This window comes from Ylistrum balloti, unplaced genomic scaffold (genome assembly GCF_031769215.1).
Source record: "Ylistrum balloti isolate Yb309-2 unplaced genomic scaffold, AGI_CSIRO_Ybal_v1 Utg370120, whole genome shotgun sequence".
Classification (NCBI taxonomy): Eukaryota; Metazoa; Mollusca; class Bivalvia; order Pectinida; family Pectinidae; genus Ylistrum; species Ylistrum balloti.
The window spans coordinates 1,468,521-1,529,468 of NW_026782137.1; the positions used below are offsets into that span (position 1 = coordinate 1,468,521).

At 35.0% G+C, this 60,948-nt stretch overlaps 1 protein-coding gene across 2 annotated transcripts; it reads left to right on the forward strand.

Annotated features, from left to right (window-relative positions):
* Positions 1 to 31,891: 31,891 nt before the first annotated feature.
* LOC132550366 (inositol hexakisphosphate kinase 1-like) lies at positions 31,892 to 60,426 on the forward strand. Of its 2 annotated transcripts, none has more exons than XM_060214417.1 (6): positions 31,892 to 31,932; positions 52,404 to 52,679; positions 56,440 to 56,620; positions 57,126 to 57,313; positions 58,510 to 58,685; positions 59,166 to 60,426. In XM_060214417.1, the coding sequence occupies exons 2-6, from the start codon at positions 52,472 to 52,474 to the stop codon at positions 59,715 to 59,717; spliced, it is 1,305 nt and encodes a 434-aa protein (XP_060070400.1). In that variant the 5' UTR covers positions 31,892 to 31,932; positions 52,404 to 52,471; the 3' UTR covers positions 59,718 to 60,426. The 2 variants fall into 2 exon arrangements, with proteins under 2 accessions (XP_060070400.1, XP_060070401.1); XM_060214418.1 differs by lacking the exon at positions 31,892 to 31,932 and adding an exon at positions 40,293 to 40,372.
* Positions 60,427 to 60,948: the final 522 nt, after the last annotated feature.

Below are 60,948 nucleotides of genomic sequence, written 5' to 3' on the forward strand. Positions count from 1 at the left end.
ATGTGAATTACATATAAATCAGTCACAATGTCCATGTGTTGGACCCTTGTAAAATAAAAGATGCTTAAATCAATTATTTTGCCTTTGTCATCTTATTCAGAACAGCTATCCTAATGCTTATCTCCCTTTGTGATTACCATTAGTTTATCAACTGCTAATGCACCTTCTCTACTTACCGTATTCACAACTAATAAACACAACAATTACAATTTTGAAAAAATATACAAATGAAAATGATTGTGGCTGCAACAACAGAATAGAAAGTGACATTTTATTTTGAAAGTCAAAAGTACTTTTTTCAGAGTTTGTGAGAGTCTATTGTAGAGGTTTATATGGTACAGTTTGTTAAAAATCTATAAAGTAAGCCTCTTTGAAACCCAGACTAAAAAGTGGGTTCTGTATGGTGGTCGAGCCACCAGACAAGGAAATAATGCATGCTCTCCTGTCAACTTTTGAATTTTGATAACACATTGCCTCCTTCATCTCCAGCCCACCCCACGTCCTTTTCTGTCTGACATTTTACAATCGATACTGTACCAGGTAAATTTTAAGTCTCAGATGAACAGACTCAGTCATTAGATTATAAAAGCGTTTTTGCTATTCCTCTTCTTTAATGTCAATGGAGGTCGATATATTTGCTAAAAATAATGTTACTTTAAAGGTGGTTTGCAAAAAGTAGTCAAAGAAGTCAGAAAAATATATCACATTTTCAAAAGCAGACATATATAATTCTGCCGTGTTCTAAAGAAAGGTTATTTCAGAATATTTCAATGAAAAAATATTTCTGTGTTGGTACCTAATGGTTTCTTTGACAGTCAATTCTAATTATTTTCATGTAGACATAAGCCAATCCCTCGAAAAAAGAATTTTTATCTTGCGATGAACTCAAGTGTTGGATTTTTGTTATATTTGCTTTAATAAGGTGTGCCATGTTAATATGATTATTGAAGGATAAAAAACACAAAAGGTTGGTGTGTCATATAATTGAAGGTTGTCTTCACCATCAAACTGTAAACCAACAAAGCACTGACCTTTGAACTTTTGACAGGATAGGAAAACCAGCTCGGAATTATCGCATAGGGGTAATTTAAAATGTTATTTTTTCAACCACATTTAATTATAGATATCATGATGTTGATATGAATATCAGATTTAAGCATAAATTAGTTTACCTGAGTTTAATAATTTCAAAGTAAAATAGTTTTAAAATCTAATAAATTTGTTTTCCTGTTCAGACCACTAGTTACAATGCCTAAAAAATCCCATGTTATATTGCATAGTTCATGTACCGGACTACCTCTCCAAACAATTGTTACCTGTGACATAATGAAATTTATTTCTAATGGATGGATGTTGATTTCAGGTGAAAACTCTTTGTCTACCTGTACCACCATCATGCAGTCACAACAATGAGGAGTGAAGATGTCTCAGACAGCCACAGATGTTGGTGGCTATTTTTTCACAAAGGGATGAGGCTTTGATATGTGATTGTCTCTCCTTATTTGACAGTACCAGACATATTAATCCTATTTCCCCATTTTGACATAAAAATAGACTTTTGAATCTCGTCAGAAGATGCGGAATCAATTACATGTGTAATTCCTAATGACAAGTTGTAACCATCAGGTATTTGTCATCAGCTACTAAATAACCATCTGTAGGAACAATCCTATAATGTGGCAGATTTCATGTGAATATAATGGTACAATGAGATAGTACAATATCCATGTTTTTCAAATGTGACATTTTCTACACCAAAGCAGTTAGAAATATTCGCAGCTGAATATGTGTTCATTTTGAAACCGAAAGCTTAATTACATATCTAAAGTAGTTACAACCAATTTTTTGATAAATGGAATATGTTCTTCATGGTGAAAATGGTTTTTGATCAATAAAACAATGTCAAATATCTAAAATTTCTGAAATATTAAGAATCTATATTTTTTCACTAGCCCCTTTACTTACTCTCCCGAGGTAACTTCTCATCCTGTATCTTCTGAGTAATTTAATCAATCTATTTATTACAGATAGTTGTACATAATGACTAAGTATTGGCTATATACACTTAATGTGACAGGCTGTGCCATGAACCACTACGACACTATCCAGTTAAAAGTATGGAATACCAGGATGCTGTGTAGGTACCATGAACTGATAAACCCTACATATCCTCACACTTAAGACAGGAAAACAACACACTTATTTATAGCAAAATTACGGAAAAACTATTTAGTAATTTAAAAATGAAAATAAAATTTTCAAAACATGTTTTTATATTATTTCCTAAAAAGTAGGTGAAATATGATTATGAATGAACTTATGTTAAGTGTGGGAACAAACAGGAATACAATGTTTATCAATTAAGATAGAAATGAAAATTGTGCATGTATTTTAATAGATGGAAATGAGTATGATGGGCAGAAAACATACGTAGGTATAATAACCAACTCACAAAATAAATTTGATATAAATTTCTAAACAAGAAGCAAGTAAAAGAAGGATATACATTTGATCACATATTGGGTATGTGCTTTAAAAGTGGTCAATGCTTACTTAACAAAATAACTAGAAAAAGCCTGAAGTTAAATGGTCAGAGTATATGGTTCTATTTATCAAATAACTTATATTCTTTATTAAGAGAAAAGAGGCGCGTTCAAGCTGATTTGGACATACAGGTTTTATAATTCTGATGCTGTACTTATGGAACACCAGACTAAGATATTTTGGTACTCCGGTTCTGTATTAGCATACAATATCATCCTTAAACCTTCATAAAATGAACAGTAACATTAATATTCTATGTCTAGTCTCACTAAAATGGACCCAATATTTCTGACATCTTGAAGAAAATTTCATTCAGTAGGTTTAAAAGCTTGCATTTGAACACAACAAAGATGAGATGTACTTACGGAGTTGTCCATAATGACAAATCGATTAAGGTTTGAATCAGTTTGAGATAAAAGAATATTGAGTTTAATTCATCAACTGACAAAGACAATATTCATATACACCAGCAGTGTTTCCAATTTGATTATTTATATATATATTAATATAGTTAAATGCAAGCAAAACCTTTGAACACTACAAATAAGTTGGAAATTGTAGAAATAGATGTTTAAAGTTTACGAGACTTTCAAATTCAATTAATAGGAGCAATAGGATCTACTGGGACTTGGAATAAATTTCCAACCCACAATCCATACATGTGTATTTTAAATTGTCCCTATAATACATATATATATTGATCTCAGGTGGCCAAGTCCCTGTGCTTTAATTTACAATTAAGAACCCACACATATCTTAGTATAATGTATAGAGCTATCACACATTTTTATAGAGTATATTTATATTACTTACCTCTATGATAGAATCCTTGTATACTGACTCAAAAGTTTCAAAAATCTCAAAATATTCACCTCAATAGTTTGTTCCCCATTAACCACTGAAAGTTTGTAAGATAATCCATGTAGACTCCTGATACATGTACAGTCTGACCACCAAAGAGCTATTGACAGAGAGGTTTCTGTATAGCCCTATAAACCTGGTGTAACACTACCTCACAGATACCCAAAATATTAGATCACGATGAAATGTACAACATGCCCATTGTCTTTAATTGTGATGATAAGCGGGGAATCCATTTCAGAAAGAAGATAGTACATAGGATGGGAAACTCCCAAAGCCAGTGATAACTGGAGGGCGGTGAGACACTGGGACTGTATATACTGGACAGGATGTAACTTGGATGTCGGTAGAGAGTTTGTGTGACTATACAGTGGACAGCAAGCTAATGGACAGGGTTTGTCTGGACCTGCATCCCACACAGAAATCAAATCTCCATCAGCGTTAACTTACAAACACGTTACAATATCTTAGCAATAACTTTACACCAGACATTGGTCATTCCGTGCAGATAAAAATCTTTTAGTTTGAGTAATAGTAAATGTCACAAAAAAAACATATGACAAAATGAATTCTGTTAAACAGTAACCTTAATCTTGAAGAAATTTTATACATTTGAAAACTAGACTCCATCTGCTATTTAATCTGTTATATGGCAGTATAATATTGATAAGAAAAACTACAGTTAGAACAAACGTGCTGTACAGAAGAAAAAGTACCCAGATTTAACTTTGAAAACAAATCTAGTTCTAATTTAAACATGTTTAATATTAATTAATATGGCTTTTCAGCCAATGTTGAAATAACATCATGATGCTTAGATTTCTCAAAATATATTTTCTTTGGTACAAATAAGATCAAATAAACAATTTCAAGAAACAGCAACTCCTCCACTTAACCTGACAAAAAATATGCTTCTTCAGTTTATTTTATATACTGAAACACCTTTGAAACATACAGATCATATTTTTATACTCCTCCCCTTACACTTTTGAAATTATTACAGAGTTTCACCTATGCAAAGTATGTAGTATGATGATCTAGTTCAGGATCTCTTTCTTAATTTAGATAAAAAATGTCCACACCAGACATTAGGATAAGCTTGCTTTTGTGGGAAATATTTAAACCAAAGGTTATCATCAAACTATACAATATTCTTACTATTGACATGGTATGGAAACAAGACTAAAATTCTTTCCCTGTTATATAACATGTACCGGTGTAGCATGGTATTGTGATGCATTAAGGTGGAATGAACCAAACCCCCCCCCCCAATACAACAGTTGTACCAAAAAGTATTCCATCAGGTCACTGATATTTCATATCTCTGGTCCATTATATCTGTGATCATTTATATCTCTGGTCCATCATATCTGTGATCATTTATGTCCCTAGTCTATCATGTCACTGATATTTCATATCATTGGTACAACAGTTGTACCTGACAGTAACCATCATACTCTGGTCTCTGTACAACAGTTGTACCTGACAGTAACCACCATACCTTGGTCTCTGTACAACAGTTGTACCTGACAGTAACCATCATACCCTGGTCTCTGTACAACAGTTGTACCTGACAGTAACCACCATACCTTGGTCTCTGTACAACAGTTGTACCTGACAGTAACCATCATACCCTGGTCTCTGTACAACAGTTGTACCTGACACATCATACCTTGGTCTCTGTACAACAGTTGTACCTGATACATCATACCCTGGTCTCTGTACAACAGTTGTACCTGACACATCATACCCTGGTCTCTGTACAGCAGTTGTACCTGATACATCATACCCTGGTCTCTGTACAACAGTTGTACCTGATACATCATACCCTGGTCTCTGTACAACAGTTGTACCTGATACATCATACCCTGGTCTCTGTACAACAGTTGTACCTGATACATCATACCCTGGTCTCTGTACAACAGTTGTACCTGACACATCATACCCTGGTCTCTGTACAACAGTTGTACCTGATACATCATACCCTGGTCTCTGTACAACAGTTGTACCTGACAGTAACCATCATACCCTGGTCTCTGTACAACAGTTGTACCTGACAGTAACCATCATACCCTGGTCTCTGTACAACAGTTGTACCTGACACATCATACCCTGGTCTCTGTACAACAGTTGTACCTGATGCATCATACACTGGTCTCTGTACAACAGTTGTACCTGACAGTAACCATCATACCCTGGTCTCTGTACAATAGTTGTACCTGACAGTAACCATCATACTCTGGTCTCTGTACAACAGTTGTACCTGATACATCATACCCTGGTCTCTGTAGAATAGTTGTACCTGACAGTAATCATCATACCCTGGTCTCTGTACAACAGTTGTACCTGACAGTAACCATCATACCCTGGTCTCTGTACAACAGTTGTACCTGACAGTAACCATCATACCCTGGTCTCTGTACAACAGTTGTACCTGACAGTAACCATCATACCCTGGTCTCTGTACAACAGTTGTACCTGACACATCATACCCTGGTTTCTGTACAACAGTTGTACCTGATACATCATACCCTGGTCTCTGTACAACAGTTGTACCTGACAGTAACCATCATACCCTGGTCTCTGTACAACAGTTGTACCTGACAGTAACCATCATACCCTGGTCTCTGTACAACAGTTGTACCTGACACATCATACCCTGGTCTCTGTACAACAGTTGTACCTGATACATCATACCCTGGTCTCTGTACAACAGTTGTACCTGACAGTAACCATCATACCCTGGTCTCTGTACAACAGTTGTACCTGACACATCATACCCTGGTCTCTGTACAACAGTTGTACCTGACACATCATACCTTGGTCTCTGTACAACAGTTGTACCTGACAGTAACCATCATACCCTGGTCTCTGTACAACAGTTGTACCTGACACATCATACCCTGGTCTCTGTACAACAGTTGTACCTGACACATCATACCTTGGTCTCTGTACAACAGTTGTACCTGACAGTAACCATCATACTCTGGTCTCTGTACAACAGTTGTACCTGACAATATCCATCAATTTTCCCGTCCCTATACAACAGTTGTACCTGACACATCATACCCTGGTCTCTGTACAACAGTTGTACCTGACACATCATACCTTGGTCTCTGTACAACAGTTGTACCTGACAGTAACCATCATACCCTGGTCTCTGTACAACAGTTGTACCTGACAGTAACCATCATACCCTGGTCTCTGTACAACAGTTGTACCTGATACATCATACCCTGGTCTCTGTACAACAGTTGTACCTGACAGTAACCATCATACTCTGGTCTCTGTACAACAGTTGTACCTGACAATATCCATCAATTTTCCAGTCCCTATACAACAGTTGGTTTACACAATACTATGAATTCTTCAGGAAGCTATTGACAGGGAGCATATGACGGATGCAACACACCACTACAATGAAAGCTATACAAATTACCTTATTCTTGGAGTAAGCTATGTTTAATTTTTCCAAATTACCATAACCATAAATTACAAAATAGACAGATTCCATTATAGTAAAATCATTAATGATAAATCAATTCCCATTGCTCATAAAGCCATGAGTTGGGTGAGATTGAGTCCTCCCCATTAGCCTGTCGTGGCGAGGTCGGCACTGATTCAGGACTTTGTTACCCTATTACTCATAATATTTTCTTTCCTGAGTTATTCTTTAGAAGCTAAATCCTACATACTTTTAGAAAGGAGTGAAAAATTTATGACAAATTGGAACATAAAGAAAGGAAATTGGCTGTTTTATGATTTTTGTAATACAAAGACGGTGAATAATGGAGAATATGTGACCAGAATGGATAGAAAGCCTAACTATTGATTTCTTACCTTCATTGAGAGACAGCCATAATAAAGCATTGTCACATTGTCAAATCTGCTCAGATTCTGTAACTGTGTAAACAGACAGAGCATTGTCAGCTGAGCAGCTCCAGATCATTAGTAGCCTCTGTTTATTGACCACTTCAAGAGTCTGCCATAATAATGATATTTAAACATCTTAATTAACCTGGGGATCAATTATACTATTTTTTCTGGCAATTAACTCGAAAGTGTCGCACAACAAGACAATAGATTTTCATGACATTTGGATCAGATTAAAATAATACCCAAATGAGATGTTGTAGGCATCATTTGAGCAAATACGATTCAGATAATGCAAAAGTAAATACTATCTCATCTTGCATTCTTAAGGACTGCATGAGCACACCTGAGCAGCACAACTGAGTTATCTATTTCCCTATTGACTGGTGAAGGTGAGGTGCTTTTCTGTTTCACCTGCACAATATCACATGTTTAGCATGGTAAATAATCTGGAGATGAAATTTTAAAATTTAATCAAAGAAATCCATACACACAAGCATCCAAAGGTCAGTCTTACAGTATTTTTGCTAGTATCAAAAATATCAAGCTGAGAGGCATTCTCCTGAATATTGATGAGTATATGGCATGTAGGCATGCCAACATATCAATTCCTAAGTTTTCAATTAAATATTGGATTTTTAAGATAACTATATCACCTTTTATTTCCAATACTGTACTACTTTCTCCCTTGCAAACTCTGTCAAAACCTAAAGACAACCACAAACCACTTTCTTTCATTCCAAACAATCAACAGCACAAATTCTAATAGAAAGGAGTGAAAATAAAAAAGGATATCATTTCTGCTACAGGTGTTAAACTAGCTCCCATTTTTTCGCCTTTTATACCCAAGACCTGTTCTAATTGACTAGTTATCAGTTTAACTGCTGAAGTTGTTATACCTGAGAGCCACTCTAACTGATAACTTATTATCAGCTTAACTGCTGAAGTTGTTGTACCTGAGAACTGCTCTGATAACTTATTATCATCTTAACTGCTGAAATTGTTGTACCTGAGAACTGCTCTGATAACTTATTATCATCTTAACTGCTGAAGTTGTTGTACCTGAGAACTGCTCTGATAACTTATTATCATCTTAACTGCTGAAGTTGTTGTACCTGAGAACTGCTCTGATAACTTATTATCATCTTAACTGCTGAAGTCCTTGTACCTGAGAACTGCTCTAACTGATAACTTATTATCAGCTTAACTGCTGAAGTCCTTGTACCTGAGAACTGCTCTGATAACTTGTTATCAGCTTAACTGCTGAAGTTGTTGTACCTGAGAGTCACTCTAACTGATAACTTATTATCATCTTAACTGCTGAAGTTGTTGTACCTGAGAGCCACTCTAACTGATAACTTGTTATCAGCTTAACTGCTGAAGTTGTTGTACCTGAGAGTCACTCTAACTGATAACTTATTATTTGCTGAACTATGGAAGTTTTTATACCAGCGTTTTTGTTATTAGTTGTTATTTTTGATGGGTTCTATTTTTTATCATTTTCAACATCTGAATAAAACAATGAATGGTAGATATCTTTTAAAATATAACTGATAGAGGAAACCAAATTCTGTTCCATTATCACTGTGAAAAATAGATCTTCTTTGCTTCAGGCCACAAAAAGTTACAGAAATATGTAAAGGACAATGCCTGAAAAAAGTACATTTTTGTTGTTTTTGCCAACCTACAGCACTGTTTTCAGAATTTACTGACATACAACCTGTAATGGAACTAGTTTATTATTATGTTATTTGTGGATGAAGCAGGTAAAAAAAGCGATTGTAAAGCCTGGTATTAATCTTGCTGACACACTCTGATATTAACCTATGAATGTTGATGGAAATATGGTGTAGATGCGGAGGAAGGCACTATCTGATCAATTTTCACAAACTTTTCTTATGTAAGATAATATAGAAAAAAATATTGATTTTATTATTAGTTGTAAATTACAGAGTCTGTCGCCATTCACAAAGTCAGGCAAAGTTGCCTCTCACTCTAACAAGAACACGACAAGAACTGCTCCATATCTTATATTTAAGAGCATTGCTAAGTGCCTGTGGCACTTTACATTTGTGCTCTTATTAATTAAAACTCATTAGTTTAAAAATGAAGACACGAAGGTGAGCAAAAAAGATTTAAACAATAAACTGGAGACTCCTCTTGTTCCTTATCAGGTTATTATTCTAGTAAGAACACCTATTTTACTCGCCGAGACCTACATCCCTTTTAAAGGTATTCAGCTTTCATTTCGATACTTTGCACTTTGCTATTCACTGATATCAATGTTACTAAGAAATTACTAAGGTAAAAAGATTCATTCCTTTTTGTCTCGCAAGACAACATATGTAGGGTATGTTATATGTACACTTAAATAAAACTTTTCCATTAGTATAGTGGTGAAAGAGAAATGTTTTATAACCAAGTGTGCTCTTGTATGTAACACAAGTAATCACAATTCTGTTTTAGTATGCAGGTTGATATCATTGGTGTCAAATTATTTTCAATATTTGTCTCTGTAAGGCATCATTTTGATCACTACATGTATCAGTCATTTGATTTTGTTGATGCCAATAACGGCAATTCAGTAAAGATTACAATTCAACTCTTGGATAGGAAAATAAAAATCCAGTAAAACAGTGACATTTACAAAACAAAATCAATAAAACATCAGTAAATATATGCGTTACTCTCCAAGAATTTTAATTGGTATCCTCACCATGTGCTCTCATCTCAACTTTACAATGTTGCCATGTGACTTTACGATTCTGTGGGGTGTGATGAATGTTGGATAGAAGAAGACTTGGGTATGATACTGAGTAATAATCGTTACACTACTATTGTCTTGACCTACGATTCTATATGTCACCAGAATCAATAAGGACCAACCTATCCCTAAGATGAATGGTTAGTGAGGCAATTAACGTAGCAACCATCACGGTGACCTTCAACCGTGTATCCCTGGGGAGTAGAGGTCCAAAACGCCCCTTTCTGTAGGTATTATTGGTACATTCTTCACTGTCAAACTAACAGTAGCTCTCTGTAGATTTTTGCATTCATGAACACCTTACTGTGCTATGACGATACATTATTCCCCTCGCACAGACAGATTAGAAAATTCTTTTATTAAAAGATAACCTTGAAATTCGAGGCAGCCCTTAAGACTGTTAAAGAAAAATCAAACTAACATCAATAAAACAGCTTCCACATGGGTTCTATTAATACTGCAGTTCACAAAGAACATTTTCTATAAATTTCAATGTTTGCCAACTGTACAAATGATAGAGAATCCACCATTGAATCCAATAATAGGACGGTCTATATAGACTACTGATATATTGGGCTAATTTGCAATTGCACCAGGTACTATAGCACCATATTGTATATAGCATGTGATGTCCACATTAGAGTGATGATGAAATTTACTATATAAAGGTTGAACTGTTTTCTCTTTCATGAAGGACACTGCTACAGACTGTAATTCACATACTCCAGCTATATGTACACAATACTTCAACAACATTTCTCCATCAAATGAAACAGATGTCATGAGAGAGATTATATATTTATTGACCTTGTTGTAGGGTGACATGACTATTTGTCTCCCCTGTGGCTTATCTGCTTCAGAAGTGCAAATAACATGCAAACAGAAAATATCACCCGACCTACTCATCACTGCTTTGACCCTAGTTTAGACCCTACAAACTCTGAGGTACAAGATGACTTGACAGTTTTCCCATAAATGGTCTTGAAATGGGAAATTTGATATAGGAAATCCAAATGTAAGAGTATAATATTACAGTTTGAAGTCATGTGATCAATGTCATCCAATCATTTTAGTGTTTATGAATAATCCAATCATATACAGTGTTATGTATGGTTGAGAAATGGTTGATAGAATATGTTAAGTGGATCTATGTGGAATGCAATACTTAACTGTATTTACAATTTAAACATTACTAAATGACATATTCATCTTCTATGTGTTTTTGTTCAATGGAATGACTTGTTTGAGATATGTTTGCCACGTGTTAAATAAAATTTTCATCCCTCATAAACTCATCCAGATCAATATAGAACATTAGTCATCACCCCATTTTAATTCAAATGGTAGGATCTCCTTTTATAGTAGCTGGTGGTTACCTCACTGAACAACATGCAAGAGGCCCATGTGCTAACCAGAATAATTGAGGTAAAGACGCAACAGCAAAGAACAATTCTCAACCTCATATTCCTTAGAAATACAAACCACCATGAAAAACAACCTCCTATCTTCAACTGAAGGAGTACTTGATATTACTGCTCAACTAACTGAGCTATAGCAGAAACAAGTCAGAGCTTTTCTATGTTTATCACTATCAACAGGAAATAAATGCTATGTGTAATCTATTCTTTTTGTTAGATTTATTGCCCCAACATCAGCCAGGATTATTCTGAAGTGGGGTCTCCTTGTACTATGGGCCATGTTAGCACATGTGGTTAAAGCATTAGATATTTCACCATTTGAAAGTTTTTTGGACAAATTCTTTTATCATTTAAAAATCCTGCTACTATCGAAAGTGCACACATTGTAAACATTTATTCTCTTTCTACCAGCTTAATCAGAAAGTTCATTACAGTAAAAATGTTGATAGATGACGGCTTTAGATTGGGTGAGTTGAAAACCTACCAAGTTGCTAATTCCAGTTATCATGTAATGGTACTTTAAGTACCATCGACCAAAAGTATAATGATCCACTAAGTCTGCTCACTGCAGACAGATACAGTCCATCAATGTTATACAAACTATTGTTTTATCAAAATAAACTGATATTTAAGCAAGTAATCTCATTAGACCCAAAGTGTAAACAGATGGACAGCTTTATTTCAGTAAAAGCATTTTTTTAACAGAACAAGATGCATCTATGAAACACTTTGCCCCATCACAAAAAATTCTGAAATAGGACACAAAAACTGTACCATGTAAGGAATGTGCTAATTGCATGCTCACTTTGTGAAACACAGGCAATGCAACAAAAATGATAACTCTCAAAAAATAATAAATAAAAGTGCCATCAGCCTTTACAAATAACATCTCAAACTACCATCAACGTGCTTCTACAAAATATCTATTAAAATCCCACTCAACAAAAACAATACTTTTCAAAATCATAAAATGAGATTATCTAGTAATAACTACAAAAATATCCATCTATACAATGTAAACATTTCCTCTAGTTCAACACACTCTGACAATTTTGCCTAAGGCCTAAGCGACATGGAGATTTTGCTGAAATGTCTGTTCAGATTAGATCTCCAATATGTCTACCACAGGAAAATGTCTGACCATACCACAGCACTATATGATGTGGAGCCTTTCCCAGATTACTTTGTTCTCCTTGTCACACTCAAGGTGCATGTGCACGGGCCATTAAACTGTACACAAATCGGCACCATCACTTTCAGTAACCACGGCGATAGAGCAGCATTAATTGAATCACCTGCGCCCCGGTGTCTAGGGAGATTTCTGTTGCTTTAGCACCAGCTACCTTATCCCAGAGACATCATTTGGACAGAAAATCTAGCCACTATATCAATGATAGATCACATGTTTCACATGCATACTTCAAACAATATACTTTTTCCAATAAGCAGTACCTTTGGAATCACAAAGCAGTATAGATATTTAATGACAGGCAGGATGATGCTTTTAAATGCTCTACCAAGCACTTTGGCCATAAGTTGTTTCTACAGTATGAAAAGGTGCGTAGAGTAAGTTAACAGACAGAGATGCTTTAGGACTGAGCATGGTCTGAATCAATAGATGAGGTGTCCTTAACACCTATAGGTCATCATTGAAGGAGCCAATAATGACACCTTTCTTAAATAACAGCTATAAAAAAGTAAGTAACTACAAAGCAAATTGCATCCATGACTGGACTTTTTACCTTCACCTTTCATCTTTATGAGAATAACATCTACCACAGAAAAGGTGTTTGAGAATAAATACAAAAATGTACAAATTAACCTGACTTATAGTTTTAACAACCTGTAGAGTGTAATTTAAATACAAATACTCTAGCTAGCAACTAATAAAGCTGGAAATTTATTGAGATTTACTAAGTTCAAGGGCCATAACTCTGGAAAATATTAGACAGACCAGATATGAATAAAAACTTGATATGCATTTTACCATGGTACAAGTTCATGTCAAATTCAAGTTCAATATGCCCATACAACTCTGAGAAAATAACTGAACAAAGATAACTTTGATTTTGTTAACATAAAGTGTAATACAATAGATCTAGGGAAAAATACTTTGATTGGAACAAAATTTAAAAAAAAAAAAAAGCATTAGGGATCCAACTGACCAATTCTAAACCAGTATAAAGTATGAAACAAAATATTTGTTCAAAAAGTAATTTCAAAGATCAACTTAACATTAAAAGAGAGAAAAAATGAATCAGATCATTTTGAATCAGAATTACATGTATATTTCCATGATGTTTATACAAGGACTTGCTTTCAATCAAAGGTATCTGTAACAGTAATTTCTGATGCATGAGTACACATACATGTACAAGCCTAACAAGAACACTTTTTTCTGCAAAGAACATAAATATTTAACAGGTAAATCCATAGCAGCAAATCAATATTTGACTTAATTAATGAATATGTCCACACAAAACTGCCAAGGTGTGTCACAAGTCCTTGAAATTAAAGATTGATGTCGTAACTACCAGTCATGCAGAAACATCACCAGGTACAAAGCAAAAGATCAATGGAACATGATATTTATTTCTAAAAGCAATGGTGGATTAGAAGTTTTGTAGTGAAGATTAGTAGCCTATCAGCTATTGAATCAAACCTTTGTTAGCATATTCAAGTTTTCCTCTACAATTCTTCAAAGATAATTAAACAGTACAGCAGAATGGGATCTTTACCAACATAAAACTGTATGACAAAAATATTCCCATTTCAGTCAATATCTAACATTCATTCTTTTTGGGAGGGAGAGGGATGGGGGCAAATTTAAGGCTTCCTGATATCAGACCTATGTTAGAGTAATCTCCCTTGTGATTTGAAAATCCATGATTGTCAACTGTTAATACATTTAGATGTATTACTTGACAAACTGTAAATTTCCACTAAATTGGCATAGAGTCTTATAATCCCATGCCTGTATCATATCACAGTAAAATGCTTTAAAATGCTAATTTCCTGTCCTGCAATAAGCACAGTATAATGCTGAGTCAAAGATATTTTTTTTTTGTCCCCTAGGCTAAAATAATGCAGGAAAACTATGCCTGTTCATGGCTTCTCTGCAACACCTTGTTTTAAGCATTAAGTTGTTAATTAATTTGTTACCCTGTTGATTGATCTGTATTCTTGTGTAATCTGTAATAGCTATCTTCTATCAATTAAACTGCAGTGTTAATTGTGATTATTTAATCAGATATAATTGACATCCTACAAATTACTGTCATTCCCTCATCAGCCACATCCAGTTCTCTGAATTAGGTGTTATCATAATGGTCCTCTTTAGCAGTATTATCACAGATTCTGTCTGGTTGTTACTAAGTTTACCATGGTTAAGGATCCGCAGCCACTTACAAAATGTCATTATTGTTGATAAAAATCAGTATTACAAAATCTGATGAAGAGTTCAAGTGGATTCATAACTCATTTTTATCATGATCAATACACCTAAATTTACAGAACTATATAAGCAAGAGGTCAAATGGTCCTGCATCGCTCACCTGGCATGCAATGCTAAATTCACAAATACATTTACAAACCACATCACTGACATTCAAAGTGGATATAATTACAATTAATTTCAACCAATTTCAAAATCTGTAAACTTCTAACAAACAAGGTCATAAAAATTATTCCTTTACAACTGACACATACTTTCTTGAAAGAAAAGCTTTGATGTTGATTATGGCCAAGGACATTTCTATTCACAAACTATGGCTTCATCTAAGGTACCTACCAGGAAAATATCATGATTCTAGGTCCACTGGTTAATAAAGAAAATAGGTTAGAGTGTTTTAACAAATTAAGACTGAGAGAGAGGGGGGAGAATAGACAAGGGTGTGAGATGAACAAATACTACTAGATACAGGATCTAGACGTGTCTGAAGAATACAGTTCAAGCTGAAGCAGGAAACTGTATATCACTCATAATTCCCTTGACTATCAACACACATGGCCATCAATCATGTTTATACTGAATCGTTAAAAAATTGACAATTTACCAAAATTTAAGTGCACAAAATAAGGAACATACAAGATTTACATTTTAATTCTAAAACATAGAAATATAACTTGTAAACATAAGAATTTTGGTTTTCTTTGTTGATGTGTGTCATCACATTCTGTTAAAAAGTCATATGTTTTTTCTATTAGAATGTCCATTTCACACTATAGAGATGCCATCACACCTATTACACAACATCTGAGACATTCTGAGGAGGCGTTAGACAAATTATCACAAACCTATAGAATAATCCCTGATTCACTCAGCTCCAGTCTAATTCACTCTAGTCAAGTGTATAATCTCCTGATTTGTCCACACACACAAATCTCATTCTATAATCACAGACAAGCAAGGAGCAGCGCTAATGTCTTCTCCAGCTCAGGGTGACTTTTATAGGGGAAATAACCATTGAACTTTCTGACTCTGAACATATCAAATGGCACTGTTAATTAGAACTGAAGAAAAAATCCTGTTTTCATTAGTTATTGATTAAATTTTGGTCGAGAAAGTAATTGTAATCTACTGCTGTGACATGGACAGGCACAGAAAAGAAATGTTGTTGCAAGAGATGATTTTCACTGGCTAGAGCTCAGGAAGCGCCCTTCGACAAAGCCTCCTATGGCGAATGGATATAAAAAGATAATTTGTCCATTATACAGAGGAAATGGAGAAAAGGGTTTACATACCTGATTGGGAGGTGTTCTGTGGCCACGGCTAAGCATCAGTGAAGCCTCTGCTCAAGTCGACTGCTTATCATCTTCCACGTCACAGCTGCTGAAACCAAAGGTAGCTACCATCTCTAGAAATCAATAACATCAGGTCTAATTAATGAAAGGATGACCAGTAATACAGTGTTTAGTTAAGTGTCCACCATGGTCAACTAGTTTCCTTCCTCAGGTTGACCACAGAAGAAAATAAAAACCCTTAACAGCTTCAAAGTAAAGTCATCAAACAATGAAAAAATAGTCTGTCTGGGAAGTAAGGAAAGCAATAAGGGTACTACTAATAGCTGTGAATTATAGCTTGTGTTGATGGTACTTTCGACCAACGTGCAGGGAGATGGCCTAATAAAGAAACCTTTATGTGGCCATTCTATAACCTAAAGACATGTAAATCAGGATTAGGGAGCTCTTTTGCAAAGTACAATACCACATAAAGATAGCTCAGGATTAAAAGCATACTTACTTATTAATTATCAGAAAGTGCTTAGAGATAAAACCTGCACTGGGAGGACGTCATTCAATGTTTAATCATCATCACAAGGAAAAGATTTCAATGTTTGTGCAAAGATACTTTACATACGTAAGAATCTGGAAATATGTATCTGAAACACTGATGATGATGCCATGTCAAGGCAGTGAATGGTGGTTGTGTAATAAAGAAGAGTGAAACAAAATGAATATTATAGCAGTGAAAAAGAAATTGTTGTGGTCAGCCTTGATCTATGGAAAAATGGTAATGATGTGGTTACCCTTGATCTATAGCAAATGGTAAAATATTGTGGTAAACATTAATCTGTAGAAAATGTTAAATATTCAGGTTAACCTTTCTTTATAAAAAAAAATTGGTAAGATACAGCCATTAGCCTTGATCTAAAGAAAATGTTAGGATAAAGTGGTAAATATTAATCTATAGAAAGTGTTAAATGTTCTGGTTAACCTTCCTCTATAAAACATGCTAAAATATTGTGGTAAATCTTGACCTATACATAATGGTTAATGATAAGTATTGATCAGTGATACCTTTCTATCCCGCGAAAATGGTAATACTTAAATATATAGTAATATATTGTTTGAAAGGACTTAACTCATACAAAAAAAAATCTTGGTAACAAATGCCTAATGTTGCTACAAAAATAATTTCCTTATTTGATATTCTTTCATTGATACATGTATATACATATATAGAGAGATTTAAATAATTGACAGTTATAGATGGTTTGTCATCTGTTTAGAGCAGAATCAACTGTTTAATGGTGCAAAATAATGCTGGAATGTATATCTAGTTGAATCAAAAGAAACTTCTGATTTTATGATTTGACTTTCACACCAGATACAAGTTATCAATACATAAGAATGAAAGAGTTACTTCCCTTGAAAAAAAATGACTCGTTCACACATTTTCTGCTACACACGATTCAGTTTCCGCTTTTGAATGTTTTCATTAAAACGCCCCAAGTCTTGAAAAGTTTTAGGTCATAACAGGGACACGCGGTCACTATAAACCAGGGACGCATCATCCCGTTGAATACGTCCCTACTATGTAACACTTAAAAAAATATTGATACGAAATCCCTTCTATACATTTATCAAGGTAAAGATTTGTTTTAATAAACAGTATATAGCGCTTTTAATATGTATAGTGATCTTAGTACAGAGTCTGTGCACCATAGCCATCCTGTGTACAATTCATTACCAATTTTGATTGGTTAATTAAAGAGAGATTTCTCGTCTATCGGCAGGTGGCGTCTCAACAGACTCCCAACACCTCCATCCGACAAATAACATTGCGTCCTTAAGTAATTTCAAGGCCGCATGTCACCATGACTTCGATATCATTGGGTAACACATACCAAAGTGGAATCGGGTCCTTAATGATCGTGTCAGCCATTGCATGAGACATTCCACGCTTGCTGGGAACCTGCAATTTGTGTGGACAAATGACAGCGTGGACACAACTCCAAAACGAGGTCAAGTCTGCGCGATGGTAGTTGGTACCTGACGAAAGTAACGTTAAAAAGACACTGATTTCTGCTTTAATATAAACGTTCCTTCATCACGCACTTGCAGTATCGTAGATACTAAGATGGCACCCTTATATTCCGAAGGTCGAATGGTCCGAAGGCCCAATAGTCCGAAGCCCGATAGTCCGAAAATGGTTACGTATTTTTGATTTTATTTAACTATAAATGAAATAATGACGAAATCTGGAGAGAGAAGTAGTTAAGATACAATAACATAAATCTTCGTAATATTTATTACAGGTTTCGGCACAAAAAATGGCCCTATTGGGAAATTGATTATTTTACCCAAACCTCATAATTTAAGTCGTTTCAACTATCCCAAATTTCGCGTATTGTCTTCTACGGGTAGCCAAATTGCAAGCAAGATCAGACGTATAAGCATTAATACATATTTACGTTGATTGCTAAATATGACAAAAAAAAAAAAAAAAAATGCCATGTATTTGTTTTGCATCTGGAAAGTAAAATTACTCGCCGTATTGACGTCCAAAGGCAATTGTGTCCTTAATAACTCCTTATTAATTATTAACATGGTTAAATATGAAGTTTTATTACAAACAAACAACACACACACACACACACACACACACACACACACACACAAAAAAAAAACAGGTGACGTTTGATTCACACAGACCAAGACGGCCAGACCATTGACGAGGATATAATAGCAATCAGTATTTTTATACATAAGTACATGTATATGATTGTAGTTGACTAGTCTATTCAGTGCAAGTATTTGGATTGAAATTATGCAATATTATGTAAATATTCCAAGACCAAACGGACAAACGGCCTTCGGACTAACGGCTTTCGGACTATCGGGCCTTCGGACTACTGGGCCTTCGGAATATAAGGCGGTCACCAGATACTAATGATTCGACACAGTTTTGCTAGTTGGAGTTGGAGGTCCCTGGATTAGAAATTTGTGCCAAGTTCCTGTGGGTGAAACTGACTTCGTTATGTCAACTATGTTTTAAACTTCGTTACAAACAGGTTTAACTAATGCTTCGATATTTTAAGGCGATGTCACAATGCTGAGAAAATACTTCATGAGGCCTTGGCCTTTATAACAGTTGTCTCCCTTATGTTTACAACAGTTGTACATAAATAGTGTAACTGGGATTTCCACTTAAAAAGACGCCAGGAACGTAAGGTAGAAAGTGTTACTGCGTATCATTTGACTACAAAGGTAAGATTTACCGATATGTTCTTGTTATGCATAACTGCTGATTTAAAATTAAATAAGATGATGTTTAGTTATATACATCGATAAAATCCCTTGTCTGTGGTAGTTTCGTTTTCACTATTTTTCAATCATCCTGACCGTTCGATAACTACTAAATGCGTACTACCGAATACATTTATGATGATATACAGTTAATGAAAGTCTTCTTGAAACAAGTGTTTGTGTAATTAAATCTAAAGCGAGTACTTAAACAACATCTATTTTTAGATACACCTCCTCATACCAATTACAGTTCTGCTGGTTGTTATCTCGTCGTAGTATTAGGATAATATCGCATTTGAAAAGTTGTACGAATTTCTTCTGTTACATATGTGACTTTTATCAAACACATGTTTTCATTCTCAGAACAGTTTAAAGAACAACGAGTTCAAAGGTTACAATGTCATTTCATAAGTGAATTATTCAGTGTCGCCATCTCACAATGCACGGTTTCGTAAGGTCAACCAGAGACAACTGTATCTGAAACGTAAATAATTCAAACAAAAATCCAGTTCACTAAGAAAAGACAACTCAAGCTAAAAAATCCAGTTCGCTAAGGATAGACAACTCAAGCTGAAAAAATCAAGTCCACTATGCATATACAACTCAAGCTGAAATCCAGTCCACTATGCATAGACAACTCAATCGGAAATCCAGTCCACTAGGCAGAGACAACCCAAGCTGAAATCTAATCCACTATGCATAGTCAGCTCAAGCTGAAATCCAGTCCACTACGGAAAGACAACTCAAGCTGAAATCCAGTCATTATGCATTAAACATTTCAAACTAAAATCCAGTCCACTATGCATCATGTATATTTACGTTCCAGATAGAGGACGTGTTCCAAATTGCTTAAATCATGTTAAAACATGAAAATTACCATAAAACCCGATTTTAAAAAAACAAACTTTTGATATTTATTTTTTAAATAAGATCATTTTTTTCATCAAATTAAGTCAAATACATAATCAGAACATTATCTAACAATAATGGATTAGAAAGTCGTTTTCCTTGGTGACCTTGATTTTGGCGACAGTTTTATATAGATAATTTCGTTTATGACTCCACCGGTAAAATGCCACTATTATCCGTTTTGACACGACTTAGGACTTGGTACAATCTAAATGTACTTTTTGTTTCAGTTAAACAATAAAAATCTCACAATGCCCTTTGGACAATCGGTACCAGCTTCATGTATTACAGAATGCAACGTCAATTTTTTTCGGTTACTGTTACTCTTAGTAAATGGCGGCAAAGATGTGTTGAGCAAGCTATTCCACACCCGTTTGTCACCGAACACAACTGTGGATAGTTATCTTAAGATATACAAACACATCCTTGTTAATCTAAGAAGTAAGACAAAGATTATCCGATCAACACAATGGCGTCTGTTGTTTCCTGTGGCCAAACCTGACGAGTGGGACATTTCGCTATGGTGCCTGTTGCTTGGTAACATTTGTGGTATTCCTCCTCCTGTTGACTGGAATAAGCCGCCTCCGGCCGGGGACGTTTCCCTGGAAGCTGATCTTGTCAGACTACGACTATTCCGTAATGATATATGTCATGTCGCCAATGTACAGGCTGATGATGTCAGTTTCCAGACTCTCTGGAATAACATATCAGCGGTCCTCCTCCGTCTCTCAAACCATGATCCACATTACACAAAGACGTTAGAAAAGACCTTTGAAACGTACAAAGAAGGACCACTTCCTACATCTTCGGATCAAAAGGTTTTGCTCCTAGAACTGAAAGAATGGCACGCCAAAGATTGCATGGAAGAGGCAAATGATATCAAATCCATGCTTTCTGACCTGATGGAAATGGTTTCACAGTTAGAGCCAAAATTGGTCCAGCCTCTGCATGCTACTGTTGCACAAATGAACAGCCATATGGAAAGATATAGTGGAAAATGGAGTTCGAAGATTACCAAAATTATCAGTGATCTCGATCGAAAGATTGATAATTATAAAAAACAGTCTAGGCATGGTGACGCAGTTGGTGCTAGACACGCTGACGTGAGCAGAGAATTGGACACATTTTCTCAAAGGATTAGAAGTTTCAAGAAAAACTTCGTAGATAATATGAATATACTCGTTCAGCTGATGGAACGTCAAAATCAATCATCTGCCACTTTGCTGAAAAATCAAGAGATAATAAGGATGAACCAAGTAAAAATGATACAACAACGAGATGCTGATCAGACGGAAACACGTCTGATGCTGCAAAATATCATGAATCACCTACCATCGGTGTGCACCACTTGTACCAAAGGGAAGAAATATGACAAACCGGAAAGGAGGGATGAGGAACGGAAAACGTGCCAGAAAGGAAATGACGTAATGATGGACTGTGGTCATCGCTATGGTAACATTCTTATTATTGCTTTATCAATATTATTATTAGCGGAAAAAATAATTCTGTAGGCATATTTCTCGAAGAATATGTTACATAAAACGGAACACAATCCCTAGGGACAACACTTCTAGAAATTCTCGTTAATTTCTATGTACAAAAAATAATTGCTTTCATTTTGAGAAAAAAGCCTCTGGTCCAAATCGACGAAGGTCCCAGATATAATTCAGTAAATGTAATGAGAGTGTGTTGGTTGATGTAATGAGAGTGTGTTGGTTGATGTAATGAGAGCGTGTTGGTTGAACACAGGACAATGCGTGAAAAGAGAGTTATGTATTTGAGTCTCCATGTAAATCGTTACATTGTTCATATTCGCACTCGTTTCATCGATCTTGAGTTTGAAAAGGATTTTGTTAACTTGGCGATATTTTCATTTTTCATGAAAGGAGTACGGCAGTGTTAGTTTTTGTCATATAGTATAAAGGTGTATAGCAGTGTTAGGTTTTGTCATAAAGTATGAAGGAGTACGGCAGTGTTAGTTTTTGTCATATAGTATAAAGGTGTATGGCAGTGTTAGGTTTTGTCATATAGTATAAAGGTGTATGACAGTGTCAGTTTTTGTCATAAAGGTATAAAGGCGTATGGCAGTGTTAGTTTTTGTCATATAGTATAAAGGTGTATGTCAGTTTTAGTTTTTGTCATAAGGTATAAAGGTGTATGACAGTGTTAGTTTTTGTCATATAGTATAAAGGTGTATGACAGTGTTAGTTTTTGTCATAAGGTATAAAGGCGTATGGCAGTGTTAGTTTTTGTCATATAGTATAAAGGTATATGGCAGTGTTAGTTTTTGTCATATAGTATAAAGGTATATGGCAGTGTTAGGTTTTGTCATAAGGTATAAAGGCGTATGGCAGTGTTAGTTTTTGTCATATAGTATAAAGGTGTATGACAGTGTTAGTTTTTGTCATATAGTATAAAGGCGTATGGCAGTGTTAGGTTTTGTCATATAGTATAAAGGTATACGGCAGTGTTAGTTTTTGTCATATAGTATAAAGGTGTATGGCAGTGTTAGGTTTTGCCACAATGTATAAAGGTGTATGGCAGTGTTAGTTTTTGTCATAAAGTATGTAATTTCTGGACTAGTATAAAGTTTATGTTTTAATTGACCACCATCGATATTTTACGGGATGATGATTTACACTGGGTTCTAGAATATTCCAGAATCAGTTATATGCTCTGAAAATCTGCAATTGCTTTAGCAATGATCGGCATCTTATATATCAAACACGATGTATAGTGAGTATTTAATAAATTATACATTTGTAATTGTTAAAAAGAATTCAGATAATGTGTAGCGTCTTTGCTTCATGTGTAGTTTTTCTTCCTTTTTATACTCTGCGGTGCAGATGCATGTGATCTGGACGATTATCTGCGGCTATTACTAGATCTGGGCCACACCGACTTGATATGCTACAAGAAACTCTGCAAGACAGAATGGAGCATTTCTGAACTACGACACAAACTTAAATGGACCGACCAGACAAACCAGTATTACGAGAAAACTCTCAACCATAACTACTTCCAAACGGCAGTGAGTTTATAGTTTTAAATGTGTGTTATGAAACGTAATTATTGTCGGTAAAGTTTAGTAATTGTAGCTAGAATTAATAAGTAAATCGTTACCTGGAGAATCATTTATGATATTAAAGGCGATCTTCATTCGTTAGAATGGTAAGCTGGATCACTAATTCATATATGATCAAAAGTAATTATAACACTCCACAGGATATTAAGGCATGTCCGTCCTGTCGATCGTATTGTACCAGAATGAATGATCGAGACATCCGTGTGCGTTGCCTGTCCTGTAGGAGATTTGAGTTCTGTTGGGGATGTGAACAGAAATGGGAATCGAGCAGGAAACATGTTTATTGTGAAGGAGCTATACACGTTATCGGCAAATACAAAACCCTATTTACAGTAAGCAATTATATATGTATGATATGACAAAGATAATAAACTTAATAATGATTGCAGTATTGACGTTTACGTTTAAGTCAACAAGTGTTTTTTTTTTTCATTTGAACAACTTGCAATTTTGGATCCTATCTGACGAATAAAGAACCTGTGATATGCGAATCGTACACTGGTTTGAAGTTGCCTGAGTAAGAGCAATATTTTTCAACTGATAGAATGTTCAGCATCCTGGTCTATTCAATAAGATATCATGAGATATATTAAAAGATTTGTAACTTTTTTTATATTTTTTTTCAGACCAGTTCCTGTCTGGAAACAAGTAAAGACCAGAGGAAGACAATGCGTTATTTGCTATGAATGAGAAGAATTCAAATTCAATTATATATATTTGATCTTCTTCTAAAATAATTCGGATTTCAAAACAATGCTAGAGTAAGGTCAATAATCCACTATGTGAACAAAGTAAAAACAACACACTTACAGAACAATACAGAACAATTTAGGAACAAAGTAAAAACAACACATTTACAGAACAATACAGAACAATTTAGGAACAAAGTAAAACCAACACACTTACAGAACAATTGAGGCACAATGTGGAAACGACACACTTACAGACAAATTAAGTAACAAAGTAAAAACGACACATTTACATAACAATTTAGGAACAAAGTAAAACCAACACACTCACAGAAGAATTTTAGAACAAAGTAAAAACGACACATTTACAGAACAATTTCGGAACAAAGTAAAAACAACACACTTACAGAACAATTTAGGAACAATGTGATGTGGAAACGACACACTTAAAGAAAGCTTTCGGAACTTGTAAAAACGACACACTTACAGAACAATTTAGGAACAATGTGGAAACGACACATTTACAGAACAATTAAGGAACAAAGTAAAAACGACACACTTACAGAACAATTGAGGAACAAAGTAAAAACAACACACTCACAGAAGAATTTTAGAACAAAGTAAAAACAACACACAGAACAATTTAGGAACAAAGTTAAAACAACACACTTACAGAACAATTTAGGAACAAAGTAAAAACAACACACTCACAGAACAATTTAGGAACAAAGTAAAAACGACACACAGAACAATTTAGGAACAATGCGGAAACGACACACCTTCAGAACAATTAAGGAACAAAGTAAAACCGACACACTTACAGAACAATTTAGGAACAAAGTAAAAACGACACACGTACAGAAAAATTTAGGAACAAAGTAAAAACAACATTTACAGAACAATTTAGGAACAAAGTAAAAACAACACACTTACAGAACAATTGATGAACAAAGTAAAAACGACACACTTGCAGAACAATTTAGGAACAATGTGGAAACGACATACTTACAGAACAATTTAGGAACAATATGGATACGACACACTTACAGAACAATTTCGGAACAAAGTAAAAACGACATTTAAAGAACAATTTAGGAACAATGTGGAAACGACACATTTACAGAACAATTTAGGAACTAAGTAAAAACGACATTTACAGAACAATTTAGGAACAATGTGGAAACGACACATTAACTGAACAATTTAGGAACAATGTGGAAACGACACAGAGAACAATTTAGGAACTTTTAAAAACAGCACACTTACAGAACAATTCAGGAACAATATGGAAACAACAAACAGAACAAATTTGGAATAGTTGGAACACATCACGCTGTACAGTCTGAGGATGATGTGAATGCGGTACCAGTATGTACACTGTATGTATGTAACATTAACTTTTATTAATCTACATACTGAGGCGGCAATCCTTAATTTGGTTGTTTTCCAAGTGATGTTTGCCAGAAGTTATTCGTTACCGTGAAGAGGGTGATATAATGTAAACGTAATGTGTATGTGATAACAAAACTATTAAGTAACTCTAACAAAGATTGGAGAACAAAAACAAGAAACATCGCCAGTTTTATTACTGAAATAAGCACATATATTGTTTCTTTCATACACTACCTACGTCAGTGCTTGTTCGCTCCGTACTGGTCATTTTCTGATGAAGGCGACAGTGTAGTCATTGAAACTTCACACATTCACCTTCTACTGGCTGTGTTACAGATACTTCTATATGTAGTGTATTTAGTCACTCCATACAGCCGTACCATGTAACATTACGTACATTACTATCCGTGTCCTCATTCTAAGAGTTAGCTTAGGTAATATTACTTCCTTGTTGATGAATATCAATGTTGTTTGAATCTGGGTTAAATCAATAAAGTATATAAAAGATAACATATAGAATATGTAAACTGCTATTTTGTATATTTATACATATACATCTATAAATGTAACTTCCGTGAGCGCTATGGATATTTCGCTTTCTTGTTTTTCTATAATAGGGTGTCATATATTTTTTGTGAAATATTTCCGAATTATACCCATAACATCAATTATGTAAAGACCACACGTCTATAACAGCTAGTGATTGGCAGGCAGTTGGTGTTGTTTTAGTTCAGATGTCTTAATTTCCATGTATCTATCGTCAGTTTAATGAATGGTTGTAAAAGTAACAATGTTATGAGATTACAGAATCTTAATTTGTTCCTTTCTACCGGGCGCGGTAGAATGAAAACCTCAAAATGACAAACTTAATAGAAACTCGTAGAAGATTATCTTTCTTTATTGTTAATTGCTATCATGGCAATGTATCGTTTGTATAGTTTAAGCCTGTTATTGTATAGTGTGAGTCTGTTATTATATAGTGTAAGCCTGTTATTATATAGTGTAAGCCTGTTATTGTATAGTGTGAGTCTGTTATTGTATAGTGTGAGTCTGTTATTGTATAGTGTAAGCCTGTTATTGTATAGTGTGAGTCTGTTATTGTATAGTGTAAGCCTGTTATTGTATAGTGTGAGTCTGTTATTGTATAGTGTAAGCCTGTTATTGTATAGTGTGAGTCTGTTATTGTATAGTGTGAGTCTGTTATTGTATAGTGTAAGCCTGTTATTGTATAGTGTGAGTCTGTTATTGTATAGTGTAAGCCTGTTATAGTGTAAGCCTGTTATTGTATAGTGTGAGTCTGTTATTGTATAGTGTGAGTCTGTTATTGTATAGTGTGAGTCTGTTATTGTATAGTGTAAGCCTGTTATCTTATAGTGTAAGCCTGTTATTGTATAGTGTGAGTCTGTTATTGTATAGTGTAAGCCTGTTATTGTATAGTGTGAGTCTGTTATTATATAGTGTAAGCCTGTTATTGTATAGTGTGAGTCTGTTATTGTATAGTGTAAGCCTGTTATTGTATAGTGTAAGCCTGTTATTGTATAGTGTAAGCCTGTTATTGTATAGTGTGAGTCTGTTACTGTATAGTGTAAGCCTGTTATTGTATAGTGTGAGTCTGTTATTGTATAGTGTGAGCCTGTTATTGTATAGTGTGAGCCTGTTATTATATAGTGTAAGCCTGTTATTGTATAGTGTGAGTCTGTTATTGTATAGTGTAAGCCTGTTATTGTATAGTGTGAGTCTGTTATTGTATAGTGTGAGCCTGTTATTATATAGTGTAAGCCTGTTATTGTATAGTGTGAGTCTGTTATTGTATAGTGTGAGTCTGTTATTGTATAGTGTAAGCCTGTTATTGTATAGTGTGAGCCTGTTATTGTATAGTGCGAGCCTGTTATTGTATAGTGTGTGCCTGTTATTGTATAGTGTAAGCCTGTTATTGTATAGTGTGAGTCTGTTATTGTATAGTGTGAGCCTGTTATTGTATAGTGTGAGCCTGTTATTGTATAGTGTAAGCCTGTTATTGTTAAGCCTGTTATTGTATAGTGTGAGCCTGTTATTGTATAGTGTAAGCCTGTTATTGTTAAGCCTGTTATTGTATAATGTGAGCCTGTTATTGTATAGTGTGAGTCTGTTAAGATATTTTATAGTATATACATGTTTGTTCGCCATATACAACCACCAGCACTGGGCTTCTACTTCAGTCTCTTACGCCAAGCTTTTCCTACAATGAAACCAACAGGGACAACTTTAAGTCAAGCTTTTTATACAACGAAACCCACATGGACAGCTTTAAGCCAAGCTTTTTATACAACGAAACCAACAGGGACAGCTTTAAGCCAAGCTTTTCCTACAACGAAACCCACAGGGACAGCTTTAAGCCAAGCTTTTCCCACAACGAAACCCACAGGGACAGCTTTAAGCCAAGCTTTTCCCACAACGAAACCAACAGGGACAGCTTTAAGCCAAGCTTTTCCTACAACGAAACCCACAGGGACAGCTTTAAGTCAAGCTTATAACGATAAGAGTAACTTATTAGATTTCCCTATTGAATATTTTGTTTATTCTTATATGATGAAAACATTCCTGCTTGCCTAATCTTTATACTGTCTTTTTATGTCGAAGTCGGCAACTGAAAGATAAACTCACAAGACATGAGTTCGAGAGATACAGGTAGATGAAAACAATAGGAAGATTTTATATACGCCATTCTGATTTGGAAATAATTTTATGTATTCAATGCTCGTTTGTACGCTAAGTGATTTGTTAGCCATTTACTAACTTGGATTTACCAGTATTACCATGATAAGTGTTGCCAATGAAGAAGACGCTTTCCCTTTCAGGACACTTTTCCAAAGTCTTCGTATAAATTGTTTTGCTCATGTTTTACTCTCGCTTCCGCCTATTCTGAGTTTGCTTGACAATTTGTCAATATAAGTATTTCGTGTTGTTACTTTCGTGGCTTGGTGTCGTCTTTACTGAAAATCATATTTTGTACATTGATTTTAGATATTTTTGATAAAAGAATGATTTTGTATATGTTTATATTGTTTTGGACATATAATGGTACCTACTTTAGCATTATGTTCTATACATATATTAAAGTACTCTACTACATACTTCATACATAACTTAACGATAGAATTATTACTTCAGCTTTAAAAAGGTACGAACGAGTAACACATTTCAATGCAAAATTGATATTAGATATAAGACCAATAATAAATTGAACTGCACCGTGTATTTGTTCAGCACTCGTATGACTCGTGTGAGAGAGTCGACTGAAACCAGTGTAAGAATGTGACTGGTAGGGAACATAATTTACACAAAGTTGTTATAACAACTAAACTATGAGAGTGATACAGGCCCTATGGGCTCCTCTTCTACTCGATTTGATTCAAGTGTTCTAGGATACAAGTCAGCAGTATCTGTCCGAGCTTAGGGACAGACTGGGATGAGGTATGTGAAACTATGTATTTAACACCACTATTACACAGGGTGTGGGTTGTTACAACTGATCTAGGATGATTTTTTCTGGTATTGGTACTTCCACTTAGTTTTTTGCTAGTAACATGATTGTATGTAGCTAAGTCTCACCTTGGAGCAGTGGTATTTAACCTGTTTAAAGACTGTCCACGGCCTCTATGTGGAACTCGACGAATCGGATCGGATACAAGAGCTGCCTTCATTATATGTATTGATAAATGTTTGGTATGAAACATTTATATAGAAATGCAAGAAGTAAGGATATTGGTTTTAGTTAGTTAAGGCTCAGCTATAAATGTATTTGGAAAAATTAATAAAAGAACACGCAAATAAAAAAAAGTAAGAGAGAAAAAACTTATTTCTGTTTGGTGGTCAATACCCAAGAACATTTCAATTCTCTCGATCACAAAACTTTATTCAATAAATCATCGCCTACAGAAAGTGGCGAACCTATATCAGAATAGAAAGCCGAAACAGTCTAGATGCATGACCAACCTCCACTGGAAATGGATCAGGGTATCATTGAATTACAAAATCAATAAATATATGACAAACACGATTTAATTAGTTTATATATCATGGAAGCTAGTACTTATGAACGGAGCGTAAATATCATTGATGTTGAAGCTCTGAACCCCGGAGAAGAACAGTCAACGTTGGTATATTCTGAATCTAGTCAGTGCCCCCCTCCTCTTCCTCCTCAACACCGTCTGATGCACTAATCCATTGACTTTTTCTTTTTTGTTTTAGAAATATCAAAAGTTAACAAAAATTCATTTGTCACAAAAGTTCGCATATATGATCAATTTGAAAATTCTTCAACTTTCTACTACTGCTCTAAGGAAATTATAAATGGATACAGACTGTCTCCTATCCCTTCTAGCATACATCCCTGGCCAAACTCACTTGGTGTTGACAAATCCTAGCTGCTTGGTCACGATGAACGTCATCGTTCTGGGATTCTGATATCCTAGAGTTACTCCCCTTCGTTTCATTCGGTCAGATGTGGTATAAGCGATGACCGAGAAACGACCAAATTCTTTTAGTCATGATTTTGTCTCAGTTCCATAACTTGTTTTCTGAGAGTCTATTGAATGATCGCCCAGAGCTGAAATACAGTATAGGTCCATTTAGGTAGGACAAAATTAACCGAAATCCTTCAATTTTTGGAAGCCTGGAGTGTGTCGCCAATACACCATAAGAAACATTGATTTCATTTCATTGTTCCATGAAGGCCCATCAAATCTCCTAAAATCTACAACGGCAACAATATTAATGAATGTGAATAACATGTATTACGCTGTTGAGTGATTCCATTGCTTTAAATGATATATGAACCGTTAAGATAAAAATCCTTCAACAGACTTCCTACTGATAATGCCAGACATCTTACACGATGATTTGAATATCAAGTGTCTACTCCATCCAGACCGATATATACAAAAACGTCAGAGTATTTCAAACTAGTATAGCACATACAAATCAAGCACCGCAATCTGATGTGTAAGATACACCCGTACGGTAGTAACCATATAAGTTTGTTTATTGGATATGTATGGTACCTAGAAGCCAGCATCATGTCTAAGTATATCAATGTGTGAATAATTTTCCTCAATTGAATGCATATCATTTCCGGCTAGATCCCAGAAGAACAATCTTGGTTAAAAGTTGATCAATGACACATTATCTGACTGAACAGCAGATCACTGAAGAAGTCTGCAACAAAACTTTAAACCAAACGACACAAACGTGAAAAGCATTTAAGGAAAAATTCTCGAATTGAATCAGTTTGTCGGCATTATCTGACACAACAAGAACATTAACGGCAAAAATTATAGCAAATATTAGAATATTATCTGATTGAACTGTAGACCAGTGGAGAATCCAATGTGTAAAAAATCTGAGAAAAAAAATGTGTTAAAGTGAATCTGAATCGGCATTATTAGACCCAACAAGAACAACCGAAACTTCAATTAATTGTTGATGACCAGTTGGAAGGGCGGACTTAGACAGTATACCTTAATGCGCCCATTGTAACTAGGCAAAAGTGGCCGTGTCAAATCGATTTCACATTTCATTCAATTTGCTACTCAAATCCAATTTGAGAAATGAAAAAGGAACCCAAGCATGGACTCAATTTAGGATGTACAGAAGCACGTGGAGCTATACATATCTGTTCTTAAGTATAAGTGAAGAAGTGAAATAACTACAGCAAATATGCAAACAAATATTATCAACCAACAAGACCGTAACCATATAACTAGGATCTAAATATAACTGTGTGAGAAGTATCGTTGTTGAAAAATGGTCTACAACTAGATTTTGTTCCGATATCAGGAAAATTAACAAACCGAATGGTGAGCGACTGTTTCAACAAAAATGGGGAAAAAACATCATCTTCAGACTGTTACTGTTAAAAAATATACCAATAATAATATAATATAATATAATATAATATAATAGTTAAATATCGACGTGAACAGTCTGATTATTCTGCTCTACATTTATAGATGCATCAGAAAATAATTCTGGTTCCATTTTGTTCAACATTACACTGGGGTGAAATACTTGAAGACGACACGATCGAGCCTTAATTGCCTACGTCCATTCTTTCATAATTGTTGGCACTCCTACATGACATAGCGAAATTTTAGGTAAATTTGAAAGGCGTTACAAATGCATAAATAAAACTATATGTCTATATGGCGTAAACCGTACACAAACGGTAACGCATACATTATTTATTATTTTTCAATATCTATATAGGCCTACCCCATAAAAGGCCTCATTCTACAAACTTCCGGTAAAAGAAAATCAACTTCCGGTTAGCAGGTATTCTATGAAGATGTGTTTCAGTGGCAACCACTTTTGCTCTTTTTCTGACAGGTAAGTGTTTTATGAGACATGCATATAATAATATTTTGATGAGAGAAATCTGTTCCATTGATAACTATTTTAGTTGATTGTCATTACATTGGGTAATATCAACTTTTGACCAAATGTGTGTGTTGCAGTATTGATCCGAGAACGACACTCGGTGGACAGATGAAAACACTTTACGCCTATGGGTTAGCTTTAAAGCATGTTATTGTGGATTTTATATCCGGCAACGTTTTCCTATATGTTTGGTTAGTATTCTGAAGAATAAAGACGTTGTTTTTTCGTTGTATCGCGTATATCGTCTTTTCCATAGTTTTAGGCCGCCTCGATCTAGTTTGAGCTCATTACAATTCGTAATTCGTTGTTTATTTAAATCATGCAGCATTGCCTGGAATACAGTATATCTTTTAGTAATTAAAGAAATACCGTCTTGCATCGAAGATGTAGGGCACTCAAATTATCATTGGCACTCGGTAATTTCAGAGGTATTGTATAAATAAATTAATAAATAAGTGTGGAGATAGATAGTCAGAACCCTTCAGATTAATCACAAGTCGGAGTAAACAAAACAAAACATGTACTTGAAATGAACAACATATATTTGGAAGTCAACAATTCGCCCTCAGTGGTATTTTGAATGCCTCAAGATCATTATACTACAAGTTCTAGATGAAAAGTAGATTCTTACCTTTCTTATTTACGTACATTTATGTACATGTTTGACAGTTTATACATATATCTATTTGAAACAGTAATTTTTGTAGGATGTTTTAACATGAGTCCAAACATTAATTACAAAATTTTGATGAGTCCCAATACTAAAAGATATGGTGGGGTCTCAAAATTGAAGTGAGTCCCACAGGAAAAGCATGAATCCAGAACTCTTAAGCCCGAAAGTTCAATGTTGAAATGCAAGTGAATGAAGTGAAATACTTTTACATATGCATATATTGCTATGTTAGAGATACTGTACATTGTATATGGGGCCTCAAAACTTGAGCGAATTCCACAGGAAAATCATGAATTCAGGACTTGCATATCTAAATCCCAAAAATCATTGTTAAAAAGTTTTGTAATAGGTTAAGACAAAGATGATGTTTGTGTTTCCAAGAATGTTTAGAAATGAACCTGGAAAGCTGAGAAATAGTCTATGTTCCTTTCTGATTTTGTAGGTATGTACCAATCTGGTTTGACAAATACATTTTTTTTCCTGATAACATAACCTTTAATTTACTGTTTCTAAGATTTCTAAGATTACTGCATTACATATTTGGTATAGTTTTGCCATAATATGTTGGTCATAGTTACAAATCCAGCCGTTGAAGAATAATTTTGTGGTCTTGTGCATTTTCTTAACTCTTTTTAGACCATCTGACCAGAAGGGTCAGGATGACCTTTAGCCATCTTTTTTCAGCATTTTTTCCTCAATAGCCAAAAGGCCCAGGATATTGATATTGGTCATGTGGCATGCTGGGAATGAATAGCTACCAAGTTTGTTCATATGATTGACTTTGATTCTTTTCAAAGGTCACGTTGGTCAAATGTGTTAAAATCGTTAACATAATTCAATGAAAAAGGGCTACCAAAGTTATTGACATTAACCTACTTTCAAGGTCTCTGGGGTCAAATGTTGAGATCTTAAAGTTTCTCAATAGGTCTGGGGTTATGGTATTTGTATAACAGGATGTATAAGGAACAAGATTTCAAGTTTGCAGAAAATGTTTTTATGGGCCAATAATGTCTTCTTTGTAAGCTGTAGAGTAGTTGAGTAATTGTGGCCTATTTGGCCTTCGTCATATAAAATGTCTTTATATAGTCAGCCAGCTGTTAAGGCCCATGGGTGTCTTGTTGTTCAGCTGTTGTTTAATCATTTTTTGACCTTACTGGCGTAATAAGAAAGTAAAACACTCACATTATGATGACATCCAAGTTATTTCATTATTTTTTTTTCAAGTGGAAGTTCATTCTTATGATATCATGAAAATCGTTCATAGAATACAGTCTTCTGACTATCTACAATGCTTTTGTAAACAATGAGTACAAGTTGCTAAGTGAGAAGGAAAGGATTTAAACAAGAAAAGTGAAAAAAATGGGTCAATATTTATTTTTCGTCAACAGAAATGGATGATTAATTTAGCTGCTCTTGAATCCTGTTGATGTTCTGATAATGTGTGTCTTACCTTGCTTAGTCCTATTATACATAAAGCAAGAAACTATAGCTACATAGCTGAGTTATCATTTGATCCCCAAGAAAGACCATACAGACAATATTGGTCATTTCAGTGTATTGCAGATTTACTTGGGATCACAATATTACCCATTATATGTGTGTCTGAAAATTTGAACAATACACCTGTGTTTCTTTGTCTTGTTCAAGACCATGATACCTTTAAAATAATGATTTAGTGTTTTATGTAACAATGGAATACCAGTTGTCAAAAGATCTAATGTTTCCATCTGGAATGAAAATAAATAAACAAATATCTAATTGAATTATGAGATATTGAATGCATAATGCTATTTCATTCTCATGTAGCTAATGGTGAAGAGTTCCTAGAGGATATGTACTTCAGTGGCTACAACATATACCTGTACAGCACATACATATGTATTTAATATAACCACTCACTTACATCAATTGCTTATTTACCAGTACATAATAACAGTAATGATGAAAGATTGTACAGAGACACAATGCACACGAAAATCCCTTTCTATACTCATTTAGAATTAGATACAGTAGAGTCAGTCTTCTAGGACTCATACATGTTGCTAAGGGTCTAAATTCAGTAAATTTTGTAATTTACTTTATATATATATATCTGATTACTTCAACTGAATGTCATTTACATTTGCATCAGTGATTTTTGATACTCAAATATTTTAGTTTTGGACTTAAACTTCTCTGTGTGACTCTCTCAAATCTAACCTCTTAGTATTGGAACTTATCAAAATTTTGATATTGTGCTCTTGAGCCAAATATTGAATTAGATTGTGTCATATAGCTTTTTTATGTTCAGTGATGCTAAGGACCTAAATTTTTGTCAGAGGAAAGCCAAAATTGATGGGGAAAATGTTCTCATCTAGAAAAGGTGGTGATTTACCTAATCCTTTAATTCATTTCATATATTTGATAATTTCAAATGAATGTCAAGTACATGTGAATAACCTGAACCGGACCATTATTCTAATGAATTAAAATGTGGAATGCAAGTTGCGACAAACCTCAGGGACTATCACTTTCAGTTTCAGATAATGTACAAGTGAAGTATACTATATTTTCTTGGCTAAAACTGCACCTGAGTGTAAGCCGCAGGGCTAGTTTTCAGCTATTTCTTCTATTCGATCCACATATAAGACGCAACAGGATATATGCCACACTCTTTCTTACATTGTGGTAACCCTTATGTTTACCAAAGTTGGTTGATGTAACAGACAATGGATGGCAATTTATCAAGATCATCAGTGAAACACTTAAAATAAGTTTGCAAATGATTTATACAAAGACAATCCTTTATTTAATTGATGTGTTTGCAAAAACGTAAAATAGTCTTCAAAGATTGACTATGCACAGATACAGGGCCTGACGTTTTTACAGTTTACTTAACAATATCTTCATCAATGTCTGTACTGTTAAATATTAGCGAAGGTTGTTGCATGCTTACAGAATTCTTATAGTCTTATACTATTTCTGGTATGTTACACGAAGCCATTCTTATCGTAAACAAGCATGGGGGTCGTTCTAGAATTTGACCCGATGACCTATCCATCCGAGGTTGCAAAAGGCTGTTAGAAACTTCCGCAGCAATGGCTTCTGAAGCAACCATGGTGCTATTTCCTAATAAAAGGTATGATTTATTAAATCCACAAGAATATTATTTTTATTTCAATCTTAAAATCATCCTGTATACAGTTGCAAATGATGGTTCTGGACAATCTGTTTCAGTCACAAACATGTGATGGACAGGTTCTCTTAAAAGACCTTGGTACCAACATCTCATAGTGGTGTCCTTGGTTTAAATCACCATTTCTAATTCTTTCTGGAAGTGTGACATTTTACAGCAACCAAAATGATCAGGGTGCAAGTCACACTGTTCATTAGTGCATGTGATATGCCGCAACACAATGGCTGTTCCGAAGTACATAACAGTCTGTAATCGATGTCCAGATTATTCTTTTCATTTTCTTTTTAATTCTGCCAATTATGTTTTTGTCCACATATAAGTCACATGCCCAATTGCAGAGGAAAAATGCCACAGCTTATAACCTAGAAAATAGGGTATTCATTCCTTCCGTGTGAATCATATGTCAAACTTACCAGATATATGTTCAGTAAGCCCAAGGTTAATACAGAGTATAAAAATGAAGCCCTGGCACCAGCATCAACTATTTTTGTTGAACAGTAATTGAATAACAAACAAATGATCTTTCATTTTCACATAATAAACTCAACCAATGAGAAGGAAGACAATATCTTTCACCCGTTGATCTATTGCATGATAATTGCAATATTTAAAAAAAAATATCATGAATTGTACTGTTCATATACAATAGGGCCTGTATGAAGTATAAGGTAGAAAAGGAAAGTCTTCTTTAGATTCCACATTCAAATGACACTGATGATACCAGATATTATTTCAGCCCACCATAATATTTTTTGTTTGTCATTGAGATTGGCAGTCTAGGTCTGTCCATCCATTATATATATCACATATACAATTCTTGTCATGCTATTTCTGATCATGGTGAACTGCTATAGTGTTCTTCTAAAAACTTTCGGGATGTGATCAGGTATAGGTCCCAGATGTGCACAATGATGTATTTATCACATTCTAACAACATAGATCTAATTTAATAGTCCAAACTGTTCCCTGTGTGTGATCTATTTTACATAATGTGTTATAACATGCAAATTTTACAAATTATAATAGAATGGGCCCTGGATATGCATGATACTGCTTATCTCAAATTTCATCATTGATCTAATAGTCAAGATTGTTGTCCGTATTTGGGCTGTTTTACAACTGAAAAAGACCGTTTCTCTAATCAAAACATTGTCATGAAATATTTCAGGAAAAATCAGAAGAATCTTAATAGCTAAGAAAATACAATTCTTAATTTACCAAGTTCATACTGCAGCAGGCAGCTATAAGATTCAAGTACAAAAATATGATCTGCCTTTTGCCAGTTTAATTTGAATGCTGTCAATTTAAGATTCTCAAGAATTGAAACGTGATGGACATTATCAGTATGCAATCTAAGTTATAAGATATGTTTGGTAAAAGCATGACTAAAACCTCATTAATTCCTTTAAATATGACATTGTGTCGTAGACATATTATATCCTATAGGCCAAAGGGCATTTCAGATCCATTATTTAACATGGTAACCAATTTCTGATGCAAATCAAAAGGTATTTAAAAAGATTATATTGAAGATCTATACTGATTTCTGTTAATGTTACTTGTTCCAGAAAGATGTCATAGTTATGTTGAATTCGTTAAGTATTAACTGTTGTTGAGAATGCCAGTACATAATGGAAACTGTACACTAATGTTTCACAACTTTTAAGGTCTTCAGAAAAATCAAGATTTATAGTTTGTTTAATGGAAGTGTCTGTGATTGTACAAGAATAGGAGAGGTGTTTTCTGTAATCCAATACTGAAACCCAACAGGAACTTAAAATGAGATTATTTCTAGGAAATCCTTGTTGTTGTTTCTTTTTTTGTAGATGAGAATATTACCAGGACTTTGAAGTTCTGTTACTAATGTATGGTTTTGGGACAGAGAGTCTCTTTGTTTTGCTCGTTGTGTAGCACCATGTTGCTAATCACTTCATCCATTTCCATTACCTTTGTAATTTTCAGATTTTAACGTGGTTTGTGTACATACTCACACTTGCAGTCTTGGCATGTGATGATTTAAAGACACATATTGGTCATTTCTAGCTAAAAAAATATTACAAGCCATTTTTCTGAAACTTAACACGTGTTTCTATCATTACCTTAACTGTAGTTGTGTAAATTTTAATTCGGCAACTGTGTGAAAAAGACTGAAGACTTCAGATCAACAAAATGGCACATATATCAGTTTATATACAAAGTGTTTACATTTGTTGTTTCTTAGTACACTTATATGATTACATTTGTTGCCACTGACAATATGACCTATTTATAACAAGGTAACAAACATAGTATTGTTATTGTCACTAATGCAACAAAAATCACATAGCTTGTATAGTTCGTCATTTGTAATTTACTACTTTCTTAAACGTGTGAAGTAAAGTGATACCATATTTATCCCACAAGAAACCCATGTCTGGTTATAATTAAACCTGTGTCTATCAAGTTTTGTTATAGAATTAAAAACAGGTGTTATTTCCTAGTCTTGCAGTAAGGCAACCTCTATATTTTGAGTCAGAATTTAATGTATGTTTGTACCTTAGACTTATTGGCCTGTAACAAGGCCATCCCTAGACTTAGATAATAGTCTCTTGGCTTATTTTAGAGTAAATATGGTGTACATACTCCTCATTATGTAGTCCTCATTGTATGTTTTGTAAGAGACAACTGAATTTTAGATTTGGTTTTTTCGCCTCTCCTTTCTAAACAACTGTTATTCCTAATTGTCTCCCTTGACAATGTCTCACTTTTGGCTTCAACATTCAACCATAATTTATTATAATTATAAATAAGACTTTGAGTTCTGTTCCATGGCGAGACCTGCATGTACCAGAGTCTTTACAAGTGGTATTTACATTACTCTGTGTTTGTTCTCAGCCTTGTAACAACTGGTTTGCTTGTAAAATGGTGTGGTGTCTTGCTGGGAGCCTTTGGCAGTACTACAGTGTGGCAACACTATAATGTCAATATCATTTGCACACTAAAATCACACATTCACATACATACAGTTACTTCATATATATAGGGAGGCCATTCTTAAATGACCACAGGAAACCAAAACCAAACATATTAAATATGTTGAGAGTTGTGAAATGAATCTTTTGCATCAATAATTCATATACGCAGAATGAAAAGGATACAGTTAATCAGGTTGTGAAATTATTTTTAGTTGGCAGTTAATATAATTAGATGGTATGTATGTAGAAATACTGTAAGGTCTGGTCTCAATAACAATCCCTTGGTAAAGGTCGTAACATCACTACAGATAGAGGTAGCAATGTTAGTGGGACGGAGAGTTGTTACTTAGGGTGATGAGGTCATATGTATACTTCACCATTAACCAAGTTTCCTCGGTCCCAATGTGAACACCAGACATTACACATATTCATGTGAAACGTCTGGTGTTATGTGACTTTGTATGTATTTGGATGATGAAGGGATACATTTGTGGGCAGAAAGTCTTACTATTGGAGAACTTCCCATAATCTGGAACAATGTATCTAATGTGCACTCAGAAAGGAGGTCGATTATGAAGTCATGTGACTTTGGTAACTGATATTATTGTCTCTTCCATTCCTCACTTAAAGTTAATTACGGGCAGTGCTAGGACAATTAAAATTCCCAGTGAGGAGAGATACATCATCTCTATGTATGATAATACATGTAAGAGGTGGTGGTTGACCTATATAGGAATATACATATGCAAATATGATATATGTAATACCAGTATGCACTGTTCTAGAATTTCCATGTTGCTGACAGGATCAGCTTCTGTTGTTCATGCATGCCTGCATCATAATTTTTTGAAAGGATAAACTGGTATTGATGTCATGATACTGGACAATTGTTATCCTGACAAAGAAAACCCTAATCATTAACAATTACCATTCCCTTTGGCAGACAGTCATTATAAGGTACAATGTACTGATGAACCCAAATGTTAGGATATTTATTGAGGAATCGTAGATAATTGTATTTGCTGTTAATATAGAGTCATTATTGATACATCAATAGTTACACACGACTGCTGCACTGTGTCATATTTCTTTATCTAGTGCTACCAACAACAGAAAAGTTACCTAATATCAGATAACAGTTTGTCTTTTCTCTGTTTTATGGAATGAATAGTAGACTGTTATCTCTATTCATAGTTATCTAAGTATGTATGCATTACCTATAAAAAAGTGTATGTACCAATACAAATGTATAATACACAGAATATCTTATGCCAGGAAGGAAGTCCTTTCAGTCCTGATTAAAGTAAAACATGATATATCCGGACCTTCTTATACCAGTATATACATGAGTAATCTCCCCTTACATGTCCTAGTAAGTGTTCTGGTGTTCATGTGCTGACTCTTCTATTTTAAAGTCCATAGTACACAAGATTCTTGCATTGCCTGTAAATGATGGCCATGCTGAGAGTATATACAAAACAGTAGACAGCACATTATTGTTTGTAACTTGGCTGACAGCTCTCACTGGATCAGAAAAAGTTCTACAAAATTCTGGACATCTTTTCATGTATTGGACACCCTGAAAATGTAAGTTCTCCAAAATACTTCAAAATTATATGGCTATGTTGTTTAATATATTGGTCACTGACTTAATTGATATACACTTATAGAGTAAATAGATCTAGTTGAGACAAGTGCTGTTGACAGCTTGATGTTTGCATTTGCTGGTCTTGGTATATGCTAGTACCTCCATTGATATTAATCATGACTTGATGAATGCAGAATCAAACTAGCAAATGTAGATAAATAACATGTGTCGGTGGATTTATTTTCAATTATTATTAATATTTTCAGATATACATGAAAGTTGTCTGTAAAATTAAAATGCTTATTAAGTAAAACTTGTATATGATGTGATATTACCAGTGAATACTGGTATTGATTAAATATACTGTGAAATATTTGCATTGTTGGTGTTCAGCTATTGCAATGAAAACATCATTTCATCCTAAGAGTGTAAGTTCAACACAATTCTACCAAGTTATCACAATACTGTATGACTTTGTGATATTATAGTAATATGTATAGAAATATTGGTATCATGATTCTTTATTCCAGTATGTAAATTGTTTCATAAGCTTAATGGTAGCATTCATCACTACAACATACACACCTGGGGTATATAGGTATAATTATCTATAATTTTGTCACATAACCAGTGGTACTGAAGGTAAATCAATACTAGTTTGTGGTCTGTTAAATCTGTTGTTGGAAATCAATTTAAACAAGAGACTGATTTTTTATCATTATTATGATATCTTCTCATCGACGGACATTTTGTTTCCTGCAAGAATGTTTGAGATGTTATATTTTCTGTGAATATCAATTTTCTGGAAGTTGCATAAGTTGCAGATTGAGATATATTGGATATCATACTTGGTATTACTTTTGTCAGGTTTCACAAAATCAACTTTTCAAATTTGTAAGATTTTAGAATCTTGAAAAAAGTAAAAACAAATTCTTCATAAAAAGATTGTATTTGGAACAGTTACTGCCCTTCATTGTTTTAAAATTCTAATATTGTTCAAGATGTCCTCACACAGTTTTCATTTTAGCTAATCTCCTTCAGAACTTTCATTGTGAGGCTTAATCATTATCGACATGAAGTTGTGTTTTCCAAAATGTTTTTTTGATTTGACGCGTTTTGAAAGATTTACTGGTTTTCTGGAGATCTGTTTCTCTTTCCTCAGTTTTACATCATTTACTCTAAACTTGGTAGACTTTATATGATTAGACATAACATGAAAATGTGCTTTCCTTTGTGTAACTTCACAATTTTGGGAAGGCTTATGGTCCTTTGTTTTTTTAACAATTTTCATCTTATCTGTATATCGCCTTTCTCATTTTTCAACCAGAAATTTCTTAGAAACTTATTAAGCTTTAAAACCATAAAATGAGACTGTGTTCACCTGAATAGGATTTTTATTTGACAATATTCAAAAAAAAATAAATAAATAAAAGGAAACTCTTGTCCATTTGTTCTTTCAGCATTTTAATCTTGTCAAATGATTTCTTTCAGTTTTCCACCCACCTGTTTGTTATCAAAATATGCGGCACTGTTTTCCCCATTTGATTCATTATTACCAATTCCATGTCTGCATTCTTTTCCATACGATAAATGATAAGTATTTCTTTGTCGTGGGACAGGCATATATTGTCCCGCGCCTTGGTTTACTTCCTGTACTTCCTGGTAACTTTAAGTGTTCCACATCAAGTTTCAAAGCAAGTAGTGTTAGCCATCAACACTAATTCACCAATACTGCCTAACATTATGATATCACAGAAGAGTACAATCCAAAGTACTTGTAGCAAGAGAGACAACATGATGCGGAGTGTATGATTGATATGTTTACTGTAGGAACACATACTTGGCACTGGCCAGCCACTGTAAGCAATTTCTTAATACATATACATTTATGCTATCCCTGTGGTAAAAAGTATTAATCTTAAGGTCTTAAAGTTCAATCTTGACAATAAAATGTGATGTGGATTTTGTGGCATTGAATTACAATTGTGTCAACAACTGGTCTATTTTAACCACGGAATTCTAATTAAGGATTGTGGTATTGATTATAGATAAGGACAGATGTACCTGATTGATTAATTAATGATCTGCTGAACCATAACCACATATCTATTCAACCATTGGATTAAGTTTATGTTGTGACAAGGATGTTGACTGCATCTCTTTAAATGATAGCTTAAAGCCTTTAAAACCACTTGTAAAAATCTCAATTGTTAGAGTTGTACATGTGATGCGCATTGAGAAATGTAAATCTATTCTTACACCAGCTGTATGAAACATTTCTTTTATTTTCAATACTCGGTCATCTTGTGATTTGTGATTTATAAACTGCGACGTTAGTGGATGCCAGAAGTGTTGGTGCATATGTTTACTGTGCTGCTGGCTTTAGGGGCTTGCATGTTTGAAAATAATCTCATAGAGTTCCCTGTGAGATAGTCTGGCAATGTGTTGGTACAGTCTTACAAATTTAACCTTTTCTACATGTCACATATACATTTGTTTACATCGTAAGTATGCGTATATATGGTGTAATTTGTATTTGAAGCACACCAGGTGGCAGTGTTATATTCACAAGTGCAAGTGTCTATATAGGTAACACAGCTACATGAGATTTCTGAAATGACATAAACATTATCATATTAATCATCTGGTAGTTGTTTATATTTGCGTATCTAAATACCTTTCATTTTATAAATATTTTCTGGTAAACAACCGTTCTTGAGCCAGTAACTTCGTGGATTCTTCTTGAAAGGTATTGACTTCATCTTCTGCATATTATTCATAGTTCACTACACACTAAAGGCTGGTAATTAATGGACTACAGTGATAATCTACACCGTGTGAGAGTAATTATGAGAGAAGATTTAATTACTACCTGTCTGGAAGTTTTTGTTATGATATTTGATGTTGTGATCAGGATTTGTACTCAGAACTTTATTAGGCGCTAAATCAGGCATGTGGTCTGTTTGTACAAGACATGGTCAGTTTGTCGACGGATTATTTGATTTTCAGAGGTAGGTGGCAATTTAGTCTATATCCTAAATACACAGAAAAATGACTGGACCAAAACTTAATCAGTTAACTTGACAAATCAGATCAGAAGGCTGGCACTTGCTGCCTAATGGGTCATGTAGAACATGATGGTGGTAATAGAGGTATCTGTGAAGTTAATTTATGAGGCAGAAATTTGTGAAATATTTTATTTTGATGGGGTTTAATATCTTTACAACAGCCAGGGTCATATGTTAATAGGGAGGTGGTAATCTGAGTTGGAAGTGTTCACTCTATAGAGGTTCTAGGTTAATCAATGTAAGCCATAGATATCTATTTATCAAAATATGATAGCCTGGTACATTGCTATGGGGTTATTTACATGCAGGCTAGTCACTATATATGTGGCCAGAGGTGTTTACAGGCAGGTCATCTAGGACTCATCACTATGGACTATATATGGGTGTACCCTGTACCTATTGGTGGACAATATACTGTAGGGCTGGTACATACAGGACTTGTCACTATGGATGTATCACTGGTCTCAGTAGGGGTAGCCACACTAGTGCCATGTAAGACAGGTCACTAAATAGGAGTATAAGCAGGCCATGTGTAGAATAGGATTTGGTGACTTTTTATGGGGGTATCTACAGACAGGGAATGGTGGACTAGTCACTATGGAGATTTCCACATAAAAGTAATATTTAAAACTGGTCACTGTAGGGTACTTATAGGCAGGTCATGTAGGACAGTCACTATATGGATACACAAATACAGGCTGGTCATGTAGGACTAAACACTATGTGGGTACTTACAGGTAGGTCATGTAGGACAGTCACTATAGGGGTACTTAAAGGCAGGTCATGTAGGACAGTCACTATGTGGGTACCTACAGGCAGGTTATGTAGGACAGTCACTATGTGGGTACACAAATACAGGTAGACCATGAACGACAGTCACTATGGGGGTACTTACAGGCTGGTCAGATAGGACTAATCACTATGTGGGTACCTACAGGTAGGTCATGTAGGACTAATCACTATGTGGGTACCTACAGGCTGGTCATGTAGGACTAATCACTATAGGGGTACTTACAGGTAGGTCATGTAGGACTAATCACTACGTGGGTACCTACAGGTAGGTCATGTAGGACTAATTACTATGTGGGTACCTACAGGCTGGTCATGTAGGACTAATCACTATGGGGGTACTTACAGGCTGGTCAGATAGGACTAATCACTATAGGGGTACTTACAGGCTGGTTAGGTAGGACTAATCACTATGTGGGTACCTACAGGCCGGTCATGTAGGACTAATCACTATAGGGGTACTTACAGGCTGGTCATGTAGGACTAATCACTATGTGGGTACCTACAGGCTGGTCATGTAGGACTAATCACTATAGGGGTACTTACAGGTAGGTCATGTAGGACTAATCACTATGTGGGTACCTACAGGTAGGTCATTTAGGACTAATTACTATGTGGGTACCTACAGGCTGGTCATGTAGGACTAATCACTATGGGGGTACTTACAGGCTGGTCAGATAGGACTAATCACTATAGGGGTACTTACAGGCTGGTTAGGTAGGACTAATCACTATGTGGGTACCTACAGGCCGGTCATGTAGGACTAATCACTATAGGGGTACTTACAGGCTGGTCATGTAGGACTTATCACTATGTGGGTACCTACAGGCTGGTCATGTAGGACTAATCACTATAGGGGTACTTACAGGTAGGTCATGTAGGACTAATCACTATGTGGGTACCTACAGGCTGGTCATGTAGGACTAATCACTATGGGGGTACTTACAGGCTGGTCAGATAGGACTAATCACTGTAGGGGTACTTACAGGCTGGTTAGGTAGGACTAATCACTATGTGGGTACCTACAGGCTGGTCATGTAGGACTGACCACTATAGGGGTACTTACAGGCTGGTCATGTAGGACCGTCACTATGGGGGTACTTACAGGCTGGTCATGTAGGACAGTCACTATGGGGGGTACTTACAGGCAGGTCATGTAGGACAAATCAGTATGGGGGTACTTACAGGTAGGTCATGTAGGACCGTCACTATGTGGGTACACAAATACAGGTAGACCATGAACAACAGTCACTATAGGGGTACTTACAGGCTGGTCAGATAGGACTAATCACTATGAGGGTACTTACAGGCTGGTCATGTAGGACAGTCACTATGGGGGGGTACTTACAGGCAGGTCATGCAGGACAGTCACTATGTGGGTACTTACAGGCTGGTCAGATAGGACTAATCACTATGAGGGTACTTACAGGCAGGTCATGTAGGACTAATCACTATGTGGTTACCTACAGGCTGGTCATGTAGGACAGTCACTATGTGGTTACCTACAGGCTGGTCATGTAGGTTAGTCACTATGGGGGTACTTACAGGCTGGTTATGTAGTACAGTCACTATGGGGGGTACTTACAGGCTGGTCATGTGGGACAGTCACTATGTGGGTACTTACAGGCTGGTCAGATAGGACTAATCACTATGGGGGTACTTACAGGCTGGTCATGTGGGACAGTCACTATGTGGGTACTTACAGGCTGGTCAGATAGGACTAATCACTATAGGGGTATTTACAGGCTGGTCATGTAGGACTAATCACTATGTGGTTACCTACAGGCTGGTCATGTAGGACTAATCACTATGTGGTTACCTACAGGCTGGTCATGTAGGACAGTCACTATGGGGGGTACTTACAGGCAGGTCATGTAGGACTAATCACTATGTGGGTACCTACAGGCTGGTCATGTAGGACAGTCACTATGGGGGGTACTTACAGGCAGGTCATGTAGGACTAATCACTATAGGGGTACTTACAGGCTGGTCATGTAGGACTAATCACTATGTGGTGACCTACAGGCTGGTCATGTAGGACAGTCACTATGGGGGGTACTTACAGGCAGGTCATGTAGGACAAATCACTACAGGGGTACTTACAGGTAGGTCATGTAGGACCGTCACTATGTGGGTACACAAATACAGGTAGACCATGAACAACAGTCACTATAGGGGTACTTACAGGCTGGTCAGATAGGACTAATCACTATGAGGGTACTTACAGGCTGGTCATGTAGGACAGTCACTATGGACGGGTACTTACAGGCAGGTCATGCAGGACAGTCACTATGTGGGTACTTACAGGCAGGTCATGTAGGACAGTCACTATGTGGTTACCTACAGGCTGGTCATGTGGGACAGTCACTATGGGGGTACTTACAGGCTGGTCATGTTGGACAGTCACTATGTGGGTACTTACAGGCTGGTCAGAGAGGACTAATCACTATGTGTTTACCTACAGGCTGGTCATGTAGGACAGTCACTATGTGGTTACCTACAGGCTGGTCATGTGGGACAGTCACTATGGGGGTACTTACAGGCTGGTCATGTGGGACAGTCACTATGTGGGTACTTACAGGCTGGTCAGATAGGACTAATCACTATAGGGGTACTTACAGGCTGGTCATGTAGGACTAATCACTATGTGGTTACCTACAGGCTGGTCATGTAGGACAGTCACTATGTGGTTACCTACAGGCTGGTCATGTAGGACAGTCACTATGGGGGGTACTTACAGGCAGGTCATGTAGGACTAATCACTATGTGGGTACCTACAGGCTGGTCATGTAGGACAGTCACTATGGGGGGTACTTACAGGCAGGTCATGTAGGACTAATCACTATAGGGGTACTTACAGGCTGGTCATGTAGGACTAATCACTATGTGGTTACCTACAGGCTGGTCATGTAGGACAGTCACTATGGGGGGTACTTACAGGCAGGTCATGTAGGACTAATCACTGTGTGGTTACATACAGGCTTGTCATGTATGACTGTTCCCCAAAGGGGTACCTTCAGGTCTTGTTATTACGGGGCTAGTTTAACTAGTACAGTAGAAATGAGCAAATTAGGACCAGTCATGATTTAAACTGGTACCGACAATGTGGGCTATGTAGGACTTGTTAGCAAATATATTAAGGTCACCTAAGGTTTTTTTGTATCAGCACCTTGTTGATAACTTTTGGCTCCAATTTTATTTATGTAAATCTATAGAAACAAAGTACAAATGTCTTATTACTTGTTTCAGATTGTCGTCACATAATTTAAATATTGAAGTCAGTAGACGGAATGTTAATCTTCAAAATAGATCATGTACTCGTTGTACCTCTGGTGATATAGAGGACGAATTTCGCTTTATCCTAAAATGTCCTTTTTACCAAAATCAGAGACGTAAATATATCAAACAATTCTATCACAGTAGTTCAAATGTTTTTAAGTAAACGATATTACTGAGCACCAGCAATGTAAAAGAATTATGTAATTGAGGGAAATAGTTATATTGTGCCTCAAGGAAACACACAGAATTTAGTGATTGATAGAACTAATTGTACACTACAGTATCATTGTAAGCTTACTCTCCATTTAACATAATTTGTATAACATTCATTCATATTTGTACCACATTATGTAATTATGTGTTTGTTATTTAACCTATGAGTTGGATGGCTCACTGGAAAAATAAATGAATGAATGAATGAATGAATGAATGAATGAACACACACTAAGTCACATTGGTGGTACCTACATATGAGTCAGGACTAGCACTGGTCACTAAAGGAGGTACCTACAGGTAGACTATAACAGGTAAGGCTGGTCACTATGGGGTAGCCATAGACAGGCTATATATAGGATTGGTCACTAATTGCATACCTGTATATAAGCAGGTCATGAAGAACCAGGTTTCAGTTCATGTATGGATCTTATATTAATCTGTGTTGCTGATGTCTGTATATTACCCTAATATGGCACAATAATATGTATTTTGTATTGATTCAGAGATCTGTGCTTGGTAAACATCTGTTATTGAATGCAGTTTTTAGCTAGAGACCTTGACATGTGTTAATTGAACATGTATTGATGTAGGGATGTATATACTGTACCTGCACAGTCTGCACTGTAATATGTGGAGTAAATTTTACCTGTGTCATAATGCTGCTGAGAACCTATACATCTAACTTACTGGTAAGCATGAATTATAGATTTTTGTTGGAGCTCAGGAGGCAGTTTTGTTTTATGGTATTTTGAATTGATTTTTCACTTTTTTGATAAGACCAAGATGTATTCTAGTATTTTATGTCCTGTTAGAGTTGGGAACATGTTGCTTATACATATGTATTTATGTCAATACAGGATGTATCTGTAGGTCATGCCTTGGCATTCACATGTCAAATTCATTTATATAACTGTATATGGTAGGTAGGAATATTTGTTTACTTTAACAGTGAGAATTAAAGACATGCTAATTGGATAAAGGACACATTAAAAAAGGTTCATCCTGTGCCTGTTGCAATTGACTCCGACTCTTTATAACAAGTGCATGTATTTCTGGAATTCTAAAAAGGATGTTTTGAAAATTAATTGTATTTTTGTTTGTACAAAATAATGAAGTTTCTTTTAAAAGTATTTGAATTACCGTTATCATTATTAAAACAAATGCAAAAATTTGAACAAATTCTGTTGTAGTACAATGTATTTTCTGCAAGTTTTGTCCTAACTCTTTCACAGAACCTTACATCATGAGTGTAAGAAAAATTACATGGGTGAACTTACAAGTCCTAAGATCCTCTTAAGTGTTTGTTTAAAGTAAAAGGCTTGATGCTATTTTATAAGAAAGGCTATCACTTTTACAGACCTCTACAAAGACTGTCCACCCCAATATACATCTTTCACATGAGGCCATGAACCTATATACAAGAACAGAATTTGCAGTTGCCACATGACATGTGTTTGTTAGACGTTAATCATAAGTGGAGAAACATGTGAAGTTTTTTTTGTGTGATAGAGATTATGTTTTATTGAAGGTGACTAATTTGTCACACATACAAGTGGTGCTAATTTAAGGGAAAACTGTGTTTCGCAGAGTCATTTAACAAATGGACTCCGAATGTATAATGATAACTGATACTGTTATATCATTGAGAAATCATAATGAGGACAAGGGAAGAAAAATATAGACATTGCTACTTCATGTATTGTTTTATTGTATGAGGATGTTATGTTATTCTTGCTGTATGTGTGTAGGAATGGTAGGTAGCAGTATGCTGTGGTTAGACAGAGGATTCAGTGTTGGTCTGTTAAACTAAATTTTCTTTTGAAAGAACCCATTACCATATTGTATTGGAATCACAGGGAAAGTTTACCATTTCAGAAAAAATTGCAGAAATTCAAAATTGGAAAAATATATGCCTGACATTCATAACTTGTTCATTGTATAATTTGAAATCAATATTTACATCATACAGTTTATATAATAATGTTTACTCTTGCTCAACTGGTTGGTGTCGCTTTACAAGCTGAAAAGTAAATAATGTTTTGTCTGTTTTTGCATTGGTAACTTTGCCTGTTGATTTAAAACCTGAATTTCATGCTTCATTGACATTTTGTATCTGATTAGGAGGACGATCTGTCCTGCACTAATGTAGATATGTTGTATTTTTATCAGTGCTTACCGGGATACAGAGCAACTAAAGCATACATCAATGGTATTATTAGGAGTGGACAAGTGCAGAGTATTTGTTGCAGATCTAGACTTATAGTCTGTTTGACCTTGGTCAGGATATCACTATTCACAGGCATAGTTGAAAAAAAAAACTGATTCTTTATCAGTTCTGTCTATAGTTGGAAAAAGTTTGCTCTTAAATCTACTAAAAGCTGTTGACTAAATGTGATTCTGTTAACATTCTTGTGAAGCATGTAAAGATAATGATTTCATTTGTGCTTGCATCATATTGCTGAACTGATAAAAAGTGATGCTTTTATGTTTCTTAAACATGCATAGAGAAATAAAATTAGAATGGCATGGTTCTAGCTCAACAAACTTTACCTGTAGATATACAATACAGGCTTTCACGTAATGAGTAAATGGATACAGAGAGAACAATTATGGAATTGAAATTTGAAAGATGGCTGTACCTTATAACCACAACTTTATAATATACTAATAAAGATCTCCACTGGACAATGGCTGTACCTTATAACCACAACTTTAGAATATACTAATAAAGATCTCCACTAGACAATGGCTGTACCTTATAACCACAACTTTAGAATATACTGATAAAGATCTGCACTGGACAATGGCTGTACCTTATAACCACAACTTTAGAATATACTGATAAAGATCTGCACTGGACAATGGCTGTACCTTATAACCACAACTTTAGAATATATTGATAAAGATCTCCACTAGACAATGGCTGTACCTTATAACCACAACTTTAGAATATACTGATAAAGATCTGCACTGGACAATGGCTGTACCTTATAATCACAACTTTAGAATATACTGATAAAGATCTCCACTAGACAATGGCTGTACCTTATAACCACAACTTTAGAATATACTGATAAAGATCTGGACAATGGCTGTACCTTATAACCACAACTTTAGAATATACTGATAAAGATCTCCACTAGACAATGGCTGTACCTTATAACCACAACTATAGAATTTATTAAATAAGCTAAATTATAAAGATCTTCACCATATATTGATAAATATCTTTTCTGCCAGTTAGAATATTGATGAAGATTCCACATCACAAATGTTAGTTAACAAAGATCTCTACTGCTATTTGGAATGTAAATGATGAAAATTTCCAGCTAATTAAAATGTACAATGATGACCATGTCTACTCCAATTAAATATATTCATAAAGATCTCTACTGCTATAGAATGTGGTACAGATTTTCACTAAAGATTTCCACTGCAGTATAATATAATGATAAAGATCTTCATGCCGTTAAATGTAATAATAAAGATTTCAACTGCAACAGAATGTGATGAATGAGATCTCCACTGCTAGAAAGTGTAATGCTCAAGATCTCGACTGCTATAGAATTAAATGACAAAGATCTTAACTACAGTATGATATATAGACACAAATCTTAATAAGTATTCAATGAGAACATTTAAAAATATGCTTCCTGGATTTCTGTTATATTCAAGTAAACTGACTTGTCAATTGGCATAAACCCAGACATTTTGAACAGGAGATATGACATGACAAAATTGATTGGTCATGATATATACGCATGACCAATAGACAGGAAAATGAGAAATTTTAACGTGTACAGTTAATACTTTAATATCCTGTCACATAAACAACTCTGAGTGAATCATGTATATATAGCTTAATGTAAGGTTTTATAAGTTCACGGGACTCAGATTTCAACAGCTTTGACAAAATAGCCAGGATTTAATTTGTATGGTTGGCAATGTCAGTCTTTGCAATTTTTGCTTTTAAATGTAATGTTGGTAACTTTTTAATGTGCTGATCTACATGCTATAATTTGATATCTTTAAACCAAAATAATTTGTAAACACCTTTCATTCTTGAATTAAATAACACAATACTCATTAAGTCACATAAAGAGGGATGATATCATTGTGGAAAAGAGATATTGCAGTAGGAACTTTAGGAAAACATAAGTCTCTAAAACTGGGGCGGATTGTATATGCCTGTTAAGGCTGCAAGGTAGAGAGGTTGGCAAAGGTATTTACTTTGTCAAACCTGATAGATATGGGACATTGAAAGGTCATTGGCACTGGTCTTTATAGTTATAGTATGAACTTCATGTCAACACACTTTCTATGCTGGGATTGCTATACTCTGTCCAGTTCAAACTAAGGTAAATGAACAAAAGGAATTGAAATAGCAAGACATGCCCAGGGGACATCAATAGAACTCCTTCCTGCTTAAGGATTATTCATGGTGAATTGAAGGTTCAGATTCACTTAACAGCCTATTAAAGGATACATACATGCTTTTGGCTGGCATTAATATGTGATGTAAATCTGCTAGCCAGATATTCAAAGCAAGTTGATTTATTGCTACAGCTAGTGAAAAGGTTGCATGTATGCAATAAAAAAGTGGTTTTGTCATATGAATTGGTTCAAGAAGTGCAAACTGAGACATTGATAATGATTGTTTTTGATTACTGTTTTACAGTGTGTGGAAACTTCCTGATGGTCGAGTAGTGGGGTTCTAACCCAACACTGTCTGGCCTATAGCCAATAATGCCGGAGGAGGGCGCAGTCATGATGGACACAGAGCCGGGTGACTGTGAACCTGTCCAGTTACAGCCGTTCATCCATCAGGTGGGCGGTCATACCAGCATGCTACGCTTCAATGATGACACACTCTGCAAACCACTGATAGAACGTGAACAGGTCTTCTACCAGGCAATTCCATGTAGTCTAAAGCAGTTCACTCCACAATACAGAGGTTTGTAGCATTCATCTATCATCCCTCTGTCTGCCTATCCATGCATCTGTGAAAGTTTGACAGCACTATAGCAGCTATATTTTTTAAGTGATTCTCATTAAACTTCATGCACTTATTATGTATCAAAATGTCTTGGACAAGAGTTTCAGGGAGTAGGGTCAAGGTCAAGGTCACTGTTTCTATTTTTAGTCCACCATCATCTGATGGTTGGCTATTCAAATTGCCCTACATCTGTGGTCTGTCATCTGTCTGTCAGTCTGTCCAGAAATCAATTTTGTCATTACTATTTCTTGAGAAGTACTGGATGGATCTCTCAGATTTCATATGTAGTTTCTCCTTTCTTTAAAGTTGTGCCCATTTGATTTTGGGACTGACTTGTTTAACAAAAAGGCTGACAGATAGTCATCTTGAATTTTGCCAAGTAAAGTTTGTTAGCACTTTTTTCTTGAGACCTCTTGTATAGATCTTTCTCAAATTTCATACATAGGTACCCTTGGTCCTTAATTGTTTGATTTTGGGAAAGCAAAAGAAAATCAAAATGGGGACAGTTGGCCATCTAGAGTGGATTTCCATTGTCCCTAGGTATGCCAGTTTAATTTTTGGACTGATCAGAAAAAAATAGAATAGAAGAAAAAGAAGGGAAGGTATCCAATTTTTAAAGAGAAATAAAGATCAAACATTTATGGGCGCCATTGTTGGAAAATCATTGTCTGCACTCTAGCCACTTCATTCCTTGAGAGATTTTCTTCTGACTTCTCACACTCGTAAAGCATCTGATTTTCTTAGACAGATTCAAATTTCAGGGTTGTTGTGTCAAGGTCAAGGTCACATTTTCTTTTTTTAGAAAACATAAATCAGTGTCATAACATTTGGGGGCTGGTAGAGACATGTATTGCTTCAGCAATACTCATTATGATTGCTAGAGTTTAAATTATATGTATGAAAGTCATTTTGAAATTCAAAACAATCTTTTTTCCTCAATAAAACATGATAACTGTCACAATAAAACATATTTTAAAGCATTGGTTGTCATTTAAACTGGATAATGATCTCATTTTAATACATTAATTCACAATAATTACTTTGTAAAATCTTATAACAGCTGTAATATTTTTCTGATATACCTTGTACATTATTTATCTCAGTATAACATTAATTTTAAAGGGTGTTACTTTTATCATATTATGTCCTCTTCATTACAGGTCCATTAACACTAGTGACGATATTAATTCTTGTTTAATACAGATCACCCTATATTGGCTCTTTCCTCAAATCATACATTCACATGACAACATAGATGTGGTTTGAAGTATTGTTTTGTACATAAATGATATCATAAATGATTGTTTGATGCAAATTGTGAAGCCAACAACATGAATGTATTTTGAGAAAATTAATAATACTCATTGTTGTAATTGACCAGAATCCTGAGGGAAGGGGATACAATTTTTATACGCACATTGGTGTCCGGCGTAAACTTTTATTTGTCTGGAGATCTCCTCCTACATTTTTCAGCCGATCTTTATGAAACTTTATAGGCTTAATCACCATGATATGAAATTGTATTTTCCTGAACAGGGTTTTGATTTGGTGATTAGAAGAAGAGTTATGGCCCTTTGTTTATTTCACTATAGAAATCTTGTCCGGAGATCTCCTCCAACATTTTTCAGCCGATCTTTATGAAACTTGGTAGGCTTAATCACCATGATATGAAATTGTATTTTCCTGAACAGGGTTTTCATTAGACGGTTTGAATAAAAGTCAGGCCCCTTTGTTTATTTCACTATAGAAATCTTGTCCAGAGATCTCCTCCTACATTTTTCAGCCAATCTTTATGACAGTTTGTGTGCTTAATCACCATGATATGAAATATAAAAATCTTGTCTGAATATTTCCTCTAACTGATGTTTATGAACTTTTGTAGGTTTAATCTCTATAACATGATTTTATTCTTCGACCTTAGACTTCCATCAAAGTACTCCTGGTGGAGGACTTTAATTCTTGAATTATTTTCTTTGTTTTTGATATTCACGGGCGTATTTTGTTCTGCTTTGCGGTGCTCTTGTTGTATAAACGTTAGGCCTGGAACGAGTTTTAATGTTAAAATGAACTCATTATAAGGATTATAATATTATTGTGTTTAATGAGATCATTGTCTCATTAAAGGAGATATATTAAATAATGTATTAAAACAAGGTTTCTAACATGTTTTAATGTGATGATTATCACATTTTAGATGAGATAACTAACATTTAAACAAGATAATTATCATTTTGAAACAAGATACATATATGTTATGTATTATTTAATTTTTCGAATTGATCCAAATAGCATATGTCTATGTCTGACTGAATGCAGTTCATTTGTGATCAATTGTTTATTCTTGTGTGCAGTATTGATATCTATGTACGGAAACATGAATTCCAGTTTCACTTTATTGATTTTGATAAAAGTGTGGTTTGTTTCCAATTAAAATAGTGAAAGATAATTTCTTTTAATGACTTACTTCATAAAATCCATAACTGTGTAAATATGCATGTATTTATTATTATTGAACATGCAAATAAATTAGTTTTCATTAATTTTGCATTGGTATAGACTTTCACTATTCCACTTTGTTTATTTCTATACTAGTTCTTAGTGACAGATATCTCTCTCCTTTTGTAAGTTTACAGGTAGCTAACACAGGGACATTCTTACCAATGATTTAATACAGTTATTGTATTTAGGGGAACTTTTTGTTAAATTCTGTAAATGTACATTAAGGATAATGTTTTTCTGCACAATTTATTGCAATTCCCTTTTGTTGTGCATTGTGTTTTGTGTGTCATAAACTTTTAACATTTTCAACTAATTTCAATAAAATTGCGAAAACCTTCCATAGTTAAAGGTGCACCAAAATTGTAAATTATGTGGTCCCTGACCCCCAGGTGCCTGAGGGCAGGCCAAAAGGGTCAAAATTGATTGAAACTTCAAAAATCTTCTCAAATCCCAGGCAGGGTAGAATAAAAAATAAAAAAAAAAAAAAATACTCTTCATGGATAGAAAGGCCTTCAGATGCTTTATCAAAATTGTAAATTTCATGACCCTATGGTCTCACATTTTGTAGGAAAATTACATTTTGAGGTATAATTTCTTTTAATTCATATTGTGTTAGAAGCCTTAGCATGGAACAGCAGTTAGTGTTAAGCACAATTTACATTTGCATTATGTGTACATTGTAGTTGAAGTCTTTTTTTTTTAACAAAGTCATTTCTATGACATGTTACAAGAAACATTGTGACTCCGGTGACTGTTAAGGCCCTTGGGCCTCTTCTTTAGCTTAAATTATGAGTATTCTGCTAAATAATAATTTGGTTTTTGTACTCTATTTTATAGATGTAGACCCTAGCCCACAATTTTTCAAATTTTCACTTTGTGCGTTATAGACCTATAGGCGTACCCTAATTCTGTACATTAAGCTCTATATCAATCTTCCTTCATCAAGTGAAAAAAATAGAACTTTACTGGTAAAAAGAAAGGGTAGGTGGAAAACAATTTATAAAAAATTGAAAACAACAATTTTCTCATATTTAAACTGAGGTAGAAATTAACCATTTTTATGTATTTGTTGGGATGGTCTCTAACTTTTATGTTTTAAAGAAGGTGAAGGTTTTAGTATACTATCTATACATGATTTTTACTTCTGGTTAGCAATATTCGGAACAAAACAAAAAAGGCTGTAAATAGACCAGTTTCATTCATTAAAACTGATTTGTAGGGGTTATCGAGGTGCAGCTACATGAAGACAGTGAGGGCTATATTACACTGATTGGTTACCCTCCTGAGAGTGGCAAGGTCACCAGGAACACGTCTCCAGCATCCAGCGAGAGTGATACAGATACAGTTAGTCCCGTCCTTAATACCAAACACAGACATGACCGGCCAACTGACCCTTACAGGTGAGTCACACAGACATGACCAGCCAACTGACCCCTACAGGTGAGTCACACAGACATGACCAACCAACTGACCACTACAAGTTAGTCACAAATAGTTCTGACCAGTCACATACTTCTGAACAGGTGAATCACACATAGACATGACCAGCCAACTGACCACTACAGGTGAGTCACACAGACATGACCAGCCAACTGACCACTACAAGTTAGTCACAAATAGTTCTGACCAGTCACATACTTCTGAACAGGTGAATCACACATAAACATGACCAGCCAAATGACCTGTAAGTCACAGACATGATTGGCCAAAGGTCATATGATAGTGATCTGTGTGACCTTGCATAACCAATGTCATTAACCAGTTAAAGCTGTTGTGCTAGAAAGCTAGAATACTCTGTAGATCATAATATAGTAAGTACAAGTATATAATCTTAACCTTGTTCTTTGTGTATAGGTATGAATCGTATGTAGTTTGATGTCTATATATATGACCTTGACCTTGTAGTGTGAGATTGCTGAGGAGTGGTAGCCTTGAAGTGAGCACACAGACAGAGAAGGTGTTCCATATGAATGATCCTAAATCAGGCAAGCATGACAAGACAGAGGGGATCAATCCCTGGAGCCTTAAATGCCACAAACGCCAACTGTCCAAGATGAGGCGTATCACACAGGGTGCAGGTTCTTTCACTAGTAGTATCCTTTATTGTCTTTCAGTACTATATAATTGTGGCCAAGAAAGCGTGAGATAGTAAAGATTTTTAATTAGATTATTCATTATTAATACTCTGTGCTATAATTATATTAATGTCTTACTTATGTCAATTGACTTAAAAAAGCAGAATATACAGTTGAAGCTCGTCTTCAGACGAAATCTGTCAATACATACACAGAGTAGAAAGTTGCCTGTCATCTGTGCCTGATTTGTTTTGCGTTAGATTTGCCTAAGTCTGGTGCTTGTATAATGTTTTCAATGACAGGTTAAAACTTTCTAGTGCTGCGTTTTTCATATGTTTATTTATTCATAATAAAGTCATATGATCTGGAGCTTCATGCATCGTTTCTTATAACATATCAAAAGCAAATTTTAATTTTCATTTTATTGTTATTTCATGAAATATATGATGTATATGTGCTTAGTCAGGAAGATAAGTTTACACATGTGTGGGACGGAACGACTTGAATATAAATGTAGTTGATTGGTGTTTTTATTACAGGTTTTGTTTCCAAAGGAATAAACAATAAAAGGAGAAAGTAGAAATTAATTTTTTTCTGTTTGTTTACTGCCATTTCAAATGAGAGATTAAATTACGTGGTTTGTACCACAGTGTATCGTGCTATTGAGTCAGAATTTGGCTAAGTCAAAATATTTCCCACGGTCCCTTGAATTTCAAGATAACAAGTTTCGGCTCTATATAGGATCATAAATTAATTTCCATTGTGTAAAAGATTTATGAAACAAGACTGAGAATTTGTCATATCAGCCAACCTGTTTTGATCTAAAGTAAACTATTTGTAACTTTATATAACAAGCTCCATAAATCTTAAATGTTATGGAAGCAGTTTTTTTTTTGTTGCAGGATCAATATTTTTTTTAGGTTATAGAGAAATACCTTTACCTTGTCATCCTATTGTTATAGGTGTGGTCTCCATGGTGACATGTAATCTGCAAGTATAATATCATTTTATGATGAATATTTATTGTCGTAACAGGTCATATTACATAAGCTGATACCTAGAAATATGTCTTCAGTGGATGTAAAACATCAATGTTGTGATAAAGATTTACATACTGTCTGTGTAGGATTACAGGATAATATTTGATGACCAAATGTAGCAAAGTTGTCTTTTTCTTGTCTGTGAGAAGAGTAGTGATCCTTGACCTTTGACAGAGTTTATTTTGCTGGAGAATATTGCAGCTCAATGTGATTACCCCTGTATTCTGGACCTGAAAATGGGAACACGACAACATGGAGATGACGTCCCAGAGGCCAAGAAACAAAGTCACATTAAAAAATGTGAACAGTCAACGTCAAGTGTCCTCGGTGTTCGCATCTGTGGCATGCAGGTACAAATCTAAGGGCAGATAATTCCTGATATAGATTGCAAATTTCAGTGGTATAAAGGTGTTAATGGATTCTGTATTTCTGTAAAAGGCCGTGAGGACCTTTATACCTTACAAAGTATAGAACATTGTTATCACAGAAAATTGATAGAGCATTTGTTGGTTATTCTGCTGAGCAGTGATAGATATGGATGAGCTAATTACCAAACCTGATCATATTGTTGAATAAAGAAAATACTTTTAGTATGTGAATTCATCTTCATTTAATCATAGTTAGAACTAATTGAGAATTTTTCAAAAAACATTTAAAACCAACAAGTACAAAACTAATTGTAAATTCAGGAAACTGGACATTTTTCAGTCAGTAATTACAGTAAATTAGATGATTATTTTGTTGTTTGTTTTATTAATCCTTTACCTCATTGATAGAGTAGCTTGTCAACAAGTTTTCACTTTTTCAATATTTTTTGTATATGATATCAGGTTTACCAGGCCAACACCCAGAAATACATTTGTCACAACAAGTACTATGGACGAAGCCTATCGGTGGAAGGTTTTAAACAGGCTTTGTGTCAGTTCTTACATAATGGTCACACACTGCGGACAGAACTGGTACACGAGATAGTGAAACGCCTACAAGACTTGCACCAAAGTGTGACAGAACAGGACACATTCCGCTTTTACTCTAGTTCTCTCCTCATCATGTATGATGGTGTGGTGGGCAACGGTAATACAGCTTCCACCAGTAGACACGGACAGTCCCACTCGGCTGGAGAGCGGGAACTTGAACATGAAGACAGTGACAGTAACACAAGTTGTGTATCGGAGGGTGATCAACCCTCGAACATGGTCTATTTGCGTGGTGGACAGATCCCAAATGTGGATGTGAAAATGATAGACTTTGCACACAGTACACACAGTGGCTTTCAGGGCGATAAAACAGTACACAAGGGGCCGGATGAGGGCTATCTCCTTGGCCTTGCAAACCTCATCAAAATGTTTAATGAAATTGTGGATAGACCCCTCCCTCTCTAACAAAAAATATTCTGTGCATATTGACACAAATTGTTGGATTTTGTTTGTGATTTTTAAGACATTGATACCTCAGGCAAAAATCACTGGACATTTCTGATGGCAGTCTGTCTCCGTCTAATCTGAGGTGTCTCAATGTTAAGAAGGGAGTGTGATGTATAAGCTGACCTCTAGACCAGTAGGATCATCGACGCTGATGTGTCCATATCAATATCGGGTCATGTTAAATTTCATCTATGTATTTTCATCTCTGTATGTTTGATCAGAAGATCTCATGCATTTATGTCATAAAAATCACTTCATTCTGTTACAATGATCTACATGTATATGACTTTATTGACTTGAGACAGATTTTTCATTATACATGAAGATTTATGTTGTTGTTACGTTCATTTTCAAGTGTTGAATATATTAGCGGAGATTCATTGATTGTCACACATAAGCCTACACATCAGTTATAATACAGGTAGCATCACATCTACAGAAAATCTTATGGTATTTTTTTCATTTGTTTAAAGAAAATTTTTATTTAAATGTTTTGGTTTGCCGTAGTAGACTGTACAATGTAGTTATTTTTTAATTTTTGTGATATGTATTATGATAAATTTACAGTAAATTATCTGCCTTGATATTAGATCATTTTAGCATAATGGTATATGTGTTAGTTTTTTGAATGCTTTGCTTGGTGGTTAACACATCAACTTGCTTTGTTAAAGAGTTTTTATTACTTATTTCACAGATTTTAAAATTTGTGTTATGTCATACTCTTCATCTACCATTTATTTATTTTAATAGTAGTCATGATTAATTGATATTTCAATGATATATTTATTGAATTTCCTACATGTATGGGTATTTACAATTATTTATGTAACAGAAGTCAGATGTCTACAGTAAACCACACTGTCAACATGGAAGGTCAGTGAAGTGATTGTAGTAACTTTGAAAGTCAGTGGCATTTTTAGTTGGTAAAGTCAGGATGGTAACTTTAGACTGTTATTGCGGAGTTTTAAGAGACTTTAACTCAGTTACTGGTAATTGAAGCATTGCCTGGACAAAATTTGAGTTACTAACTTCAGAAGTTCAAGGTCATAGAAGTGACCTCTGCTTTTCAGGTCAGGATGTGATAAGCTCAGGTGTAAACAGAGGTGCAATATGCATTATTCACTTATGTGTAGATTTTTTATTTTAGCATTGCTTGACCGGTTTACAATATATTTAGCTTAGTTACACT

Excerpts from the sequence above, each read along its gene's own strand:
- LOC132550366 (XM_060214417.1), top strand. The coding sequence starts at position 52,472 with ATGCCGGAGGAGGGCGCAGTCATGATGGACACAGAGCCGGGTGACTGT. Across the intron at positions 56,621-57,125 it reads CGGCCAACTGACCCTTACAG|TGTGAGATTGCTGAGGAGTG; the intron begins GTGAGTCACACA and ends TTGACCTTGTAG. Across the intron at positions 58,686-59,165 it reads TTCGCATCTGTGGCATGCAG|GTTTACCAGGCCAACACCCA; the intron begins GTACAAATCTAA and ends ATATGATATCAG.